Here is a 59982-nt window from a genome sequence, read left to right on the forward strand (position 1 = left end):
CAATCACACTTTTATCTATATGTGGAAGTCTCAGAATCATTGATACAAACACCAACATAATCATGACACAAAGCAGCAACCAAGTTCAATCATGCAGGAAAGCAGTAGTGAGACTAGTTCTTTTTAAAGACATCATGAAATCAAAATAGACTATTCTTATTGTTGTATGGAATATTGCGTTGCAATGTTTATTAGGCTATAAATGATTTATGATAAACCATCATAATCTTTAATCAAAATAATTTTCATTTCATGCCAACTTTAAAAAATGACTTTCCAGTTTTGCTTTAAGTGGGCTTAAACTACTGTCACCAATATGCACCATATAGCATACAACTGAAATTATTAGGTGAAGCACAATGTAACCACACTGTTCAAACAGGCAAAAAGAATTCTAAAAAAAATCTGGCTCAAATCAGTTTTATCATCTTAGTGCTGATGTATGCGCCTCATGAGGTTAGTAACACAACCTGATAACATGATGGACAAGGACAAAGGCAACATTTCTTCATGTTAACATCTCACTACTCTCAGCTGTGGAAGAAAACATCTTGTGCGCTACTAGAGCAAACATATAGCAGTGGCTCCCTTGAAAGGTTGCCGAGGTGCCTTAGTGGGCCCCGGACCCCTGGATGAGAACCACTGTGCTACATGGTTGCTCCAAGAAGTATTGCTTTTATTTAAAGAATTATTGTTATATTGAAATAATCAACTATATTACATAAATAACTATTACATATATTGAAGAGCACAGTACTTAAACCTTCTGGAATCACAAAATCAATCATGGTTAAAGTTGGCATGAAATTAAAATGCACCTAATTTCTTGCATTCATCTGCCACCAATTTTAAGTGCAACGGCCCATTTCAAAATCCAACCACCATCTGATGTATAGAACCAAATCCCCGCCCTACATTTGTTCTTTTTCAGTAATCCGTTACACTCAGATGTACGTCACAAGGAGGAAGAAAAGCTGTTGCTATTCTAATCACTGATATAGTGGATATTGACTACAATGACTGAACAAACAGACCAGATTTAATCTCTTGCAAAATAGAAATATGGACAGCAAATCAAAGATCAGATGTGAAATTTAAATCAGTTTTGTGTGCAGTGTGAACATAACCTTCTGGTGCAGTCACATTAGTGAAAATTCATGTGCAGAAAACATCCATTACCCATTATCAACAGCGTAGAAATGTATGGAGCACAGCTCGGACAGAAGTCGGCTTCAAACCACGCAGCTTTCTGTAGGTCAGCACGGTAAAGCTCGTACTAAATTTCATACAAGCACCAACATAATCATGACTCGTCAACTGTTTTTTCAATGTATGTGGGAGAAAACCCTTTATTAATCGTTTCTGACTACAAAGAATGGGAAGAAAATACAAGAGACATCATAGACGTTAAAAAGGGATCCAGATAAGCAAAAACAACATTTTGTGCAATTTAGTCTCTTTGCATAAATTAATATAGGAACAAGGGCCGTTGAGGAAAAGTGTGCGGACTTCTTCTTGTTCTTTAATTTGATTTTAAGCCTTTGGTCCAGCACTGGACATGTTTAGTAGTCAGGACGGTCCTTCTTCAGCTTGCTGTAGTCCATGTTCACTGCGTAGAACTTGAAATGGGAAAACAAAAAAGTGATGATACAAAATAAGCAGGTTAACATTATGCACTCAGCAAAATCCATTAACTCAGCTGCCTGTGTATGTATTGAACTTGAACTCTACTCCACATCAAATACACATTAAGACACAAGCTTGATTAGATTTGTACTAACTAACAGCACACATAAAATGAGCTTATGAAGCGCTTAATGAATTAAACTCATTAAGATCTTAGATTAGGTCCTGATACGGTCCTTCAGTCACATCTTTTAATAGGATCCCCATAGGCGCTCCAACAACAATGGCGCGTTTAAGTGTTTTACTAACACCACATATGCTGGTCAGTTAGATTTCAAACTCAAAATTACTGTCGCTTACTGGATGCTAAACATCTCAAAGTGCTTTATCATCACATTAAATAGAATGTTCTGAATCAAAACAATTTTATCAATTACCACAGATTACAACTGAGACTTGTCCCCTCAGCTCATTGAAACTAATCCAAAATCGTGTTCAAGGTAATGCGGTTACAATGCAAGTCTATTCCAGAAGCTCTAAATGTAGAAATGCACAGTTCAATGTGTTGTTTTAAGCAATTATAATAATTCTTCAGTACAAAAAAAAAATGTGCTGTTTGAGCTGTAAAGCTCCAAAACATATTTAGCAGGTTCACCCTTGTAAAAAGTTATCGTGACGCCAGTGTCATGTTAACATGGTTGAGTTTCTAACGTTTATCCTAATGTAATGCAGGGCTCTACAGTGCGACCAAATGACGGTGTACGACTGTGAAAACAATATTTAGATGCAACGATGTGACCAAATCGAAGCTCATGAATAGTTGTACACCGGTTCCAAAATTAATACTCTGTAAGAACCAAATCCAAGTAAAAAGAGAAAAGGCTGTAATTTGATGTAATGTACTATATAATGTATATTTAATTTTTATATTATTATAGCATAGTAATATCGAATGGATTTTCATAAAAACAACCGTCATGGCTCACACTATGTTACTGAATTGTCTTTATTGATAAGCTCAGTTTTCTCATGCCTACTTGTGAATGTTATATTGTGGCACATAAACATTACGGTCACTTTAAAAAAAATATATATAAGTTGAGCCCTGCAGTGGCTCATTTCATAGGCTTCCATTCAAAGTGCTTTACTGTGAATGCAACCGTTTCAAACTGAAGTACAAATCCAAATTATTTTCTGTGGTATTCAAGAGATATCCACACATGCTGTCGATAGAGCTTGGGCTGAACCCAGGACAATTGAGTTTAAATGATCAATGCGCATGTATCATACCTTGTACTGATCAGTGGGCGCCATTTTATTCCAGGGCTCTGGGTTGTTCTTTCTGTCCCAGCTGTGGATATGAAGCAAATGAGTGCACAAATAAACAAGGCACGCATGATAAAACCGAACAAAAGAGTTGACATGAACATCTGATCAGCACTGTTGTTCTCTCACAATTGATTATGTCAAGGTATGAAGAGTCACAAGTTTTTGTGGCATTGCGCAGCATCAGCTTAAGGCTGTCTACACTCGACAAAGCAACTGTTGCAAATCCATTTGTTCTTTGTGTCAGGAGTAGCGTGAGTGCTTGAAGTACGTCAGAAATAGATGGGGGCATCTGTTTATTGTCGAGAATCAGTCGTGACGCATCGAGTGTAGACAGAATCACTTATTATAATGGGTTCTATTTGCTTTTGTTGTGTTGCGCCACTCACGTCTGGTGTAGACACGGTGTTCGATCTTAACAGCAATAGGCTCTATGCACGATCGCTTCCGCGTTTTGTCTCAGCCCGCCCAGTTACATCCGGTGCTGCGTCAGAAGCAGTTTTTGCATTAGGTGGAGATAATGGCAAATTACACTCGCTGTTTACAAAAACTTCCAGCGGTTAACGTGAATGAAGTTAACAATATTGTAAGGCAGTTAAACTGTCACACATGAGTATAAAAGAGAAGTTCTTTAAATTATAAATTACGAGCTACATCAACAACTTTGAGGGTGAGTATTCTCTCATATCGCGCGAAATCCGACTAGCGAATCAGTTTCTAAAATCGTTGTCTCCGTTTCTGAGAAAATGAATTTTATTGAAGTGAATTGTCCTATAGAACGCGCTATGCGGAAGTAAAGACGCTGGCTGAGATCCTACCGGAAATACGTCAGCAGCGTTCGTGCATAGAGCCTATAGCTCTTCAATTAAAAAAAGGAATGAGGCCTTTCAGTTATGTTTTTGTATCCATTGTGAGAGACAGGTGATTAATGGACTTGTATCTTCTGTAGAACAGACGCTTACCAGACATCTGGGTTACGCAAGGCCAGGCGAGCCAGATATGTCAGAGACATGGTGCATCCACCGCCAATGAAAATGAAAAGTGGGATCAACTATGGTGAGAGATGAACAAAAAACAAAACAAAAGATATATAAAGCAACTGTGACTTGAAGGTGATGCATTAAACTTTGAAATTATGGCTGATGACCATCTAGTGTCTGGTGTCTCAACTGGGTTTGGCTTCAGGATGCCAATTTTACTTTGTATAACAGTTAACAACCCTATAATTCACTTATTGTACAAAAGTAAAATGTACAAAGCCATATTATAGACCTCCAGGTGAGAACCACAGATCTAGATAAGGCTATACAGTAATGACTGACATTACCGTTACATAAAATTGTTCACAAATGTTGCTTCATGGCCTTAAATGACACAAATAATACATTAGAGTTTCTCTGCTTCAAACCTTTACAAGCAAATGCCTTCTCAGTCTTCAGAAACTGTTAGTGGTTAGGAGATCATTCCCAGCCAAGATTTAAAAACATTAGTCATTAAATTATAATATAGGGTTGACTAACAAAAAAATAATAATACAAACAATACGAAGTAAATGGCTCTAATAGTTTAAAAGTGAGTGTTTTTAGGCCACACTTGTCAGCAGGGGCGCAGGAAGAGGTTTTAGGTTGGGGGTGCTGATTTTTTTTTTTTTTTGGGGGGGGGGGGGGGGGGGGGCGTCACCACTTTTGAATGAGAAACAATATCATGACTATAAAACTCGTCAAATCTCCGCGTATCACAACAAACGTATCAGTGAGAACACTTGTTCAAATAGCACACACTTAAACCTGACTGCACATCACATTTTTTACTTTATTGATTCTGCTTTTATTCGTAACGGAATGGACCGGTCAACGGGACATAAATTAATCCTTAAAGGATGGGACTTTATGGGACATTTGCACAAAAATAATAAATAACTTACCGTAGCCTATTTTATAATTCGCTCCAGAGTCGCATATCAGTCAAAAAATGCGTCACGAGGAAGAAAAAACATATAGGCCTATAGCTTAAGTCGCACTGGACTAAGTCGCATTTTTTTAGAAATTTATTTCACAAAAAAAAGAAAAAAACATGTTACAGACAGTTCTCAGCTACGGACGTGAGCGCTCTAAAGCGGCACTAAACGAATGTTTTAAAACTTTCACAGAGACCTCAAACTGAAAGCACAAAGCCTGTCTTTAAATTTAATTTCGTTTTGTATTAATTGTATCTTAATTTTAATCGATGTTTCATCAAAAAAATTGTCTGGTTTTAATAAATAAGAAGGCTATTAGAAAATAGATTATCAGGACACGGAGGCGCTGGCGAACCTGGAGCTCGTCTCATAATGAACCGAAACTCAGCGTATAGGCCTATAAGGTAGCCTCACATCGCATCACAGACCTGAGACATATAGATAGCTTGAAATGTCTACTTTTAAGCAGAACAATTCAAAACGAAAGAAAACAGACTGCGCTGCTTATGTAGGCCTAATTCGTATGAAATGTGCATTTCTCTCTGGCGCTGCGAAGATCGCGATTCGTCAACTTCGTGGCTATAGCCCACACTGACATAAAAAAAATAACAATTATTATTAGTAAACAATTAAAATGTCTCCTGCTATATTTTACATATTTGCCTGTTCCTTACAAAACACTAACAGTGGGGTTTTTGACTGTTTTTTTTTTTTTTTTTTTTTTTTTTTTTTTGCAGCTGCGGACAAATTCTTTCGACACACACACACCTACACTCTGCGCTTATGTTTTAAAAACATAATTTAACATATATAACAATTTTTAAATAGCCCACTTAAAGTGTTTATTACAAATAAATGACTAAATGCTAAAAATGAATACATTTTAATGAACTAACATATGCATTGCATTTACAATTCTGTGAAAACAGGGGGTGCTGCAGCACCCCCAGCACCCCCACTTCCCGCGTCCCTGCTTGTCAGTCTGTCCTCAGTTTAACACGCTCGTCCTTGAGCGGTCATGTGACACGCAGGCCTCCTGTGACACATAAAACTAAACTCGCTTCAATGGCATTTAATTTCAAGCTAATTTAAGGTTCATGTAATTACTCACATAAAGACTCGCAATAAACATGCGGCTAGTCCATTACAATAGGAAAGTGTGTTGTTTACTTGTGACGGTCGTGACTGTTTGACACGTTTGTGTAGTTGTTGCAACTCAACATGAACATTTTGTGAGCTTTACAATATATTTATTTTATGTATATTTTATACCCGATTGAAAACTTATTCTGAACCTAATGTTATTAATTGAAACATTTTCAATATCTGCAATTGTACGAAACTGCATGCGCAATATTAATTCAATTAAAAAAACAAGAACAAAAAAACAACTCATTGACCTTTTGGATTTCCATAAGTTAGTTGCTGACAGTCGTTTTTATTCATTAATCTTATTGAGATTGCACCAAAACACGAAACATTTATATCCGATCAAATATTTTAGAACTGACATTTCCATGAACTTTTATTGTTTTAATAATTTCCATTACTTTTCAAGACCTGGGAACCACACTTTTAAAATTCCTGATATTTCCAGGATTTGCCGTGTAATATAAAAACATATTTAAGGATTAATTTGTTTATTCAGCGGTGTAAATATCTAAACTGGTGGCACGTCTAGCTAACAGGCTAGCGACAACGTTTGCGCAACTCGCTCTTGCCATCGTCTATAACAGAATAACTCGTCCTGAAATCATAATTCACTTACGGCAGGGTGGCTTCTGAGTTGCCGGCTGACCGTGCTCAGCATTTTGATTGATGAGATGATTTAAGTTCTCCCAAAAATGTACGGAAATAAAGGAACTGAACGTGGCCCGTTCGAGAGCTCTATCAGGACAGCTTCAATACTGAGAGAATAGGACACGGTCCACGGGGGTCTTATTGAGTTTGCCTGATTTGTTATTTTATAGTTAGACAAACGTTGTCATCTCGTTTCAGTTAATAAATACGTATAACAGTGTAATAATTAAAATGTTAACCAAATACTGATAATAAAAGTGATAAATAAATTATAATATGATTATATGCGGAGGTATTTTGTAAAGGCGATGCTGTGGATACCCATTCGAAGGCGCGGTACTGGGTTCTTACTGGTCGCTGAATCGGATCTGATCTAGGGTCAGTTTGCGAGTTCGCACGAACACTGTTGATGTTAGATATCTGATCCCACATCAGAAAGAACATTTAAGGACTTTAGACTAGAAGGTCGTTCTAGGTCGTAATTGTGTTTTACATTGTTACTAATGAGAAATATAATTTTAAATGGGCAAATATGAATCACGCATACATTTTTTCTCTTTGTCAAACAATAGATAGGATATTATCTGTAGTTTATAGTTTTATTATCTCTAGTTTTTCACCTGGTTCTCTGAGCACTTTTAAATGATCTTTCACCCGAGTTGCTCTTTTAAGACAATAAATGAGTTGTGTTGTTGTGTCACATTTCACCTCAAAGATTAAAGATAATAATAATAAAAAATTAAGGTTATTGATTAAGGTTAAAGCTTAGCCTATTTTGCGTTGTGGCATTATTATTTTCATGACAATTAAGCACATTCGTCCCTATTTTGCCTATTAATACTACTATTTTGCCTGTAAATATAATACACAGACAACATACTCTACTGACTGCAAATTATAGGCACTTACTAAATTGATTTGAACAAATCTAGATTTGTAAACATAAATCCTCTATCAATATATAACAAGTTATGCTAATATGTTGAGTTTATTTTAATGTAAAGTTTATTTATTGCATAAACCGAAATAGGTTTGTGTATTGCATTAACACAATATAATTATCTTACATTGCACAAAGCTATTGTAATTGCAATTCTAAACAAGTCAACGATAGATGCTGCCCTTCCAAAATACTCTTGTTAGTTTACATGATGGATACGTTTATGATAGCACACATCCATGGACTGGTAATAGACACTTTTCCTGAAAAGCAGCACTGTCACAGATTTCTGAACCTTCCTCTGAACTAGCACAACTGTCAGAAGCATATCATCCTGTGCTTTCGCTTCTTTATATTCACGGCAAGCGTTAACAAAACCACCTTTAAAATTCCCATTTACATAGCCTAAAAGTGCTCATCTAAAAAACGAGCATGAGACAGTAAAATAACAGAGAGAAAGAGAAAAAGGAGAAAAGCTCTTCATCATCGTTTTAGCGAGGACAGCCTCAGGGCAGCTTGTTCAAACGGTGAGTGTGGAAATGTAGTTTTGCTGCGCTGCCAGTTCTCCTCTGCGGGCTCTTTTAATCAGATTGCCTTCTTGACATCCGGCCGTGTTTGTTTCCCTCCAATTTCATTTTCTGCTTTGAATTGCACATTAACCTTTCCTCAGAGTTCCTGCTAAGCAAACGGCGACTGTTCTCCATTGTGATCACGATTATGAGAGGTGGATGGCTGACTCTCGTCAGGTACATTTCATCCAGTTTAACTGCATCTTCAGCTCCAGTCCATTCAAGTCAATGCGTTCTCGACGCCACTGATGTGTTTTGTAGCAACCATCAACCGCAACAAGACGTGCACTTTAAAAGGTGCGATTGAAAACACAAACCCGTTCACGTCCAGGGTGTGTGTTTAATGTCATTTGGATGTTTTTCTCTCCCCAAACAGAGCGAGAACATGATGCTGGCAGACACGAGCAGCGTTTTTGGCAGACGTTCCCCTATGACAGCTGGTCAACAGCATCTTCTTTGCAACCTGATTGAGTTTCCCTTTTATTTCCAAACAGATCCCTTCGTACCAGAGATGCAGAGTAGAATGAATCTATAAAATTCCATTTTTATTCTGACACAAGGATGCATTATAATGCAGATGATTGTTTCGTAAAAAATGTCAACTTTCTAAACATTTGCTTTGCTGACTTCAAAACAAGACATGAGACACATGAATATAAATATGACATCTGGTATGAAAAAGCCATGTTTTGACAAATAATTCATCTTTACAGGTGTTTGTGCATTACATACACAAAGTAAACCACCACACACACACACACTTCCTGGGGAATGCAATGACCATCAGACTTCACCACCTAAATTAAGGCAGAACCCACCTGTCTGAATCCACATTTCTCAAATTACTTGGAGATGTATATATAAATACGAATCGGGGTAGCTAAAAAATTCTGTGGTTGCCCCGCTGGAGGAAGCCTTCCAGGAAGTACAATCAGCATGTGCATTTTTTTTAGACTACGGTTTTAAATACCTTTAACCTTTCTCTTTTTGATTTCGCCCTATGAGCATGACAGATTATGATTAGGCACAGACACATATTTGCACTGTACCTCTGTTACCATGGATTCCATTTTGAGAGATGATGGGTTAAATATATCCCATTATTAAATGTTCAGAACATCAACAATATTTTGAGTGCTAAAAACATCATCTCTGAAGTACACCAATCATGGAATTAGTGTTGTAAAGTGTAATAAATGTCTATGTCTCAAGGGTTCAGATGCAGGCATACATGTACGCATGTGCGCGCACACACTCACTCACACACACACACACGCACAGGGTTCCAGTCTTCAGTGTGTCGTCTTCTTAGGAGACTTTCCAAATTTGGCATCCAGTCCAAGGCCTGAAAGAGAGAGCAGAGTCATGGTTGAGCTTATTATATATCTGCTCATTATGGCCATCCAGCTCCGGACTGATTATTAGTACTGTTAAACACAGAACTCAACTTTAACAAGCTTAGATGTACCCGACCAGTCAAAAAGTCTAGGCAACTGTGTTTGATCAAAAACGTTATGCTTAAATTCTTCAAATTAATTTTGTAAACAAATCTAAAAATGTACCTATGTTTGAACTTAATTTTATTCATTTAGGCTACTTTTTTTTTTTTTTTTTTTAAATAAACTAAAATACATATTTTATACTTTTTAATTATATACACTAACGTTCAAAAGTTTGGGGTCAGTAAGATTAAAAATAAATGAATACTTTTATTCAGCAATGACGCATTAAACTGATCAAAAGTGACAGACTTTTGACCAAAGACTGTTACGTTGTTACAAAAGATTTCTATTTCAAACAAATGCTGTTCTTTTCAACTTTATATTCATCAAGAAATCCTGAAAAAATTGATCTGTTTCCACAAAAATTTTAAGCAGCCCAACTGTTTCCAACATTGATAATAAGAAATGTTTCTTGAGCATCAAATCATCATATTAGAATGATTTCTGAAGGATCATGTGACACTGAAGACTGGAGTAATGATGCGAATAAATAGCATTTTAAAATATAAAAATGTTCACAATATGACTGTTTTTACTTAATTTTTAATTAGTGCTGGGCAGCGATTAATCGCATCCAAGATAAAAGTTTGTGTTTACATAATATATGTGTGTGTACTGTGCATAATTATTTTGTATATATATATATATATATATATATATATATATATATATATATATATATATATATATATATATATATATATATATATATATATATATATACACACACACTATACATGCAAATATTTCTTAAATATATACATGCATGTGTGTGTATTTATATATACTAAATAATTATACACAGTACACGCACAAATATTATGTAAACACAAACTTTTATTTCGGATGCAGTTAATTGTTGCCCAGCTCTATTTTTAATCAAACAAATTCAGTTCGATCCGCACAATTCTGGATAAATTAAGAATCATCATTTTTTTGTTTTCAAATAGAGATTGTGATTCTGATAACAAAATAACATGTAGGATAATTTACTAGAGGTTGACAAAATGTTAATTGCTGCAGTCTATTTGAAAATGTTTAATTAATTTGAACTCTGAGTTTTTAAACTCTGTTTAAACGAATGATTCAATGACTCACTCAAATAATTCACTTGTTTGATTACTGGATGAATCAAGGCTTTTGAAAGAATCTTGAATGATTGATTCAATGACAAATAAATTTAACAGTCACTTGTCGCCACATGGTGGCGTAACGATGTAATCAATACAATCGTTATTTGACATGCCAAATTCCTTTAAAAAGGTGATTTACTCTTTTGATCACTACCATAGACATCAGTGTTTATATCCGAACTATAAACTCTTATCCCAGTACTTCTGTAATAATATGAGTATTTGTAACAGAAATAATGATACTGTGTGGATGAAAAGCGGTTTCATACCTATTCCTGACAACTGCTCTCTCTGTCATTAAGGAATAAGATCATGTGGGTGTTTGAATCGAGATCGTGATCTTTTAACAATTAATCGTGCAGATTTAAAATGCAGCCAGTGAGCATTAGAGACTTCTTTCAAAAACAAACTTTTAGACGGTACTTGATTATTAATCATTTAATATAGTTTTATGTAAATAATCAATATAAGACAAATAAGAGTTTCACTCACCAAGGAAGACAAGGATGGTGCCAAACCACTGCAGAGTGCTGATGACGTTCCCAAAGAGCAGCACTGATCCCAGGATGGTGAAGAACTTCCGTGTCGTAGTGATGATGGAACATGTGAGTGGTCCAAAATACACCACAGTCATGAAGATGAATGTCTAGATGAAGAAAGAGGAGGATAAATGTTTAAACCCTGGATTATCAACTATTATGTACTATTACTATTTTTGTGTGTGAATGAATGAATAAATGATGGTGCTGTTCTAATGTAAACCCACCTGTCCAAGAGCGCTAGTGATACCGAACAGGAGGATATTATAGATGATGGCAGGATGGCGGTCAGTAAATGTCAAAAACTCCCACACCTCCCCGCTCCACAGCACAGCTATGCAGAAAGAAAGAGTGAGCAAGAGATGTTGTTTATTTAGTAGATTTTATGTATGTATGAGTATATGTATATAATATAGCCATGAGGTTGGCAAATAACTTTACTCTCCAAAGCCCATTTTTACTTGCATTTGGGCTTGATGAGTGTTAATTCTGGACTCTGTATCATTTTGCATTTGCCTAGTTAAAAGAGAAACTTGACAATAACTTCAGAGAGCACCACAGGACAGCTCTGGATTCATAATGAGTGGTTTGGAAGGAAGGAAGTTTGCTGCATGTGTGATGAGATTAAAGATTAAAAGTGAGGAACAGATGCCTTTCAGAGCTGAGGCAGACCGACTGAACAGCTGCTGGAGATCAGCAGGGTTGCTTCTGTCAACCCTGAAATAATAACACCACCAAGACTAATAGAGCCAGAGCTCCCCCTGCTGGAGGAAGATGTACTGACAATGAGCTCTGGTCTGATGGAAATACTAGTATACGATTTATAAACCATGAAGTTAGTCAGTTAGTTTTTTAATCTCTTATGCTCACCAAAGCTGCATTTCTTTGATCAGAAATGCAAGAAAAGTTAGGGTAATATTGTTATTACAATTTAAAGTAAATATTTTCGATGAATATATAAATTATATATAAAATATAATTTATTCCTGTGATGTCAAATCATTACTCCAGTCTTCAGTGTCACATGATCCTCCAGAATCATTACCATGCTTAATATTTTTCCAAAGATTATTTCATAACAGTTCAAAAGAACATAATTTATTAGAAATCAAAATCTTTTGCAGAGCCGGACAGTAACGGAGTACATTTACTTGAGTACTGTACTTAAGTACAATTTTGAGGGATCTGTACTTTACTCGAGTATCATTATTGGGGAGTACTCATGACTTTACTCAAGTACATTTGAGAGGCAAATATTGTACTCTTTACTCCGCTATATTTGTATCCATAACCGTGAGTACCCGTTACTTCTTCAAAAAAGAAAAAAGGAAAAAAGAAAAATCTCGGAAACCCTCAATTTGTTGTTTCCCTCTCAAACGTGATTGGATTGTGCAGGCGCCACTGATTGGGACAGCCTATCAGCGATCACCTTCAGCTTTCCGCCAAAGTCAACTCCACGGTCAGATTTAGATAAGAGACGAAACCATGGACGAAACAATGGATGAAGACGCAGCAGGTCCATCCCGGGAATGTGCCAACCCGTGGCCCCACCTCGCCAGACTATTTCAATTTTCTGAACAAGTTAATGATAGTTTTCGCTTCAAGTGTTTGCTGTGTTTACCAATGTAAGCACTGTGGCAGTAGTAATGCAATATTTAGAAAATGTACTCTTGTACTCTTGATACTCAAGTACTTTTAAAAACAAGTACTTCAGTACTTTTACTTAAGTAGACATCTGACTGTAGTACTTTTACTTGTACTTGAGTAAAATGTAGCAAGGGGTATCTGTACTTTTACTCAAGTAATGAAGCTGTGTACTTTGTCCGCCTCTGATCTTTTGTAACATTACAAATGCCTTTACTGTCATTTTGATCAACTGAATGCAATTAATACAAATATTAGTTTCATAAGAAATTCTTACTGACCCCAAACTTCCATAAACAATTGAGTGATGACACAAATTAATAGATAAATCCATTTTTTTAATTGATTCACTGAATCATGAATCAAATTTAGATGTTTAAACCTCATTAGCAAAAATGGATTATGTCTTAATCTGATACAAACAAATTATGTGACAAGGATAAATTCACCTGACACAGTAAACCTAATGGCCAAAAATGACGAGCATTAAAATCAGCGTAATATTCGTATTTTATTGCCAGCAAAACAATCACAATATATTGTGAACATGCAAATATATACCCCAGACCGAGGGGTCAGTATTATTAACATGTTCCTATAAATCCAAGTGGCAAATATTTATTCTATTGTCTTTTATCTTTAATAAGTAGTACCTTCACTAACAAAGTACCGATGTTCCTATAATTTATCAGAACCCTCTTTTTAACAACTCACCTACTCCCAGGACCAGTGTGGACCACATGTTAACATTCAGCATCATGTGATTGGCTCCCGTCTGGAAGCGCGCCCTCATGTGGTCCTGAGATACACCTGTCAGCCCATCCAGAGTCAGAGAGAGCAGCTACGACCAAAGAAACACGCATCAGATCATCTTCACACAGAGCACTGGAAATGCTACACAGAACAGATTAAAACAGAGCCCAACCAGCAGCATCTCTCCAAAGCCAAATGTGTGATCATCTGATGCGCTGGAGCCTTTGTTGGGTTTGTAGAGGAAGAGGGCGACCCCGGCGACGATTAGAAACACACACAGATACTTCGCCATGGGATATTTCTTCCTCAGGATTGTGACACCCAGAATCATCACTGTGGAACCAGAGGGACACAAGCACAATGAGTAGACGTGACCAATGCCATCAATCTGCAGAGGTTTCTATTGTGTGGTTAAGAAAAATGTGCATGAAACAAAGAGAATGCCATTGCCATATGGCCAACAAACATAAGCCAAAAAAAATATGGCCATATGGGAATATACGCTTTCTTTGAACATGTGAGGCAAGCATAAATTGTGCACTCTTAAAGGGATAGTTCACTTTGAAAATAAATTTTGGTATGTTTTAGCTTACCTCAAGGGCATCCAAGATGTAGGTGTCTTTGTTTCCGCAGTAGTTTCAATTTTGATATTTTTAGGTCAAACCGTTCTTGTCTGTCAGTCATATAATGCAGGTCTACGGTCACTGTCTCAAAGAGCATGCACAAAGTCCAAATTAAAACAATTCCCCATCGTCCAAATTAAACAATTCCCCATCGTAAGTACACATTGATGGCCTAAGACACGAAACGAGCGGTTTGTGTGAGAAAACGAACAGTATTTATATCGTTTTTACCTCTTGAAAACAGCACACGTCCAAATGATCTGACGGCGCGGGCGGGTATAGATATATACATAGATGTCGCCTTGGCTACGGTTTCGTTACAATGAACTGCAGTAGCGAAGGTGACATCTAGTGTATACATCTATACCCGCCCGCTGGCGGGTATAGATATATACACTAGATGTCGCTTGGCTACGGTTTCGTTCCAATGAACTGCAGTAGCCAAGGCGACATCTATGTATATATCTATACCCGCTCGCGCCGTCAGATCATTTGGACGTGTGCTGTTTTCAAGAGATAACAACGATATAAATACTGTTCGTTTTCTCACACAAACCGCTCGTTTCGTGTCTTAGGCCATCAATGTGTACTTACGATGGGGAATTGTTTCATTTGGACGATGGGGAATTGTTTTAATTTGGACTCTGTGCTCGTGTTTTGAGACAGTGACCATCGACCTGCATTATATGACTGACAGACAAGAGCGGTTTGACCTAAAAATATCAAAATTGAAACTACTGCGGAAACAAAGACACCTACATCTTGGATGCCCTTGAGGTAAGCTAAAACATATCAAAAATTAATTTCAAAGTGAACTATCCCTTTAACAAAAATACATCCAGATGAGATGAAAAATGACAGCTACCTTAGCCCAAAAAGTATTTGGACACTGACCTGGAATTGGTTTACAGGATTTTCCCAACACCTAGAAGGAAGAAAGACTCATGAGCATGATGTTGTGAGGGAGAGAGAGAGCGATACGAGAGTAAAGAGCTGCTGACCTGTGTGGGGTAGTTGACATACTGCAGGGCAGAGTTACTGGACACCATAGCGCTCAGGTAAGACAGAGAACACACGCCATAGAGCCAGCTTCTCGTGTGGTCCTGCTTTGAGCTCTCAAAAACCTGAATTACTACAAACATAACATAAAGAGAATGCAGAATTACTTGCAAGTGGAATTCAAACACATGCAGCAACACATACAGGCAAACAAGTGGTGCCATAATGTGACACAACCTATTTATTCCGTATCACACGTGATCTCCAAAACACTCTATCAGAACATGCAAGGGTTTGACTCACAGAGTCTGGCGAAAGCAGCGTTGATGATGCACTGGATGAAGACTAGGGTGGTGGCGTAACGAAACTTCTCCTTCTTCCCCACGTGAGTGTAGTCCCCTCGCGTGCTGGACGAAAAAGAAGACAGAGGTATTGTGGGATTGAAGGGAACAGCTGTTTGGAACAAGGATACTTAATGATCACTGGCGGTATAAATAACCAGCAGTGGCTGGGGAAGAAACGGTTGTTTAACGCAGCAACTAATTTTAGCGCTTGATAATTCTTTTTTTTTTTAAAGTCTTCATGACATTGAGAGGTCAACTCATCTGAGAGGTTTTGAAATGTACTGTGTAGATATAAAATGGTTAAAAGCATAGCAAAATAATTGTAAAAGAATATCACCACTTATTTATATAATTATTTGTTTACATATTTTACATTATTGACAAACTAGATCACCCCAGGAATCAAAAGGAAAAGTTCTTACCCCCGGTTTCACAGACAAGGTTTAAGCCTAGTCCCAGACTAAAATGTACGTTTGAGCCGTTTTAACTGAAAGTAACTTGCACTGACAGATCTTAATATGTCAGTGTTGTGTCTCAAGATTCACACCAGTAATGTTTTTATTTCTAAGGCATGTTTATAAAAGCTACTTACCTCATCCTTCCCTAAAAAAAAAAGCATAATTTTAGGGCTTTGGGTCATTTTTATATGTGTTACATGTAAATATGTGTTACAAAGTGCAAGGGAAGGATGAAGGTTAAATGTCCTAAATGAACTAAGGCCTAATCCTGGCTTAATCTAAGTCATGTCTGTGAAACCGGGCCTTAGGGTTGGGTTGTGTTACTTAGAGACACACAGGGGAAAACCTTCTGACCTGAAACTATAAGGTAATGTAAGTGAATTTATTTATTTATTTATATATATATATATATATATATATATATATATATATAAATAAATGCACCGTTTAGCCAATCCGAAACCCTATCGATCTGTCAATCAATTTGTACATTTGAGTTTGCTGACATTGTTTTGGTTATCTGTGGTTCAAACTAGTATATATTACAATTGTCGCTGGTACGCATTTCAATTTTACTAACCATTATGTACTAGTACTTATCCTTAGTTACTTCTAACTTTTCAAATAGTTACGTAAAGCATCTAGTCTAGTTTTTCTACTACAAACTGAATAGACAACGGTAAAATACTACTTACACACTAGTCATTATAGATCTTTGTGGAAACAATTTTTAGCTCATCTTACCCATGGCGGTTACACTTTATTTTAAGGTATCAATGTTACAGTGTAATTATATATGTAAGTACTGAGTAATGACTATGTACTTCCTATAGGGTTAGGGTAGAATTAGAGTTTGGTTGAGGGTTAGTTGCATGTAATTATGCATAATTTACTGTTATTACTAAGGTAAGTAAGAACATGTAACATAATATGTAAATGTTACCGATTTGCCTAGTGAGTGTAACTATATTAGTACTTAAACTGGAATTAATTTGAGTATGAACTAGCAGCTAATGAATGATTACTAGCAACAACAGGAAAAACACACTAGTCAAAAGTTCCCGATAGAATTCAACCAGTGTCTTAGATTACATACTAGTAATTACATTAATTCTTTATTATATTATACTAATAGGCCTAGATACTAGTGAGTTTAAAGCAGTGGTTCTCAAGCGGAGACCAACTTTGGGGCCTCAGCAAACTCCCAGGTAGGACAAAATAAGGCCTGAAAGTAAATGAGTTACTTATAAATTAAAATGCTAAAAAGATGTAGGCTACAACATTAAACTGACATCATACTTTTGAGTTTATATGCTTTTATTCCAACAAATGCACATCAGCTTAGATTAGAAGAGCCTTCAAATATTGTCTTGGACAAAGGTGAGCCTTGGAGTCAAAAAGTTGAGAAAATCCATGTTAAAAGAGCTTGCCACATATAGAGAACAATAGAACAACTGTCTGCGATAAATCAGAGCTCCTTCTCTGAAAGAGGCTGACAAGAGAGCTGCCATCGGGCTTAACCATAGTATACTAATCTGTCATATACTGTAAGAATGCAGAGAGTTAAGTAACATATGTTACAAGCAAGGTGAAATTGCTAAAGGGTCATTTCCACTCTCTACTTGCTCTTGCAACCACATGGACAGAGACTACTTGCAGTGCAATAATAGCAACTGATAACTGAAACGGTGTTATATCCTATGTGATAGTAGGCTCTTCAAATGCAATGCTGTTTCATACTCACATTGTCTCCTGCAGTATTCCATAGTAAAAGTAGCACACGAAGACCCCGCAGAAGCAGACGATGAACCGGAGCCGTTCGTTCTGCCAGAGAGACGGTTTGCTTGACGCCTTCCCGGCGGCCATGCTATCGTCCAGCAGTCTCGGTATGGACACGGACACCGCTCCGCTCCCCGTACCCCGTGCTCCTGCGTCCCGATCCACTCTACCGGCGATCGGTAGCCCAACTCTAGATCACCCTCCTCTCTGTAACTTACTGATGATGAGGCTCTCCTTCCTCTAATATTACATCTAACGTTACAGTCTTAAAGCCTCTTACAATAACAACGATATTACACTACCAGTCGTGTTGCTTAGTTTATTTAGGTTTCAGTTTATTCACAGATCAGTAATGTAACTGTCGCGCGCTAGCTGTGTCCAAACAACCGCATCCTGAACATGACGAGTGAGTGAATGCGGTTAAAAATGCGGCTTTTGTTTTTAGATATTGCCCCAAAAGCTGAATTAATGTTGTACTCGAAGTGTTGAGTTAACAGTCTGTTTTTGACAAGAAGTGATAATTATTGCTGGGGCAGTCTCTAATAAATGTTTTCATTTGACGCGTCAAATGACTCTGCAGGAGAAGGACCCGAGGAAATTCGTGGAATCTGCTGATATGCCTGTAATTAGAAATAATTAAAACAGCGTTTTAAGTCAAGTGCATGTCGTTATTTGCTCAACCGCGGTGACATCCCTCCCATCATGGGGCTTTCCGCTCAATCTCTGTTTTTGTTCATGATTGTACAAAAAATTGCCTGCTACTTTAATTTAGGCATTGCAGACAACTCCCTATAAAAAAATCTGTGGGGCCTTTCTTGAAAATAAGCAGTTAGGATTTTACGTAGTGGGATGTGTATTACTTCAATTGGTCCAAATAAGCAAAAGCTGATGACATGCAGCGAATCACAGTGCTGGAATCTTTAAGAGGGCGGGGCATAGAGATCGTCTACAAGCATTTCGTGTACGTCTCATTCATGCAAATGTTATATTATAAACTACAATTTTTATTCTAGGTTCAACTGGTATTACATTTTAATGCAAACATATAAATGTATATTAAAATGTAATAGTAGTAAACAATTATGCTCAAGAATGCATAAAGTTTTTATACAAAACAGTAACCACACTTATTTCTTTAAGTTTGTTTTTCATTTATGGCAGCCAAAACTGAGTAACATAAAAGTACAATATATGCAACAAAAAGATTTGTTGTACTGTACTCAACAAAATAACAGTAACAATCTGAGAACAATATTATTAAAACAGCACCCTTAAAGAACAAGGTAATGAGCGAGAACTTAAAAAAACTGAATGGATGATGCCAAGACTGAGACACAATCCATGTAAAAAAAAAATGATGGGATAATAACAGTGCAGTGTCAGCAAACAATAATTTGCTGGAAGTTTCGTTCCTTATGATGCGCACAATCACATATTGAACCTGAATGCAGCAAATTTGCTTGTGTCCTGTGTAAAGTGTTTGTATAACCAGTTTGGTGCTCAACGAACTGAACAATGTGACCACTGTGGTAAGAATAGTAGTCAAGTCTGAAGTGAAATTCAGTAAAACATACAAAATAAACCCTTAATTGGGTCCTGTCGGTATTCTTGTCTGAATTTAAGTGTGAACGGCCCACTATTCATGAAGACCTCTGAATAAACAACAGAATAATGGCCTCTGCCTTCTTTCCCTTATTAAATTACAACTGTAAACACAGTTACACAGGTTCTGTGAATCTCAAAGAATCCATACAGAGAATATCCCCATCATATTTCAATCCAAACAAAATAGAAAAATAATTAAGTATATATTTTAGGACCTATTTTATATGTATATATATGTTTTTTTTATTTAATTTTTTACTTTAATACAGTAACAACAATTTAATTTTCCTTAAAAAATATGACACAATGCAACAACAAAAAAAATGAATACAAATAATTTCTTTTGATTGGAGGTAGTAACACATGACTGGGACATTTTCTTGAGAAGCTTTGTAAGATTCACCCTTTTACTCTCTCTGAACATTTGTTGACATTCATTGAACGCCTACAGTTCAGAGCTCATCTTAATGATGTCTAAATGCATACATTCTTAACTACTAAATAGACATGCTAAAGCATATTTAAAACAAACCCAGCCTTCAAAAACACCTGAAACATCAGTTGTCAAGATAAAATGCCACTGCAATGAACAGCTGATGAGAGACTCTCTTAGTGTCTCTTTGTAAAATCATCATGGAGTGGGTCAGGCTTGAAACACATATGTTTGATAGTCTGTCCGATAGACAAAATATTATAATGAATGTTCAAAATGACCATTTTTTGTTCTGACAGAACTGAAAATATATTCTTATACATATGATGAATAGTCATCAATATAGTTTTATAGAAATTAGAGGAAACATACCAATAGGTAATTGCTATAACGTGAAACAAAATGATCACAAGTGCCAAGTGGAGTGTCCTCAGGTCAAAAGGTCGCCGGCAAATCACATTGGAGAGAGTCCACTATAGTGGACAAAAAGTTGTCCATTTCATTCTTCCATCATGATTTTTTTTAATCTCTGTGCAGATCAAAACAAATCATTTACCGGGTGGATGGCATGAGCTGTTTCTAGAAAAGCTACTTCTCTCTGAGACGCTTTAATGTCCAAGTCTCTGATGATAGGAACAAAGGCACAGCATTCTTTTGTTTTTCTTTCTTTTTGCCACGTATGTCCCCCATTCACAGAGAGGTGGCGGTAGGGTCTGGGAGGGCGCCGCTCAAATAACCACCCACACCATGTCCTGGTGTCTGGCAGGGGGCAGCACTTTGAGCCGAACAGCCAGTGACGGGTGAAACAGACAGGCCACGGAATAACAGGTCCATTGAAGGGAGGAGGGGCTTGAGGAGACTGACAGGGCAGAAGGCGGAGCCACCGTGAGGCGTGAAATTCACCTTGTTGGGGTCAGGGCAGGAAGGCTGAAGAGGGGCATTTCCATGACAGGCAAGGCTGAAAAGAATTGACGTTTTGAAAATGGTTAATATTAGGATCAACTGATCAAATGATTGGTTTAATGAAATTAACTGCATGATATGCAGATTGATTAACAGTGTATCTTCATGGTTTTTAAAATCCAATTTAAGGCTTTTTAAGACCTTTTTTTTAAACTATGCACAAATAAACTTAATACCGTATGAACTGAGTAGAGCTAGATCTATAGTAACAACATGATTTAAACCGGCCATTCCCAAACTGTGGTCCGCGGACCACTAGTGGTCCGTGAGGGTACTGCAGGTGGTCCGTGGAAAGGCAAAATAAAATATAAAATAATATTTTTTTACCTTCATTTTACCAGGAAATTCCCATTAAAAAAGTAAAAAGAATATGTAGGCCTATATTGATATACAATTTAAATTAACTTGTCAAGTTATTGTGTGATTACTAAAATAGGCTAGTGGCGCTCGGCCTTGACGTTCAAGTTCAGTGCCGTTAGAACCACAACATGGATCGGTGAGTAGCAAGAAGAGAAAAGTGGCAGAGGCAGATATGTTCTCATTATCACATCACACGCATAGCCTTTAGTTTATAGGCAGTTTATGAAACGTAATGTTTATAAATGGAATGAATAAGGCCTGTTATTATTTTAATTTCCAGTTAGTTTCTTGACCTCGCGTTTCTGAAATGTTTTGCGGATGTGCTTGTTAAGTGAACAAACTCAAGCCTAACGTTACTTTTTGAGGACTTGTAAAACCCTAAAATCGCCAAAGGTTTTGAAATGTTGATTATATCCAAGTGTTCTTATTACTACTGTATAGATTTCATACTCCATTGCTATGGAAATAAGCCTGTTCATTAATGAACCTGATTATGCCCTCGGGCGCTTGAGTAAATAAATAAATAAATTATGTGGCAACTGTTGTGAGCAGTAAACTTTCTTTTAACAAGCCGTATATACTGATGTGATGACCAGATATAGTTTTAGTGCCAGTAAGCCTATTTAGAGGTGCGGATTAATTCAGGTGTGTGTAGACATATTTTATTATGTGTATTATGAGGTGGTCCGTGAAAATTCTTGATTACAAATAGTGGTCCACACACACAAAAAGTTTGAAAACCCCTGATTTAAACAACTACAGTTACAGGTATTGATGAAAACAAAAAAGTTGTATAAAATGATATACCTCACATTTCAGCCTTTAAACTATATTTTTTTTAATTATAAGTAAAATTATAAATCATTATATTTTAAATTATTAAAATATAACTCTTATCGTAATTGTTTTGAGTTTTGGAATCAGCACATTAGCTTCTTTTCAATCCACAGACTGAATGACATTGCAATTTCACTCTCTGACAGTAGGTGGAGCAGCAGAAATATAGCGGTAACCCCTGTATATGCAGCTGCTTCATAAATGTGACGAATTTGCATGTATGATATAAAACCAGAAGGTAAACAATGTTAATTCATCAACAGTAGATCAATAAGCAATCGCTTGTCATAAATGCGCGATATTCACTGATTGTGAATTGCTCTGAAAGCACAAGCCAGTAGAACGCGCGACAGTGCCGCATTTTAAAAGATTAACACATTAAGCCATATTGCGATTCGTGTTCTCTTTCATCATCTCGTTTCGAGATCCACCTATGGGAAGGGCATCCGGTACCTGACCTCTGTAGAAGCATCCAATTGCACCAAGTCTGGTTAACAGACAGAAGCGCGCAGCCAATGCCCGGTAAGGCCACACCCCCTTACCTAAGGCATATATACCCCAATGCGCGCTCATGTACCTCAGTTGTCATTCGCTTCTCGCGATCTCTGTATTCCCAGCTCAGTGAAAATTTACACACTGCTCACCGCGTGTCTGCAGGAGGACATATCGACTCGATCAGCCTCCGCCGGACGTGACAGTCGTGTTTTCAACTGTTGCTGCGTTGCATTCGGAGCCGCCCACGCTCTCCATCTCCGTTTTCCTCCTATAACGGCTGCCCGCCACGGATTTCTCCAGCTTTTTTGCGGATATGTCGCTGTCCAAGCCTGCCGCCTCGTCGGGGGACTCCCTATCACGGGCCTGCCCGGCCGCGTGTGGAGCCCTCATTGCCGCGAAGGACCTTCACCAGCTGTGCGTGGTTTGCTTGGGTCCGAAGCATGCTCGCGAAGCCTTGGAGTATCCTGAGAATTGCAGCCTTTGTCTAAGGCTGCCGAGGAAGCTGCTGAAGCGCCGTTTTAAGGTAGCTGTGACACAGTGCGCCGAGCTCTCCCTAAATTCGGACTCGGACGGAGGACACGGTGATGACGCGCTACCGGGGGCCTCCCGGGGCGCGACTCAGTTCGTTTGGGCTGACCAGCCCAATCCCGCCTTCCCCGAAGAGGACATCTTCGAGGAGGGCGGCCTCGCTCTCGTCCACGAACCGGCCGGTTCTGGCGAGGAGGATGATGCGGCTATCCTTGGGGTCTCCGAGGACGAGGAGGCCATCCCGCCCTCCGGTGTTCCCCAGGCTAGCACGGCCCACACGGCTTTACCACAAGCCGTTCTCCTGGAAGTGTGTGAGCGAGCGGCCGCTCGTCTCAACGTTGAGTGGCCAACTCCCCAGAACGTCACCGACCAGGAGAGGGACATTTATGATGGGAAAGTGCTGGGACCCCCTCCCGGCCCGAGGAAACAACTCTTCCCCATTCTCCCGGCGTGCGCTAAGCACATGAGAACGTACTGGAGCGACCCGCTCGACTTCAGACACGGTCTCTCGGGACTCGAGGCTAAGGATATGGCGGCTCACGGTATGGGCGACCCCCCCGCTGTCGAGCCGTCCATCGCCAGACACCTTAACCCCGCTCAGGGTGGGCTACTCGCCCCGCCTAAGCCGGTCCTGCCTAACAAGATGGACCGTTTTGCTGCTTCCATTCACCAAGCCACGTATAAATCGTCGGCCGTGGCTGTCAGGGCGCTGAACGTTTCTTCCCTCCTCTCCGCCTACCAGGCGGAGATTCTCGAGGAACTAGGACAGCAGCTGGCGAAAGGAAATCCTTCGGATACCCTCTGGAAGGAAATCCTCACGGTGAACGACCTCGTTCTCCGTAACGCCCGGCAGGCCGTCCAAGCTTGCGGGCGCTCCATGGCGCTTTCCGTAGTGGGAGAGCGCGCGCTGTGGCTCAATCTGTCAGGACTGCCAGACAGCGAGAAGCGGCGCATCGCAGGCGCGCCGGTGGAGCCCGGCCGGGCTCTATTCGGTCCCGCCGTCGCACTGATGCAACAACGGTGCGATGATAAGAAGAAGGAAGATGAGGCGTTTAAGCTGTGCCTTCCCAGGAAGGCTGCCCCACGCCAGGTGCCCCCTGCGCGTGGGCCTAACCCACCTGCCATAGGTCGACAGTTTGCTCAGGGAAAGGAAAAACCCCGCAGCATCCCTCCACCACGGCAGCAAGCCCCAGCGCCAGCCAAGCGCTGGGGAAAGTCTAATCCCCCCGCGGCCGCGGCCGGGAGACAGGCTAACCCCACTTCTACCGACTCGAAACGTAAGCGGCCTGCCTGACGTTCTTCCGATGGGGGCTTCGAGTCTGCAGTCGCGGGTCACAAACCCGTCGGACTCCCCTCTTTGTTCAGGACCCCCGTCGAAAAGACCCAGGGGTGCCCTCGGCTCACCGCGCCGCGAGACTGCCCAGTTCGCGGGTGCAAGTGTGTGTTTTCCCCCCACGTTCAGGGGGCACTCTGTGAGGTTACGTTCATGTGTAGTGGCACCAAAGCACCACTCGCCCTCTGTTCCCCTCACGTTTTCAATAAAGGCTTCGGCCCAAGTGCATGTCCAGCACAAAACACACACAATTCAAAAAAACACGAATCACATAAATTCGTTTCGGAGGGAAATCCCCTCTCTGCAGAGAGATCCCATCTCATTGCAGATAGAGGAAATTCCTCCGAATCCATGCATGCCGCCCCCAGTGTGCCCACTGGATGGCGGCATTGCATCATTGACAAACCAGCTGGACACTCACAGCTCCGCTCCAGCCCGAGCGGGGGCGCTCGCGAGCCACGAAGCGGCTTGGCAGGCCATTTCAGCTCCCGAGTGGGTGTTGCGTACCGTAACCAAGGGTTACAGGCTGCAGTTTGCAATGAGACCTCCACATTTCAACGGTGTTCTCTCTTCTCACACAGAGGAAAACGCCGCGCACATTCTGAAAGAGGAAATCTCCTCTCTCCTAAGCAAGGGAGCGATTCAGAGGGTACCACCCAATCTGGTAAACCAGGGTTTTTATTCCCGGTATTTCCTTGTTCCAAAGAAATGCGGCCCACCCCGCCCCATATTGGATCTTCGAGTGTTGAACAAGCACTTGAGGAAATACAAGTTCAGAATGTTGACACAAGGCTCTCTCGCCCGCGCCATAAAACAGAACGACTGGTTCACATCAGTCGATCTGAGAGACGCTTTCTTTCACGTAAGCATTTACCCCCCACACAGGAAGTATCTTCGTTTCGCCTACCAAGGCACATGTTACGAATTTACAGTTCTGCCGTTCGGGCTCAGTTTGAGTCCCCGAACGTTCTGTTTATGTGCGGAAGCGGGTTTGACGCCCCTGAGACTATCAGGGCTGAGAATTCTGACGTACATAGACGATTGGCTCATCATAGCCGAATCGAAGGAGAGTGTGTCGCGGGACACCACCCGGGTACTCGCGCACATCACATCCCTCGGTTTCAATGTGAATATGAGGAAGAGCAATCTGACTCCCAGTCAGAATGTCATTTTCCTGGGCTTGGAATTGAGCTCAGTCTCCATGCGAGCGCGTCTCTCTCAAGAGCGCGTTCGCTCTCTGATGGACTGTCTGTCTCGTTTCAGAGAAGGGGCGAGAGTACAATACCGTACATGCCTCAGGCTGCAGGGTCTCATGGCTTCATCTATCCAGGTGGTGCCATTGGGTCTACTGAGAATGAGAGCGTTCACGAAATGGGTTTTGTCACTACATTTCAGCCCGATTCACGATCTCTGCCGCTCAGTTACGGTGACGCGCGCCTGCTCGGCGGCCCTGCGTCATTGGGAGAGCGAGGACTTTTACGCACGGGGAACCCCCCTCGGGACGGTTACGATGCGGAAAGTTATGACGACAGATGCGTCCTTAACAGGCTGGGGAGCCACCCAGGAAGGCAGAACGGTGAACGGTCTGTGGCCGAGCAGACTACGTTCAGCGCACATAAATTATTTAGAGCTCCTGACCATCTGGAAAGCTCTAAATCATTTTCTGCCTCGCCTGCAGGGACATCACGTTCTAGTACGGTGCGACAATACCACGGCAGTGGCTTATATCAACCGTCAGGGCGGCATGCGCTCGTCGAAACTCCACGCTCTAGCGTTCAAGCTTTTGGTGTGGAGCAGACGGGTGTTTCTGTCATTACGCGCGACTCATGTTCCGGGCATTCTGAACAGAGGCGCGGATCTGCTATCGAGGGGAAACCCAATCTACGGGGATTGGCGTCTTCACCCGCAGATAGTGGAGATTTTATGGGCGAGATTCGGACAGGCAGCCGTAGATCTATTCGCCTCGCGCGAAAACCACCATTGTCCTATGTTCTTCTCGCTAAAGGACGTGGACGCGCCCCTCGGGGCGGACGCACTGGCCCACCCATGGCCCAAAGTGCTGCTGTATGCTTTTCCTCCCCTGTGCCTTATAATTCCTACACTGGCCAGGGTGAGGGAGCATGGCCTGTCTCTTATTCTGATAGCACCCAGGTGGCCCAAAGCCCCGTGGCTGGCAGAGATAATCCCTCTGTTATACGCCGAGCCATGGCGCCTCCCCCCTCGCACGGACCTGTTGTCCCAAGCCAACGGGGAGATTTACCACCCCCACCCGGACAGGGTGGCTCTCTGGGCCTGGCCCGTGAGAGGACGAACCTAAATGCACTGGGGCTCCCGCCGCGTGTAATTGCCACGATCCAGAATGCCAGGGCCGCGTCCACGCGATCCCTGTATGGTGGTAAGTGGCAAGTGTTCGAGGGGTGGTGTGATGGGCGTGGTCTCACATCTTATCAGTGCTCGGTGCCCGATATTTTGTGTTTCCTGCAGGACCTCATGGAGAAGGGCAGGTCCTTTTCCACTATTAAGGTCTATCTGGCTGCGATTTCAGCCTGCCATGTGGGTTTTGAGGGCTCGTCGGTTGGGCAGCACCCTCTAATCCGCAGGTTTATGAAGGGTGCACGCCGCTCTTTACCGGTCACAAGGAGATTTGTTCCGGAGTGGGACCTCTCCATGGTGCTGGAAGCGCTGTCTCTACATCCCTTTGAGCCGCTGGGGAGTATCTCCCTTAAGCTGCTGTCCCTCAAGACAGCTTTGCTCTTGGCCTTGGCATCTGCTAAACGGGTCAGTGAGCTACACGCACTCTCGGTTCATTCCTCGTGCGCTAAATTCTCCCTAAGTGGAGATAAGGTTTCTCTTAAGCCTAACCCGGCCTTCATGCCGAAGTGCTTCCCTGCGTTCACGTCGGAGGTTTTGGAGCTGTCCGCTTTTCACCCTCCACCCTTCGCTTCCCCGGAGGATCAGAGGCTGAATGCTCTGTGTCCCGTCCGTGCTCTGCGAGCATATATGACCAGGACCAGTGCTTTCCGTCAGAGCGACCAGCTCTTTGTTTCATGGGCTCCTCCGCACAGGGGGAGTCCCATTTCGAAGCAACGCCTCTCACATTGGCTTGTGGATGCGATAACTATGGCGTATGAAGCGAAGGGAGTACAGCCCCCAGAGGGCATCAGAGCTCATTCCACAAGAGGCTTAGCCACCTCTTGGGCTTTGTTCAGGGGAGTGTCACTGCAGGACGTCTGCTCCGCTGCCAGCTGGGCCTCTCCTCATACCTTCTTGCGTTACTACCAGTTAGATGTCACTAGAACCTCGGTGGCACACTCGGTCCTAGGGGTAGGGTCCTCTTAACCCTTTCCCTCAAGCTCCGTTGGATATCCAACAAGGAGTGAACGGGCGGGCCAGTCATGTCCATTCCAGTCACCAAACACTTGCATTCCTTCTTGGGTTTAGCTATGTGCATTGGTAATGGGGGGCTAATTTCATGTATGTGTCTCATGCATGGTGCATGCTCTGCTTGTCCACTGCAGTCAGCGTGGCGTTAGGCTGGCAGGGTCATGTTTTTCTTTTAGGACGTGTCAGGCACCACCTCTCGGAGGTGACCGTCCTTCTCTGGTTGCAGAATTTCACTGTAGGTGTATTGGGCAATCGGGGAGCTGTCCAGGTCTCCCATAGGTGGATCTCGAAACGAGATGATGAAAGAGAACAATAGGTTACTGTCGTAACCCCGGTTCTCTGAAACATCGAGTGGAGAGATCCACCAGCTTTGCCCCGCTTGCTGCACGAGAAGCGAATATACTTACTGAGGTACATGAGCGCGCATTGGGGTATATATGCCTTAGGTAAGGGGGTGTGGCCTTACCGGGCATTGGCTGCGCGCTTCTGTCTGTTAACCAGACTTGGTGCAATTGGATGCTTCTACAGAGGTCAGGTACCGGATGCCCTTCCCATAGGTGGATCTCTCCACTCGATGTTTCAGAGAACCGGGGTTACGACAGTAACCTATTGTTTTCTGTCACCAAATTTAAGACCTTAAAAGTAAATGATTACTTTTCTTTTACAGTTTAAGGTATTTATGACTTCTTATGGCATTAAATTTGATACAACTGAATTTAAGACCCTGATTAAAGGTGCATTGCGCAACTTTTCATGTTAAAAATACCCGTTTTCTAACCCATACATGCTTAAACAATTGCCTGATGGGCTGACTGAGCCCTTCTCTGATCACTGCGATTGCCTCTATAATCCTGTACGGTAAAATAAATAAGAGGGATTCGGGTCGGAATCTGAGACTGGGCGTGACGTCATGCGCGTTCACGGCACGCTCATATGTCTGGCAGGTTTGTGTATGCGCCGACGCCGCCATTCTCCGTAGAAAATGGATTCTAAAAGAGACCGGCTTGTAGTTCATTTCAAACACCAACGCAAACTCCACGTCAGATAAAAAAAAAAGAGAACTTTTGTCTAGTGCAACCAAAAGGTCCAAATTGGAGTCAGACAGGCGTCGGGGTAAGACGAGAGTAAACATAGGGAAGGCTTTCAACAAATGGAGAGATCTCCGGTCTGCTCTAGGGCTCAAACGGGATCCTCAGTTGGCTTTTTTCTTGATAAAAAGGTAAGATATATCCCATTCTCTAATGTCTGATACGGCCAATAATGACAATAAATGACGATCCATAAAATGTGTAATGCTTTAGCGTAAGCTAGATAAATGTACAATCGGAATAGGTTTTACTAACTTACCATTGTCAGTGATCAGGTTCAGAATGATTGTGATATAAAATGCTGATATATAAGTTAGATACTTAGACACAAATTTTGAGCAAATTACTGCTTAATTACGATGTATTGCTATTGGAATATGCTACTTAGCTGATCAATAAAACAGGCTAAACCCCCGCAAATCTTCGGCGGATTAGCCTGTTTGGCTTTTATGGTAACGTCATAGTGCCACTTGATTGTTTATTACCTTGAGACATTTGGGTGTACTTTGTTGACCGACTGTGTATGGTATGGTATCATGATTACAATTTTGAGCTTTTACAAAGTTATAACTTATATTGTTCATGAACGTGTTTCCATAATAATAGTCATAAGTGGATACAGTAAACACATAACACAGTTCAACATGGAGATAGATGGGAATAAAAAACGAAGTTTTCTACTACCCCCATTTTTTCCCTCACACATAAGTGTGTTATTTACTCAATTGCCTTTCCTTTCACATATTTTAAATTACTTGCAGATTTAAAACTTTATTACCTCTGAAGACATTATGATTGTAAACAAAAGATTTGTGCGGCTGATGCTCCTTGGGTTATGACCAGCTCGAGCTCGTGCAAGCGTGCGTGTGCGTGTGGTCCGTGAGCGTGCACACCTCTGGTTGCAGTTTCGCTTGCCGCCAGAGGGGGCGTAGTTCTGCGAAAACTCAGACTCTCGCGCAATGCACCTTTAAATAAATGTTAATTTAATATTCTACCCAGATTAGGGGTTGAACAGACCAGTCGAGTAGTCGCTGATCATTCATGGCCTATAGAGGGCGCAACAGGATAAGAAATCTTTAAAGTCAACTTTTACGCTCCGTTTCAGTTAAAATGACAAATAAATGCATACTTAGAGAGCCCTCCACAAGATATGTTTGATTATACCATCTGGATGCTCAAAATTGATCACGTGAATGCACGTTTTACACAGCTTATTGTATATTATTAAACGATTATTATTAATGGCTGTTCTAAACTGCTCTATTATGCACACACACAGTCAGTAGCGCGCATATTATGTGAAGATCGCACACACACAGAATTTTACAGTGTATTGTAAACTCTGTTCTGTGATTTATCAATAAAATAGCTTAGAAACTGAAAAGTTCTAGCATATATTTCTTAGTAACTAAAACCCACAGCTTCACTATTAGTAGAGAGATGCTGCCAGGTGCAATTCACACGCAGTCGCTCCCGCTCACACTAATGCTTTTAAATAAATGTAATGTTACTGTGTTACTTTATCTATACCTGATTTAGAATGAGCAGAAACAGTGTGAGAAATATAATGACCCAAAGACAAAAGAACTGACAAAAATAAGCTGTTATGTAGGAGCGCTGTGTCATATGCCATAGCTGTGCACAAGGCAACCCGCGTTCGAGTCTCAGCTCGTGGTTTAGGTTTATTCGGTCATCAATGACGTCATCACCAACTATTCGACGTCGACTCAACTTTCATCACATAAATGTTGACTTTAAAAAAATCTGACGTTGAAGTCGAGCCCCTAAATCAAGATAATGTCATTTAAATTATTGTGGCAGACAGGAATATTGATTATCACAATCGACATGCCTAGTTCATGTTTTTGAACACATACAGTAGTTTGTGTTTGCGCTGAACTTACATGGCCTCTTCAGACACACGTACTCTCTCGCAGCCCTCTGGAGGTTCTCTCTGGAACACGTACGTCTTGTTGGGACGAGGAGATGAGGATGGCGGCTCAGACATGCATGGAGGAGAGGAAGGCGGACAGAGCGGCCCACACACAACCATATCTAAATACAACACACACACAGACAGAGAAACAAAATCATCAGCCAAACACATACTACACAATTAACAATTTTACACAGACTTACTGTCATGTGTTGATAAAATATGAATGGCATCACTAAGAGCAAGTTTAGTTTGTGCCTTTTTTTTATTGTTAGTCTATGAACGCATACATCCTTGCCGTCTTTTCAATTTCAAATGGAACATTAAAATGGCAAAAATAGACCTATTTATATTGGATAAAACATGTACTATATTACTACTGGACACGTCACTTGTTGAATCAGCCATTAAGAGTGACTGACCGGCATCTGTGATGGTGCAGGGAGAGTGTGATGGGGACAGCTGGGCAGGAGAAGGGTCACTCTGTGAAGCGCTGCTGTACCTCTGAGCTGGGACGGGGGCTCTGTGACCATCTGGTACGTCGAGGATCTAAAAACACAGTGGTTACAGATGATTTTGAGATAAAATTGTAGGTCAGAAATACAAGTACATACAAACACACACTGACTTTGTGCTGTTCCTTTGCTGTTTCAGACACAAAGACTCCCTCCAGCTCCAGGTTCAGTCCTTCCACACTGCGTCTCAGTCTGGGGGCCAATCGGCTCAGTGGAATGAGAGGCATCGTCTGTACACACACACACACACACATGACAATCAGAGAGACCTATAAACCAAAATGTCTACAAGTGACAAAGTTTACAGAAACTCTACAAATTTTAATATGTGTTGGGGTTCTGATGTGAAAGAAAAATGTCTGGTGCGATTCATTTGTTCATTTTTTTTTATCTCTTTTGGTTTTGTGGTTAAGTGTAACCTGAACACATGAGATTAACCTGCATGTACGTGTAATGCAAACAGATTCGTGCAAATTCTCACCTCTATTTAAATATTCTACTGTACAAAGAGAGCCACTGCTACATAACATAACCAGCTGTGTGTGTGTGTGTGTGTGTGTGTGTGTGTGTGTGTGTGTGTGTGTGTGTGTGTGTGTGTGTGTGTTTTCGCCATATCAATGGCTGTAGCTCACTGACACCATCTAAGTAAAGCTGCTCTGTTTTTAAATCTCTGTTGCTAGTGAGATGTGGGCCCATTTGAGAGGCTTAGCTCATAATCACAGCTCATAAACAAGCACAACCTTTATAAATGCCCTTAACTCTTCCATTGATGTCACTACTGTGAACGAGCTGTACTAGATACATTCTGAAATTGTTCAGGTTTGTGTGTACATTCATGTTTACCTGTGTACTTCCAGGTGTGTGTGTTTGGCTGTTGTGTATGTGTTGGTGAGTGTGGTCACAGTCCATGGCAGGAGGTGCGTGTCTGGAGCGTTTTTGTAAGGACTGTCGAAGTTTAGCAACCTGAGAGGAGAGAAACATGATGTATCAGATGTAAACGTATAACGTGCAGAAGAGAGGTGAAAGCTAACTGCTATGACTACTGCTAAAAATAAATAAATGCAGCCTTGGTGAGCATAAGACTTCTTTCAAAAACATATTACAAAAATCTTACTTACCAAGTGTCTATTTCACTTTTTCACTAGTTCATTTTAAACTTTGTATATTATTTAATCATGTCATAATGACAATATTTGGATAAATGATACTTCATCTCTTTTAATTATTTTCCTTTTATTTAATTTTTTTTTTACTGTATAAGGATTTATTCAAATAATTTTATAGAGACTGGAAGGGCAAATTTAACAGTATATCCCAGCTACCAATCCTTGGAATTAATGGATTTCAACAATTATACTGGCTCCAATAAGAAAAAATAAAACAATGAAATTTGAATGCAGGCCAATGGACAGATCTTCTTTCTTTTTGTCTCAAATACCAAGTAACATTTTCCACCCATCATCAAGTACTTACCTCTCGAAGGTGTTCAGCGCTACCCCATGATGCCGAGCGCTTGTGACCACCGCCCCCTCTCCGCCCCCGTGTCTCCTCTATCCAGGAACTGGGGGTCTAAGAAAAGAGAGAAAGCAAGCGCTCATTTGACTTTCAAAGTGTTTTAATTTTAAAGTTACTGATTTTCAAATAATCCCGCCCACAAAGGTTTCTCAGCGAGACATCAAAAAAGCTTCAGCTCATTCAGGATAATCAAAACTGAACCTCCCTTCACTGAATACCCACTATCCTAAACACCCTGAGACTTTGCATAAAGTATTCCAGACCTTTCCACTGAACACAAGACAGCTTATAACACATCCTCTTTTAACAGAGACAAACACAATGCAAAACGATTCTGTTCTTTCATGCACCAGTTCGAGCGAAAGCATCTGCTCCTGAGAGTGGTGCGCACCATTCGCCAAGTGTTGACATGTTTTTCTGTTTTTCACAAATGGAACTGAAAGCTGCTTCCGCGCCTCACTAAGTGTATTTGAATACGGGACAGAATGTGTGACACACCTGGAACACACACATACGCCCAACACACAGCTGTGCGGAGACGTGCATGATAGAAACCACTGACTCTGCTGCACCACATTTCATAGATGTGGAAGAAAAAAAACAAACGTGTTTGTACTCAAGTGCACTCATACAGACAGACACGTGCATACCGTCATGATATCCCGCTGAAGTAAGAGCCCACCTAGTGCACACTAGCACACTATATCGCCGAACACTGAACGATTTTTCTCCAAGTGACCCAATCACTTAGCTCCATCTCAGAGCCTAACGTAACCCAAAAAAGTGTCCTCCTCCTATGTCAGGTCCCTCTCTTCCTGTGTCTGTTAGAGGTCACGGATATATTGTGCGGTTGGGATGCGAATGTAACAACACGCAGTTGGAGTAACCCATACATATTAAAACATGTCATCACCTCCAGCCCCCAGGGTCCGAGATCAGAACTAAGCACGTCCGCTCAGTGGCTGGAGGTTTCACATGGCTGAGCGGGGGCAGGGATACGAGTCGATTTAAATTTAAATTCAGCCCTGATTCCTTTCTGCCTGGACACCCGCTTGTCTGCCCGCCCACACCAAGCTGCCGCGGGATTACGCCTATAAACGGACATTAAGTTCAAGGGTCTGTATGCACAGCACGCTAGATGCTGGCTAAAGTTTCAGAAGTCCCCGTCTGCACTCAAGTGGGCGTTCGGATCGGGGGTTGGGCAGAGTTGAGTGTCTTAAGACTGTACAATTGTTAACTGTTGCAAGTCCACTAAAAAGTGAGCTGCATTTGTTCGTCAATGACACATAAAGTGAATATATAAAAGTAGGGTGTGCATGGGGTGTGCATCTGCTTTATGCATTGTGTGTGTGTGTGTGTGTGTGTGGCAGGGGTTGAGGGGGACGGTCACTATGAAGGTCATGTTAAACAAAACCTTTTTTTGGGTGACCGGTTATCAGTGCAAGCATAGCAGATCACCTGCTGAGAGACACAGCCAGACTGGATGCAGCATCTATGAAGGAAGCGACGACCATCCAAACAGACACTGTTCTCAGAAATCAGCAAAGCAATGAGGTGGTCTGATGCAGTGTTAGAAATATCTCTAGTCTTAGAAAAACAAGTACATTTCTAAATCTTTGTAGGATGGTTGCCAGGGTGTTGCTATGCAGTTTCAAAAACAAATGACTCCTATGAGACAGTTTTTTATTTTAAATAGTCCAAAGAAATGAGTTTTAATGAGTCTTCACTGTAGGGCTTTTAATCGTGATCGCGATTAATGCTTCTCACGATCAATTAATCATAATCGTCAAGATATTTGCACACTGGTTGTTCATCCTGAAAGTGTTTTTATCTTGCATTGGTAACAAGCTTTCATGCTTGGGGTTGCCAGGTGTCAAGAGTTTAAATAACCCAATCTGAGCTTTTCTCTTAAATAGATTAATTTTCTGCCTAGTGTTTTACTTAATCGTCCCAAACTGGCAACCATGTGTACGTGCTCTCTCTCCATTAAGAAAACACGCTGATGATCTGAAAACACCACCAGACATAATACTGTATGTTGGTGTTTGATCTCTGTTGCAATATTCTGCTCAAACGAAAGTGTCAAACAGCCAGTTTGTGTTTGTTGTGCTGTTTGCTGCGACTAAATCTGCGATCAAACATTCTCAGTGAGGAACTGTATTGGAAGTAATATAATTTTTTTTAGAAGCTTTTATAATGTAAATTTTACATTAATTTTATAATGTAAAATTTTGGATGTAAAATTCACAAATTTTATAGTGTGAATTTATATGATTTATATATTTTGACTAAATATAATAAATTAGAAGAGGTAAAAATAAACCATGCATATGAATCTCTTGATTTGTGCTTACATGAAAGAGCAATAATTTTGATGAAATGTAAAAACAAATAACAATCATGCATATAAACTGAGAAAAATAATCCGTATGATCAGTTTAACCATTATCATGCAGCCCTATTTCACTGTATAATTTGCAGAATTTACAAATATATCATTTCTTTCATATGTAAGCAAAATGTAGCCTGGCTCCGCCCTCCTGCGTACTTCCGCTCAATTTTATTTCCCTTCAGTACCAAAGGTTAGCGATTGGTTATGGCAGATCCAGAGTGACTCTGGGCAGATCCAATAGTTTTAAACTTCAACAGAATACCCGCCTACAAGGAAGTTAACGCTTGTCAATGGAGAGAGGCCAGACTCTCTGTACAAATGAAATGTACGAGAGTCTGGTAGAACCAGGCTAAGCAAAATGGATATTATAACTAAAATACACTAACATTAAAAGAGGTCTCATATGCTCACCAAGGCTGCATTTATTTGAACAAAAACAGTAACCTGTAAAAACAGTAATATATTGTGAAATATTATTTCAATTTAAAATAACTGTTTTCTATACGAATATATTTTACAATGTAATCTATTCCTGTGATGGAATTTCAGAAATCATTCTAATATCCTGATTTGATGCTCAAGAAACATTTATTTAGTTGTGCTGCTTTTTAAGATTCAATGATGAATAGGAAGTTAAAATAAACAGCTCTTAAAGTAACATAATAAAAGTTGTTACTGTCACTTTTGATGTCAGTGCTGAATAAAGGTATTCATTTCTTTTTAAAAGTGTTACTGACCCCAAACTTTTGATCATTAGAGTATGTCCATATGAATCAAACCATAACCAAATAAAATCAAAATGAACAGCCCCAGCAGAGAGACTTTCAGCTTTTGTGTCTGACTAGAATATGGCCGACCCCAGCAGGCATGTTGGAGCAGTGCTCCAGGAACCCATATGGAAACCATTTGGAAAAAAACAATATGGCTGCCGTTCCCAGTTGGGTTTTCCTAAACTCCTTCCATTACCAGCCAAACTCTTTCTCCCCAAAGCCAAGATCTTTCACTAGCAACCACGTGACTTCAACTTTCTTATACAAACACGCCATGCCACGGCCATTTAAGAAATATAATTTGCAAACAACAAAAGTGTTACACATACAGAATTATGTAGTTGTTTTATCACATAGCGCAGATCTAACCAACGGTTTGTTTTACTCCCCACTGAGTAGTAAAGACTTCACTGGACATGGTCAGACAGGACCTCCTTTGTTTGCTATTAATATCACTGACTGGGTTAAAGGTATAGTCCTCCCAAACCAGAGGTTCTCACCTGTGTGGCCTTGTCATTGACACAGGTAACGGGCAGACACTCTGGTTCCCTAGGCCAACTGCCCTGCAGGTACGGTCCCACCAAAGTGTCCAGAGACAATGTGCGTCGCAAGGTTGGCTTCGGCGGGCGTCCCTTCGTCTTGCACTCGGCTACACAGACAGGACAGGGGACACAGAATGAGAGAATGAAAACAGTGAGATGCGTTTCTTTTTTTAAATAAATAGAATTCAACAACAATAAAAAAAAATAAAAAAAAACACATTGCATGGAATATTGTCTCCCACAATGCAGCTAGCTGAGACTGACCCTCCATTTGTAGAGTGAACAATAAGCTAGAAGTAAACTCCTTTTTGATTAATTCAATTGCACTGGCAAAAGGTAAAGCATTTCAACAAAACAGAATAAATGTATAAAAACTCCAAATATCTTATTTGCATTTCAGAACTATTTTTGCAATAAGGTAATGAAAATCAGGTCAGAAATGCGCTTAATTTGCATGAAAGCAAAAAGTCTGAAAATGTCACAAAAACAGTATGAATGAGATGGTCTACTCATTTTAAAATCAGTTGATTGGACTGACAAAAGGTACAACATTTTAATGGAAAAACTGAATCACTAAAGCCTGAATTTCCATAGATAGCCAGAAAGGAGGAGAATGAGATCAGCTAGCAGCTGTGCCACAGCTCTGACATTAAAAGTGTTACTGATGATGTTTGTTTGCGTTTAATAATAATCCTTTCACATTTTTCCCATGAGTTGGCATTTCAGCCACTTGTAAATCACACTGAGACACATTCCCAGCATGAAAGACTCATTATAAATAGACGCTGTTGTCGTAACGGATGCTGAACATCCTGGTGCTTGCTTCATCAACACACTGTAGACAAGGTTGTTATTAGGCTCCTGCCCAAAATACTCCAGAGGATCATTTTCACATGTACACGGGATCGTTTTCTTCTGTGCATTGATCATGTCATAGAAACTAATAATGGTACACCTGATCTCCGACCTTGTCAGGTCCTTCCTTAATCCATTCACCTCTCCCAGCCCCTGGGGTCTTTGCAGTGGCTTCGGGAGACTTTTGATGGTGGAAGTTTACTCATGGGTGTTAAACAAGGCATACTTGTCTTCTTGTATTGAGTGTATTTTGTCAGTTTGAGGGTGTGGAATAAAGCTGGTTGGGTGACTATGTGCAGATGATTGTGACATTGTAAGGTTTGAGGTAAATGTATTGTTTGTCTGATATTGTGCATGGATATATGTATAAGTGAATATCACGAGAATATACATTTGCATAAATAAAGCGAAACCTCTTTTTTGGCAAATTAAGACTTTTTGCATATTAAGCACATTTCCACTTGATTCTCATTACCGTAATGCAATAAATAGTAATGTGATGCCTATATATACATGTTTGATACATATACACACATGTGTGTGTGTGTGCGTGTATGTATGTATAGGTAACACTTGACAATAAGGTCTCATTTATGAACATTAGTTAATATATTAACTAACATGAACTAACAATGAGCAATACATCTGTTACAGAACTTTTTAATCTTTGTTAATGTTAGTTAATAAAAATCCAGCTGTTCATTGTTTGTTCATGTAAGTTCACAGTGCATTTGATTTGAATGTTTTAATAAATGTTGAAATTAACATTAATTAACAATACCTAAGATTAATAAATGTTGTAAAGTATTGTTCATTCTTAGTTCCCTAATGTTAAGTCATGAAACCTTATTGTAAAGTGTCTCTCACACACACACACACACACACACACACACATACATACATACATACATACATACATATATATATATTTTTTTTTTTGTGACTTGTTTTCATTACAAACAATAATTCTAATTACCATAATCCACCTGGATGTATTGCATACAATTTTAAATCAACAAATTAAAGGTAGTCCAGAAAAATTATACCGTAATGTATAAATATTTGGGGGGGATTTGGGTTTAAACATGACTTGGACATGTTCTTGTCTTGTTTCTTGCGTTTGTGGCTTCTCAATGAGGCTGCACATGGATGAACACGGCCAGTGAGCAGCATAGTTTAAAATCATACCCTTCAAGCACAGTGGGCAGGATACAAAAATACACATACTGGCATATGGACTAAATTTACGACGAACATCCTAACACTATGAACACAACCTCTGGCATGCCATGATATTGTGCTAAATTCAGTGATGGTTAAAGAAGCTTAAGAACATATTTATTTTAATAAACAGATTACACATGAACAGACCAAGAAGAAAACAATCTGACTTTATTCCCCCCGCATATTCAGCACTGATTTTTTGGGAAAAACACCTGAATTTTGCGGAAAGGAACTCAAGCTGAGAAAATTATACTCATATCGGTAGCTAAAAAAAAAAAAAAGCTAAACATTAAATGAACACGCAAGCTATGAGGAGGGAGTGTGAACTTCTTGAATGACTGGTGTTCCAGTTCTGTGGAAATCAGTGGAGCTTTTTACCTCGTACTGTGTGGGCTAGCGCACATGACTCAATAAACAAGAGCACAAATGCTAAGGGACCAGGGGGATTTGCTGTTTACCGCCTTGGTAACAATAAAACAAAAGTTATTTTGGTCATTCTATCTCTGTCTGTAGATTGTTTTGTGGAAGACCTACTGCTCTCCACAAGGCTTGTGCATTGTGAAGATCTGGTTGCACTCAGAATCAAAGACCCTTTGTGATTCACACATTGTACTAAAACTAAAGACAAGACTTTCAAAGTATTCTCACCTAGTTGATGAAATGTTGATGTAAAATACCTGAGACAGCCTGACACCTACGGAAAATGTCGCACTAAGACCAAAGTTTACTAAAAACATAGACCTTTTGTTCAATATAGCAGTTATGTCAATCATATAAGACCCAGATCTTCAACACTGGTCTAACAATTGTTGCTAAACTACTTAACTAAAACTAATTTTGGTGAGAAAAAAAAAACAAGTTAACTTCAACCAATCCTAAGGTTAAATGGCTATTTATCACATCTAAAATCCACATTAAAACTCTATTTAAAACAAAAACAAAAACAATGTACAAGTATACACCTCTGTAAATTAAAGGATTTTTAAAGTAACCATCATAAACAATGCAAATGCATTAATACTGTAAAGCACGCATGTTATTATAGGCCAGGTTTAACATGCAACACTCAGTTTTACACAAAATGTAACTGGGAGTCGTTGCTCTGTCTCTCTATCCACCAAGAGGGCCTGGAAAAGTTTGAAGACACTGATATATGATACTAGAGCTACAGTTAAACTGCATTTAGTCAAATGCTTGAGCAGCACAAAACAATGCAAGAATCGTTTCCAAATTTGACATCCAGGTGTGTAACAGCAGATCACAGGAATGTGACAGTTGTAATTTGTTTTTCCTGATGCTGACTGCAGATATTTAAGGTGAAGAAAAACAGACCTCCTGAGAACTGGTCTGGACACACACTGTTTATGCGCTGAACATGCCCTAAAACAGTGACCAGCGTTTATAAAATATTGCAGGCAAACAATAACATCCAAGACAAGACCTGCTTTGTTTATTCAAGCCCATGCCATGCTTAGTGACCATCTTGGCCACAAAACATGTAGGGAATAAGGTGGGGGGTCGTTCAGTGCACTGAGAAACTTCTTGAACACTGTTGCACTGAAGCCAAGAAAGAGCAACTAAACCACAAGACCTCTGCAGATGATCCATTCACATTATTATTGTTATCGTTATTTTTATTATTATAGGCTAAGTTACCTATCAAAGGAGCAGAGTTAGAGTGGATAGGACACTTGGGAGTATTACTAAATACTCAGGGTAGATTTATAAAGCGCCTTTGAGTGTGTTTTTTTTTTTTTACCTGTTTTGGTGTCTTTGCAGCAGCGGTTCGGTGCTGTCCGGTTCTGCAGCTGAAACGGGACCGTGGCTCGGAGGGGCTGCAGTCCTTGATTACCCACCCGGGCCACTCCACTCCGACACGACATTCCCACAGGCGCTTTAGTGCTTTCAAAAGTCTTTCAAAAGTTCACGAATCTCGCAAACCCCAGCGTTTACCTAAAGCTGATACCCCAGCAAAGGTTTTCGTCCAACTTAGCCGTCAAAATTTTTAGTTTTTATGGAAATATTTTAATTTAGCACACTCGCTAGCTAGTCAGCTAACGTTACTTTCTTTTGTGATGATAGTGAAGTTTTTCTAAACTAAGTTAATTACTTCAACAAAAGCCGTTATTTTTCTGTGTGAAAAAACACATCAACTTTTATGCACCGTCCTAAACGGTTTATTCCACTTGGCCTAGTAAACTTATAGTTAAGGAGCAGAACTACATTGTATGGGCTGCTGCCAATTCTTCTTCAGTGCAAAATCTGACAACAGCCAACCTACACGCTCGTGTCGGGTTCAGAGCACTGCACAGCGTCTAAACACATGTTTCCACTCTGATTGGCTGCTGAAAAATACTACTCACACCTTATTGGTCGTTGGTAGCATCGATCTATTAGGGGTGGGTCTCAAAGTCGATTCTCCCCGCCCACTTCATTAAGATTCATATTTTTCAGAGTTCTACCTCCAGCAGTGAGAGGAGAGGCTGCTCACTGCAGAGCCAATGGGGTGGAGCTTGACGTCAAGTTCCCCTCGCTGGGCGTAGTGGGTGGAGCTAGACGGTTAAACTACACCCCAATCCTACCATAATCCTATCGCTAAACATAACTCCACCCATTAGGTCCACGGAGGTGGAGATGGGCTAGGTCTAGCTCCACCCTTTACGTCCAGAGAGGGGGATCTGGATGTAATTTGGGCTCTGCACAATGAGTGGCAATTCAGAAATTCAATGTGTAAATAAATTACTAATATTGTTGGTAAAATAAATAAACAAACAAAAACAACAACGTGTAGGTTAATACATCTCCTTGCTAACTGAAAGAAAATGGGTTTATTGAAGCAAAAAGGATTTTTGATGAGACATAAGCCCCCGATTTCACAGACGAGTCTAGTCTAAAAGTCTAGTCCCAGACTAAAATGCATGTTTGGCAACTTGAACTGACAGATCTTAAAATATGTCAGTGCCATTGTTTTGTCTCAAGATGCACACCAGTAATTTTTTTATTTCTAAGGCATGTTAGAAAAGCTACTTAAATGTCCTAAATGAACTAAAGACTAATCCAGGCTTAATCTAAGCCCTGTCTGTGAAACCAGCTGGGGTCCGTTGCATAAACTGCTTAGACTAGTCTTAAAGGTTAGGCACAAATTTTCTTTAAGACTGTTCATAACTGTTTTTAGTCAATTACATAACAACGAAGACTGGTGTAATTTGATACTAAAAAGTAAGACTACCCCTGGCCTTGACTAGCTGCTAGTTTGCCATACTGGTAAGACACAGTCTTAACATAATGGCTATGTTTATATGCAACTGGCCCCTGGCCTTAGGGTGTCGAAGTGTTGTTAATGGGAATGCAAATATAGTATAAGAGTGGTCGACCAATATAGTTTTTTTAAATGCTAGATAGTTTATAGATGCTTCTGACTGATTTACAATTAAAAGCTGCCCATAACTGCTGGTCTAGGATAATTTATTTCCATAATAATATCATCTGGCTTTTTACAACTTGTTTAGCAGCGTTGAGCAATGTAGCCAGTCACAAACATAGCTGTTGATTTCTTGAACGCAATGGCCAACCAGAGGTCTTCAAGTTAGCACTGGACAATAGTGGATCGATAAACTAAGATGAGCGACAACTTTTTAGCAATTATGAAGGGAGTGCTCTTTGCATGCTTTCTGCCATGCCAAATGTGTAGGTTGTGCGGTGACACGTAACCTGAAATCGATTTAAATGTTTTTTAATGGGAAAATGCATCTACTTACTGAGTAGATGTACCATGTGTTTGTCTCCTGCTTTGCAAAGCCATTACAAGCAATACCCACTAAATGTCGAGTTCTCCCGGGAAGTGCTGGTATTGTTGTGCTATTTGCCCTGAAGCATTCTGGGATAAGAATTTGAGATTGATGTGCTTTTTGCAATATTCAGAGAAACAAGTCTGAGTTAAGATAACATAAGAATCATTTATTACAATTCAAAACTGCAGAGCACTGCCACCACCACATAACAAAATAGGCAATTATATATACAGAAACTGAAAAAAAAAAAAACACCAATAAGATAAATATGACAAAATATTTGAATTTAGCTGACAACACTTGAAATGCTTGCTGTCACATTGTATAACTGTCAAAGGCACAAATACAATGAGTAAGCCAAGGCATTTACAGCCTCAATAAAGCGCATTTCACATGCAGATGCAGGAAGCAGATTCTGCCTTCTCCCTCTCTTGGTCTCTCTCTTTTATTTCCTCTTATCTTTTGTTTTTAGTTGATAAGCATAGGAAGGAGGTAATATGTCTAAATAAGAGATTGACTGTGGTTAACATATGACCAGATGTGTTCATGTTAATTTTAAATGCATTTATGTATAATGAATAAGTCTTTAGTTTTGTGTATCACTTTGATTTGTTCATGCCTTTGGTGCTGGGACGCTGCTGTGCCCTTGGGCTCCTAATATCTGGCTCAGGGAATGTTACAGACATTCAAACATTCTGATGAAGACTTTACTGAAGGGTGGAAGATAAGAGTGAATAATAAATTGGAAAGTAAAGGTAGGAAAATAAGAGGGTGCAGGAGGGTTCGTCATTCATGGATTTTTAAGATTGGATCTTACACTTCACAAATACCAAATTCAGATTAAACACCTTCTTCACCCATAAAACAATCAATTCACTCTGTTTTGTTTCAGATCCTTGGGAACGTTGGAGGATGTTGGTTGCACAATTGTGATGTCTCTTAGGGAAAGTAAATTGAGACAGAGAGTGTCTTGTTGGTTGGACTTTGGCGCCCCCTAGCTGGGAGACAGGGCAGGACTTGGCTCTCTGCTGATGTTGACCAAATACTCACTGGATTTGAGACTTGCCAGAGACTTGCAGCTGGGTAGAGAAGCCAAAGAACCACAAAGACCAAGCATAGAGGGAGTGTTGTCTTTAGCTGAAGAGAAGAGAAGAGAAGAGAAGAGAAGAGAAGAGAAGAGAAGAGAAGAGAAGAGAAGAGAAGAGAAGAGAAGAGAAGAGAAGAGAAGAGAAGAGAAGAGAAGAGAGAGAAGAGAAGAGAAGCAAGATTAATTATTAATCAGTACTCAGACAGGCTTGTAATATATGTTAATCTGTGTGGTTTTTACCTGCTGACCAGGCGTTGTCTCCATTCTGATTGCCGTCTTCCTTCTGAGAGTCAGAGTTCAAACTCACATCAGCTGAGAGGTCCAAACTGTGAAAACTTCTCCTAAACCCAAACACATGAATGCATGACTAGATTGACTAGACTGAGTGGTGCTCTCCTGTACAAAACTTGATGCTACAGGTGACTTCCAGGATATTGCTATGCAGTTGCTGAGGTGTTCTGAGTGGTGATGGTCTTGAAATTTTAACTCAGTGCTTACCGACGGAACAGCTTTACGTTTCCTTGGTTGTTTGCGGCTTGTGCAGTTGTCCATTGGTTAATGAGTGGTATAGATAAGCCTTTTACTAAATGAGAGGACTCACAAGGAATGATGCCAGTGCTGCAAAACATACCAGAATAAAGCTAAAAAGACTTCTTGTTGGCACAAATGCAGAATGTGTAATTGTGTGTGTGTGTGTGTGTGTGTGTGTGTGTGTGTGTGTGTGTGTGTGTGTGTGTGTGTGTGTGTGTGTGTGTGTGTGTGTGTGTATGTGTGTGTGTGTGTGTATGTGTGTGTGTGTGTGTGTGTGTGTGTGTGCGTGTGTGTGTGTGTGTGTGTGTGTGTGTGTGTGTGTGCATACAGTTGTGCTTGTAGCTCCAGGATAATGGCCTCCAGTTCTTTCTTCTCTTGTTGACTCTGGACCTGTAGATCCTCTAATTTAGCATCTAGCCTCTTGTTCTCCGTTTCAAAATTTTTCAGCTGGGACTCCCTCAAGCGCACCAATTCCTCTAAATATCCCTAAAATTACACATATTCATGGATTAGGATATGAATGCACTATTTCTATTTGAATGCACTATTTCTGTTAACACAAATGAAACCTTATTGTAAAGAGTTAGCATTTTATTTTAATCCACTGCTGACAGCTGAAATTAATTTCTACAGCTAAAAACTTTTTAAGGTCAACCAAATCACCCAGTGGCTGGAACTAAAACAAATCCAGTACCTTTTGGGCATAGACAATCTTGAATCTTTGCTCCATCTTTCTGCACTTGTTGCTCCAGGTCTCTTCGTCCGTGACCAGAGGAATGTAAGGATGCTCAGCTACACTCTCATCGCTGGCACTGCTGTCCACACTGCGGCGGTCTTCTTCATCACTCAAATAGTCGTAGCTGCAGGGCCACAACAATAGCAGTAATGACGTATTAAGGGGTACTAGGTTTAGGCTTTGTGTTTGGTCACCAAATAAAATGTATTAAAACCTCCTACCTCTGGGTGAACTTAAGGTAAGGTGTGTAGTCAATCACTGCAGGTGTCTTTCCATCCAAAACCTCTCCTTTCAGGCAGAAACTAATGGTAGCAAAAAAAGAAAGACAGTATTTATCATATCACTCGTTGGTGCTGCTGGAGGCAAAGAAATTTCACATTTAAGTAAATGTCATTTATGCAAGTTGTTTTTACCTAAAGTCAATGGCACTGAGTCCAATTAGCATACCCGTCAGAACAGTAGCCTCTTCCCTTAGCATAATGGCGCCATCATCATAAAATCTCCTGCAGTGCAAATATACATTTACAAATGCTTTAAATTACTTCGAAATGATGAAGACAGCTGTAAAACACATTGTATAGACAAGTGCAGAGTTGTGACCTGGTAGTCCGAGTGTCTCTTAATGCAGTGGCTACATATTCAGACAAACGCTTCTCCATCAAAGCTACACGTATCCAAGCTCGCCCCTGTATGACAACAAGAAAATTAACAGTTAATGAAAAAGCTTTGCAACCTAGCTAACCTATGTTCACACTGTCAGTTTTGGGGATTGACAATTGCATTTACTTATAGGTGTGAGTCTCGAAATGTCCCGTTCAAACAGCAACTTACAGTAGCATCTATTGAGCGTGCAATGGGAGTCAAGCCCATGGGGGTCTGCTTCACACACACATTTGATTTGGCACAGGTTTTACGCCGGATGCCCTTCCTGACACAACTGAGAGTGCTGGGACACATTCACACTCACAATTTGGAATGTCCAATCCACTATCCACTGAGCCACCGTGCCACCCTGCCACCCTAACCACTGCGACAGTAATATCATAGAAATATCATAGATGGCAAAGTCCAATCGAGCCACGAAAGAATGCATCAAACCTTCATTAACCGACAGCAGCTTTTATATCTGGGTGGAGAGAGTCACGTGTTGAACACAAAACTGTCTCCAGTGGAGAACAGTGACTGGATCTAAAACCTTCAGATGACACGCTGCACCTTTCTACGTCACTGTAAGTTACCGAAAGCAAAACAACATAGGAAAACCCGCAACACACGGTAGATATGCATTTATGCTACGCTGCTCTCTCGCACTGTATGATGTGACAGTTAGATTAGTTGTCCAGTCCGATTCCGTTCACACAGTGTGGTATTCCGAGAATGCGGTTGTGAGTCCTGAAAATTGACAGGTTGTGTACCCAGGACTCACAGGGTAATGATAGAGTGCTTGAAGCTGAAAGGTTGAAAGTGTCTTGCCTTTGCCCGTGACGTGCTAATGTTCTCAATGCTCTCTATGCTACTGATGCAGTTGTTGTGGACTTTACTGCAGGCCAGACGGATATAGTCCCAAAAACTCCTCTGGCCATCTGAACTGAACCAACCACCTGGACCTGATAAAAATAACAAAATAAAAAAAATATTCATGAGTACACATTGACTCACTGGACACATTAGAAAAAGACACATTGGGCATTGACAGAAAAAGTTGTGTAAATGTATACCTTTGAAACGGTGACTGAGGATGTGCTCCAAAATTGCTGCAAAGTTGATGAACTCCTCCGATGAGTCATCAATAGGCTCAGCAGTGTACTTTTCCAACAACGTCTTCACAGAAAACCTGAGAGAGAGAAAGAGTAACAGAGAGAAATGCAGTAAAATTGAGTTGCGCTAGATATGCTACGTAACAGATCCGATTTGGAAACTCCAAATTCATCAAAAACACAGAGCCACACAGTGATGAAACACCACGCTTCGCTAACAGTATGATCAGCATCTCACAGATACAAAAACTAGCATTGGTGCAGGCCCTACTCAATGCAGCCATTCTGACTGATGTAAAGACGGGCGGTTTCGGGAGCGGTGCCATAGCGGACAGCTGAGGTCAATCCCAATTGTCCTGTGTGCTAGACAATGCCCTTTTGATGCCATGTTCACGTTATCACTCCTGCCATCACAATTGGAGTCCTTGTGCCCTGGCCAACAGTGTTATGCTACTTGTCGGCGTGGCGACTTTTGTCCTTTCGCCTGGGTTCCATGCAAACCTCTGCGGCTTTTGTTTTTTTTAAAAGAACACTATAGTGAGCGAATCTCCCTCGTATACTAACACACTTATTTTCTCCACCCACCCACTTGCTGAAATGGTGGTGTGATCTATTTAGGGCTGTCCCGATACTGTGTACAGTTTTCTTCTAGCACAGTCAAACCTGCAAGGCGCTGGTATGCTAAGACTCTAGCCCACTCAAAGGGAAGAGGAAACAGAGAGAGAACTGAGAGTTCGAAGACCTGATGACCTACATGCCTTCATGGGGAACACCAGTATTACAGAAGGGAAGACTGCCCTGTCTGTAGGCGGCTCTTCAATAGCCCGGGGCAAGACTTCCATCACCATGGGCAAGTCCAACATCACCCGTGGGGTCACCACTACCTCTATGGGAGACTCTACCATAACCAGAGGCAAGACCACCATATCCCTGGGCACAGCCAGCTTCAGCCGAGGAAAAACTACAACCTCCTTCCGCAAGGCCCTCATGCCCAAGCGCCGGACCAAGTAGATGGAAAGGAGATCCGCAAACGCTGAAACAAAGACCAAGACTTCAACAGCAAGAAAGAGCACTGAGAAGGACAAGACAACAGATATACAGGAAGAGGACGACTCAAAAGCCTCAAAAGGAAAGGCTTTTCTTTTATTGAGAAAGACCTGCTTTACAAAAGGGAAAATCAAACTGATGAAAAGCAAGAAGGCCATGTCATGGGGGAAGACAGTTCTTTCGAGGAGCAAGACCAAACTGAGGAAGGGAGAGACTGCGTTTGTGGTGGGTACAACTACAATCACTCATGGAGAGACTACTAGTTCTTTGAGCAAGGCCACTTTAAGTCAAGGGGAGAAGTCTGTCACTGTAGTTAAGACTTCCCTCAAAAGAGGCAAGGAAACGCAATGGAATCTCTACTGGGATTTTCATCTGTGACATAAAGACACAAATATAACTGCAAACAGATTATGTACAGTATATGTGTATGTTACCATAAAGACTGACTTTGAAGTAGAGCGTTCAAGCAGGTTGGATGTCTTGTGAGATGCAAGTGTTTGCCAGCTTGCTCTAGAATTGCACACATGCATTCTAGAGGCAAAATGAAGTGCAAGTGTACCTTAAATTAGATTGGAACTGAGCATGACGTCTTTGTCCCTGAAAGAGAATAGAGATGATTTTAAGATAAAGATTTGTTTGAGAGAACATGTTCAGAGATCAGGCGCAAATCTGGTTTCCATGAAGAGAACATGCATGCATGCATGTGTGAGGGTGTGCACTTCCACAACTGGAATGGCTTTTATTGTTGTTCACATGCAGAAGGGTCTAAGTTGGATAATGATCAGGAATCCAGATCTGATATTGTTTTGCAAGTGGAATTGTATCAATTAATTAATACTAACCAAGTCATAGTAAAAAGTTTTAACTTCAATCATAGCCTTACAAATAAAATGTGCATTGTTAGTTCTTCGACTTCTTAATCTTACATTAATGTAGCATAAATCAACATTATTATAATGGATTAAATCAGAATTGTCAATAAATAGACCTTTAAAATGGTTAAAACATTGTTTTAATGTGTCTGTCTTTAAAATTTTTCAGAGGGTTTATTTTAATTTACCTTAAGTTAGGCACACACTGTTGCTTGTCAGACTATACAATGTGATCACAATCATATCTTAGGTAAAATCTACCTTTCTTTTGTCAGACTGTACAGTTGTATTCAAGACTTTTGTCCCACTCGTCCCATTGACAGCTAGTAGTAAATGTTTTACAGTGCCATAACTTTGTTAGTGGCTTAGATTTATTTTAAAAAAGAGGCCAAAAATACAATGTGAACCTGGCTTTACCTTTTAGCAAGCATCTCAAAAACTGTATATATATGAAAATATGCTTCGTTAATTACTCATTTGAATGCACATTTAGGGGTCTGATATAACAAAATCATTAAAGTAGACCACACCGTTAAGTCTCAAAGTCTTGGGCTCAGTCAACACGACACCTTTTTCAGAAATTATGTACAGTATATGTCAAGACATTTCTAGCAGTTCTAGGGAGGCACAATGCCACGGAACTGAGTGATGTCACCCCCGATTGTGTCGCCCAACAATGTGTTCTTCAGTGCCTCGCTTTAGCGACGATACAATGTGGTCTACTGTCCGCTCTGCCCCCATATAGAACTAAGGCCTCCTACGGCAGCCTCTGTCCATTCACGGCACACAGGGGAGGTATGTGGCCTTGCGAAGCCCACGTTATGCTGCTCAACAAGTGCTTTATGCTGTTGCATGGGGGTTGCTCTCACCACGCTTAGCATTCTTGTCCCATCCCGACACTAGCTGTTTGGACTGTCACACCCAGCCAGGCACTGTCTGTGTGCGTTGGGATGCGTTGCTGCCAGGACACGCGATGAGCCATCGTAACCTCATCCTGTAGAACCAGGAGAGCACAAGATTCCCAAGGGAAAGTAGAGAAAATTTAACCGTGAACGTGCTCCAGGTAAGATCGTCTAGGCTGGCTGCTGGAGGAGACTTCCTGGAGCTTCTCCACCACCACCTTTGGTTCCACCATGGGTAATACCAGTATCACAGAGGGCAAGACGGCCCTCAACCTGGGGAGCACATCAATCAAGAGAGACAAGACCAAGATCTTGATGGGAAACTCTTCTATCTCCCGCGGGAAGAGCACAACATCCCTGGGCTCCTCCACCATCACCAGTGGCAAGACAAAGATCTCCATGGGTGGCGCCTCTTTCAGCAGAGGCACCAAGTCTACGTCCTTCCGAAAAGCTTTAATGCCCAAGAGGAAAACTCTTTAATGGCGAGTAAGTCAAAATCTATGGGGAGGGTGCAGGGTGCTGTTAGTGGTATGGGGGGACAGTTTCACCAAGCTGGAAACAAAGAAAACATAAGCAAATATCACCAACAGCTGAGGAAACATCATCATCACAGCGTACCTTCTGTGGAGATAATTTATTGCATCTTGCAAAAAAAAATTGCCATTCAAAAAAAAAAATCCCGTTTGGACCAAGTCTCTTTTTTGTTTTCATTTCTCTGGAATACATCCCAGATACAGGTTAGTAACTAATGATCCAGCTCCAAAGGATGATGGTTATGCCATGGACTATTATTTGCAGGAATAATAGATTTACTTATTCAACACAGTAATTTCTTAAATTATGATAATTAATACGTCACATTATGTAATATTGATATTTCAAGGTTCTACAAAGATCACTGATCTTGCCAGCATGGATTTCAGTTTAGTCACCTGTAGTTGTTTGATCGTCGCTGTTTCATTGCTTAATTATTTGACCTGAGCAAAATTTGTCCCTCTGTAATGACAGCTCAGTTATATTTGAATGCCCTAAACATCATAAACATTCTTGAGTCTAGATTTTCTCCTTGGCTCTATGGCTCACCCAAGAGGTGTTCCACAGAGGTGGTCCACAAGGGCAGGTAAATCCCACACTCCGAGAACAATGCTAATCATTGCAGTAGGACAACTCCCAACACCAGCCAACCACATAATTGGACTGCACACTATGCCTGGTCACATAGGAAGATGTGCAGGTCTCTGAAGGTTCTCAGGGTGAGGGCTGAAGGGTGAGGGATGAAATGCTTATAGATAAATGTGGCAGCAAGACTGTCTTGGTACGATTTGACACTGAAAAACAAACGTGCAGCCACTTAACAAATGGCTTTTGTGTTCTTGGTCTCACCCACTTTGGTAACAGGCCAAAAACCAGACCCTTCTAAGAAATATTACTTCATAGCACTCGCTCTTAAGATTGTTGTTAGTTTTTTCAAGGTACATTTGACTACATGCGGAATTACCTCTGAATTACCTCTAATTCTCTCAGGGTTCTGGATTGTTCTCAGTTTTTAAAGCTTACAGGCCACTGATTATGAGTCTAGATTTTCTTTGTACCTCCTACTTTCTTGTTATGCTTTGGTCCCTCTTTCCCATTCCCTTTCTATCAATCATCCCTATTTCCATGTTCTGGCCCTCCTCTCCCAAGCTTGACCAGTCATTCTTTTGCTACGTCTCCCTCCCACTCTCAGTTTTTTACTTTTTAATATACTTCTTCACCCCCCTTCCCTCACCCTTATTGTAGGCAGTACCAGCACTGTCTGCTAATTCTCGATATGCAACCCCGTTCCTCGACAAAAATACAAACTTGATGCTTGAGAATACAAACTTTCATCAAATTCAAACGAAATTTAAATGTGGCACATCTTACAGATAACAAAAAAATTGCTTCTTAGAACTGGAGGATAGGATAGTTAAATGGTTTAGGTATGTGTAGACTGAGAAGCTAGGTAAGTGAAACCGATTAATTGTGTAATTGTGCATTCAGCCTGATTGCTGATTGCTATAGTTAGAAGTTTAAGTTTATCGTGAAAGAACCAGTCAGAGGTCGCTGAGCTGGTGCCAAGACATGTTTGGTAACAAATGTGATTTTGACATGTTGCTAAGAAATCAGATGGTCAGGGAACTGCATTTCAAGGATGAAGATGGAACTGAAAATATGCCAATTGATACCCAATTCCCTCCCTTTTAAAAACATATCTGCATAATATTGATCTCCAAAACCTTTAAGGGAAATTTAAAAAAAACCATTTAAGTAGAAAATTAACACCATCAACAACATCCAAAACATTATCAAGAGAACTATGTTCCATACGATATCATAAGTCCCATAAGACATCATCCAGTGACTTCTTGTATATCATTCAGATGACAAGTCACACACAAAACTAAAGCTGTTGATTGTACTGATACAAAGACTGACACTGAATTCAAATGCTCATCCTTGCAGAGTTCTTGAATCATCGGAGTCCACAGCTTTACATTACTAGCTTCAACTGTCTGGAAAACTTTTTCAAGGAGAAAACCAAAACGGGCCATTCCCTTTTATTGGAAAGTCAAGACATGGGGACATCAACAAGAGCCATTCTTTGACCGCTGGAACTCTTACCTTTCGACTTTGACCTGGGAGGCAGTCATCATGCCTTATTTTACACTTCATAAACTTCATAAAATCCTCACAATGGTGATGTTACTGTCATACACTGTTACAAATCTTATGGTCTGAAGTACTGAGCAATTGCCATGTATATGACAACAATGTTTGGAAGGAACTTTTATCCAAAACAACTTACAGTGCATTCAATGTATTTCATTAGTAAAAACCAACCAACAAACATGTAAACGTATCATGAGTGCCCTTATAATGAAACCTTTATTTAGCCCCTCTGAAACTGACATTTGTTTAGTGTGAGTGTAAAAACTGAAAAAGTAGAAAACTGAAACTGTGTTACTGTCTATAGTTATGTCAGTGATCCAGACTGTATATGTGTAACCATTGTAAAATAGGCAGCAAAAATGCAACATCACTAATGCTTTTGATCTTAGCACAGAAGGAGCTCAGCTTTGAGATAAGTGGGTGGGTTATGGGGAGTGAAACTAATCATGTGTCTGTTGGTCAAAACTCTTCTCCACAATGTCAACAGCTCTCAGTTTCAGCAAATATGCTTCAGATTAATATATTGGTTTGATTTGCCCCTGATTTCCAGCTTAGATCATTTACCATGAAGACTTGTGATTTAGGGGTTAAAAGCAAACATTTCCCTGACCGTTGAGAATTTTAACCTGGTATAAAGTTAGCTAAAGACTAAGCAACAAATTTCATAAATGGGCATTGCACTGTTGGACTGAGAGACACGACACTGGGGGTAAGGGTTTGATGATTGAGAGTGAAGGAAATGAAATGTCTCCTGATCTCAATGTACCAGAGAAATACAACACTCATGATAGAGACACGGTAGGTTTTAGCTACTCTGAGCTACGTGTCTCTAAGAGCATCAAGTAATCTGAGCTAATCACGATTCAATTGAATTAAGCACTGTTTGAGATTTTTTTGCTAGCAGCCATTAATTAAGATTCAAAAATCTTTTTTTTTTCTTGTCAAGTTCTTCGTCCTGTGTGTCTTGTTGTTCAATGTTACAAACAACTCTGGAGTGGCCATACGAGGGATGTGGGTAGCAGAGAAAGGCCTCTGCCCTTTTCAACAAAAGCGTCTTTGTGTTTATAATAATCTGTGAGGTCTGAAGTCCATTTTTGTAATTCTTTCTTGTTCGTTTTTTCACCATGCATTAGCATAGCATGTGTTTCATGTGTTTAACAGTTCCTACATTATGCCATCCAGATGGTAGAACCTTGGGAAGTTTGGTTCTAACCACAGTGCTGTATGCTTAATAAATATGAGCTGACATTAATGAAGATTGTTTTTCTTGTAGATCTATTTTAGGTTTAGGACTAGAACCTATATTCCTATTTCCTGCAGCCAAACAGATGGGGATGATGATGTCACAACAGCTTACCACATCACAATCATCTCTTTGACTGCATTTACATTATGACAACACAATGGTGCTGCTGTCCCAACAGGAGTGACAGTGTTCTGTGTCTATTCAGCAACTGTACATGGCCTATGCCTGGGGCGCCCCCAAACATGAATTATTCAACATCCACTTAATGTGCTGTACCAAGCAACCGGCGAAGTGCAGCTCTGGTGCAGTCCCACACAGCCCTGCAGAACAAAATGCAGTGGTGGAATTGTATGTGCCTCATAAGCTTCGGTCATGACTCACCAATGCATGTTGCACAGTGTGCTGGGACAAAATGTGCACATACAGGGCTGAGACTCTCCAATCTATGGATGCAATGACTTATGTGCCATTAAGTCAAGACCTTTATGATGTTAATCTCCCGATCTCCCGGTTAAAACAGAATAACTTTTAATACCTGATTTGATAAAACATCTGTAAATGACTACTAATAACTATGGTTCAAACAGCAATATTAATTTAGTAAACTGACTTATTCACTGGCATGATGAAGGAATTATGCAATCAAAACAAAGTTGACATTGCATTAATTCTAGTGAGATTTGGTGATCAATCAGATAATAGAGAATAATTTATGTATATACTATTTGAAAAGTGTAACTCAATGTGAGATGCATTTGACATATTCATAAACAGTAAATGTAAGGGGATCAATTTAATATCTATTTGGCTAACAGTAACACCATCATGGCCTAAGTTACATCAGCAGAAAAGTGTTTCAGATAAAGAGATAAAGTTATTCGATTTTGATTATAGACTATGAATAACATTCTATGCACCAATTGTGCGTGATCATAGGTAACTAAACCTATGCGTGTGAACTCGACAATCGACTACTTTGGACTTCAACCGAAAACAGGATGTAAATACAGGTATTTGCGCTGGCTTAAATAACATCATTTTTATCCATTTCTTTCACATCTACTGCAGTCAGCTTCACTCGTGTTCACTCCGAAGGAATCACTCACATGACCTGTGCACTTGTAATGACACATCAAGGATGCTAAGAGGCTAAAAGCAGGTTTAAACATTGCCCCATTGAAGTCAACAGGGTGCAAATTTTAAAAAGAGGATAACACGGTGTAGGCAACACCGATTTTTGTCGTTGTTCTCTGTATTGACAGCATTCCAAATTGACAAAAAAATGGAGTTCTCCTTTAAGAAATTAAATGAGATCAATTTTGATTTCATGTTGACTCTGATAGAAATAGAAATAGTATAATTTACTGCTAATTTTAATTTATGATTTAATTTATTTTTGTAGCCCTTATTTAAGAAACCCTTTATCAACAATATAACCAAATTCATCTCTTTTACCAAACTCATTCTTGAAAAAATATCACAGAATCATGTGAAACATCCTTGTGAAAGGCTCTGTGAGGGTGAATGTCATAGTGTGGTTTAAGCATGTCGCGTCCACGGCATGAAAATCGTCGGATGGATGTAATGACGTCATGGATGCTGGAATGAAATAAGGGACCACGTCCTTAAGGGCCTCATCTTCAATATCAAGCGTTTACGCAAGAATGTAAATCAGAAAATCTGCAATGTCATATGCCGTATGTCCTAGTTAATAAAATATATTATAATAATAAAGGCTACAAGGGAACGAGATATTATCTAAATGAAAACACGATTGGTGTCGTGAAGAGCAGTTCGATGTGTCATGAAATAAACTCGCTACCTGCAGACGGTGATGAGATTCTTGCGGTCCACGCCGACGTTTCTAGAAGACGATTTTTTCGACGTTAGACCCATAGCCATTGCGGTCTGGAGACAGCCTGACTTCATGAATCGGCGGAGGCTGCATAGCGCGGCTCAAACCCCTCCCTTCTTCCGCCGAGCTGCTGCTGGATGGAGGTATACCAACTCCAGCGCTGGGGGACGGCTACAAAAATACATCTTGCACTTTTAAACTTTCATTTTTTTCTAAAAATGAAGGAAACAGATTAGAAATATTGAAAATATATAAATGTTAACTAATAGAGATTGTGTAAATATTTATAAGATATGAAGCGCTGTGATTCATTTGTGCCTGGCTCACATCATGAATGAAAAGAGAATATCTGAACGTATTATATAATTTTCAATGACTGATAATGTGCAAAAAAACCAAAACAAAACAAAAAAAACTTAGGTCCCCAACAGTCATGAATGTGGAGAGCAAAAGACATCAGACAACTTCCTACAACAGAATGTTGTGCAACTGTTCAAATTAATCACATAAACAAACCATACCTATTAATACAAAGTATTAATACATAAATACATAATATATAAATACATACTAATAATAGAAAGTATACAACCTCATTTCCAGAAAATTTGGGACATTTTGTAAAATGCTATAAAATCAAGAATTTCTGTTTAACCTTTATTTAACTGACAAAAGTAGGCCTACAAAGAAAAGATTTTCAGTGGTTGTACTGACCAAATTAGGCTAATTGTATTTTAATTGTTAATATAGGGGGAGAGCAGGGGCGAAAGTACCATTTTTCAGAAAAACATAATTTGAAAAGATGATGTTTTAGACAAAGATATATTTTTGCTGATGTGGTCAGTCACTCAAGTGTGGTCTATCAAGGTAGTATTTTGTAAAAATGTAGAAGGACTTTAGTATAATTTCACTTTGAACTTAAGACTGCTCATGTTACTTTCGACTTTCGTCGGTCAAAAGTAACAAAACAATATACAAGCTAGATTTTTTTGTGTTACTCTTGTTTTTTTTATTAGCCTAAATATACCTGAGTATGACCTTGTTAACATATTTTGGCCTTTATATTTGCAAAAAATTGTTAATTTACATTTTCATTTTAAATTTCAGTTAAATTTCAAAAATAACCCAACAGTACAAACTGTTTAGAATATTTTTTTATTGGCAATGTCACTCTCAGAAAAAAAGGTACAAAAGCTGTCACTGTGGCAGTACCTTTTCAAAAGGTACACTTTTGTACCTAAAGAGTGCATATTAGTCCCTCAAAGGTACATATTGGTACACATTTAGGTTTTAGCCATACCTTATAGCTTTTCCACCTCCACCTATAAATTTGCAGGGTTTCCTGATGTTTTTATGCAGATTTTAAATTTATGCATAAAAACAGCTTGATGGAAACATGACTATTGTTACATTATGTTCAGAATTTATATTATGGTAATTTAATAAAATTTTCATATTGTTCATGTTGAAAACACATTTTATAATATACACTCTCAGAAAAAAAGGTACAAAAGCTGTCACTGGGACAGTACCCTTCAAAGGGTTACTAATATATACCATTTAGGTACTAATACACTTTTGGTGCCAATATCGAGTGTGTCTGTGGCAGTATCATCCTAAACCAGCAACCCTTCGCTCAACAGCACCATCTATAGGCCGATGAGTGTACAGTCACTAAATGTGCACATAAATGAATTAATTTTATACCCCCCCATGGATGAAATTCTACGAAACTTAGCAGACCCCCAGAGGATGTCAAGTTAATCATACACATGAAATATGGTGCAGTTCTGAACATCTCCACTGAAGATAGGGGCGATTAAAGCAGAATAATATTGCATTTTCATTTTTTATGGGAGGGGCGCAAATCACAAATGAGTGATTATGGGCTAGGTTGATGTGGGCCCTTAAGACCAACATACCATAAAATTTTCTTCAACCTCGGTTCCACGGTTCAAGTAGTTATTTAGGAAAAACTGCATTTTTTGGGTCTGGGGGGGCCCAGCGCGGGGAGGGGGGGGGGTTGAGTGGCCCCCGGGGACCAAACGAAATTTTTCCGTAAAAGTCTAGTGGGGCTACATGCTCACCAAATTTCATGTTCCCCGGTGTTTCGGTGTCCCTGGTATCGTTGACGGAAAATGTAGTAGATTGACGGGAAAAAAAAACTAAAAAACTTTGACAATCGATTATGGGCTAGGTTGATGTGGGCCCTTAAGACCAACATACTTTGCAAATTTCTTCATCCTCGGTGCCACGGTTCAGGTAGTTATTTAGGGAAAACTGCATTTTTTGGGTTTCGGGGGGCTCAGCGCGGGGGGGGGGGGGGGGGGGGGGGGGGGGGGGAATGGCCCCCGGGGACCAAACTAAATTTTTCCGTAAAAGTCTAGTGGGGCTACATGCTCACCAAATTTCATGTTCCCCGGTGTTCCGGTGTCCCTGGTATCGTTGACGGAAAATTCAGTAGATTGACAGAAAAAAAAAAAGAAAAAAAAACTTTGACAATCCCTATATGACCGCTTTCGCTAGCTACGCTAGCGCCGGTCATAATTATGGCACATTACCATAGTATGGATGTTTGTTTCGTGATAGGCTTGGTGAGTAAAATTTTATTTGTATTATATAGAAATGCTGGGTTGTTTTAACCCAATTTTGGGTCAGATATGTACTAACCCAACGTTGGGTTAAAATGCAATTTAAAAATGGACAAACCCAGCCGTTGGGTTACATTTTTAAATTGCATTTTTAACCCAACGTTTGGGTTAGTCCATATTTGACTCAAAATTGGGTTAAAACAACCCAGCATTTTTTAGAGTGTAGTAGCCTCTATAATTTTCTTTAAATTTTCTGTCTAAAAGTGACCAGAAAGCCATTAACTCCAGCTCACCATCAGTGTCGCCAAACTGCTCCATCACAAAAATGTTCGCACGCATGGGTCAGAGTTTGCGTTCGGGTGCGCAAATTTTCCCATCAAGTTTGTTTTTATAAATCACAACTTAAGCGTACGCCTCTTTCAGGGCCTGTTTTGTGCATGCGTAACGGTTAGACCCCTGGGGCCTCATTTATAAAACTGTAGGATCCTTACTAAAAGTGTTCGTGCGCCCATAAGGCAAAAATGGCGTAGGCCTACGCAAAAAAAATACTCAGACTTATAAAACCGTTCGTACGCCAGAACCTGTGCAAAATTCCCTTCCCAGTCAGCGGAAGATTGTGCGCACATGCGTCTCCTCCCTGAAATATAGTTTATAGTTTTATATAGTTCATATAGTTTTACTATGTAGCCATATCCTCATCTGCATATCATTTGCATAGACGTATATTCATCCACGTGATACCATATTGAACGTACAAGTCAAGACATTAGGAAAATCATTTAGCCTATCCTTGCCTTGTTTTTGAATAAATAAATCAAATAGTATAAATACATTTCAGAAAAAGTTTTTCTCAATCTTTTCCACTGGCCAAATAGTATTTTTAATTGATTTATATTTTTAATGGAAACAGATAGGCCTTATCGTGCATTATTTGCACAAAAATATTTTCTCAGACAATCTTCAAAGGGTCATTTTTCAAAAATTAAAATTCTATCATTAATTGGTCACCCCCTCATGTCGTTCCAAACACGTAAGATCTTCGTTCATCATCTGAACACAAATGAAGATATTTTTGATGAAATCTGAGAGCTTTCTTTAATTGACATCAACGTCATTGCAACTTTCAAATTCATATAGGCCATATAGACATAGGCCTTTCACAGAACCAGTTAGATGAGGGAAATTTCACTATTCTGTACTGTATTGGTGGGCCGTCAGGGCCTTCTCTGCTGGCCTAAACACTATCAGAATCACTGACTTGCACTTTTATATATATAGGCCTATATACTGTATATTTATTTTTTCCATGAATAAGTATTAAATTATTCCTTAATTCCATAGCTTTTCTCCTGGTTGGGCTGCTTCCAGTAGTGTATACAAGCAATAGCTGTCATTTCACCGTCTCGGTTAAATATAGACCCGATCAGTCCGGCTATGTGCAGCCCACTTTTAGCCAAAATAACATTGAATCTGGTTACATGTCATTTTTTGCAAAATAACTTGCGAGATGTATGATATTCCATCATTTAGGCACAGTCAACTGTGATTACAGGTGTTTGGTTTCATTTATTTGATAGGTTCTATGGCTGTGCTGCAGCCACGATTTAGCTCGTAGTCAGACCGGCTATTTGTAGCCCACTTATAGTCAAAACTGATTAATTGTAGTTTTTTTTTTTTTGGCCAGGCAGCGCAGGAGATGGTTGATATCCCATTATGTTCGCATTGGTAATAATATTTACAAGGTGCAAGTGTCATTTCATGACATTATAGCCCACCAGGCAAAATCGAGGCAATCAGTGGTCAACGTTTAACGGCTTGGCAATAATAACCCTGATTTAGACCAGCGATTAGTATAGCCAAAATTGTTTTAAAATTGTTTACATGTTTTTCGCCCACTCAGCTTCATGTTTGCTGTCACACATAACATTCATACACAATCTACGATATTATTTGAATGTCTTTCATTTTAAATTAAATAAAAATGCAATTACATTTCTCAACCGCTAGATATGCAATGAGCTGCGAGGTCAGTGGTTCAGGAAGCCTAATTTTGCCATCACTACAGTACAAGAAAAAAGTAGGAATGTATTTTATCTGTTCTCTTCGACC

General features: G+C 40.2%; 4 protein-coding genes across 4 annotated transcripts; all 4 read right to left on the reverse strand.

Annotated features, from left to right (window-relative positions):
* Window positions 1-1318: 1318 nt before the first annotated feature.
* ndufa4a (NDUFA4 mitochondrial complex associated a) lies at window positions 1319-7028 on the reverse strand. The gene is made up of 4 exons (XM_084420387.1): window positions 6678-7028; window positions 3915-4003; window positions 2917-2977; window positions 1319-1619 (listed from the first exon to the last, which is right to left on the reverse strand). The coding sequence occupies exons 1-4, from the start codon at window positions 6717-6719 to the stop codon at window positions 1563-1565; spliced, it is 249 nt and encodes an 82-aa protein (XP_084276513.1). The 5' UTR covers window positions 6720-7028; the 3' UTR covers window positions 1319-1562.
* A 1714-nt stretch (window positions 7029-8742) lies between these two features.
* slc35b1 (solute carrier family 35 member B1) lies at window positions 8743-18785 on the reverse strand. The gene is made up of 9 exons (XM_084420358.1): window positions 17958-18785; window positions 15715-15818; window positions 15414-15544; window positions 15307-15337; window positions 13962-14122; window positions 13751-13877; window positions 11620-11726; window positions 11346-11499; window positions 8743-9563 (listed from the first exon to the last, which is right to left on the reverse strand). The coding sequence occupies exons 1-9, from the start codon at window positions 18077-18079 to the stop codon at window positions 9511-9513; spliced, it is 990 nt and encodes a 329-aa protein (XP_084276484.1). The 5' UTR covers window positions 18080-18785; the 3' UTR covers window positions 8743-9510.
* A 1069-nt stretch (window positions 18786-19854) lies between these two features.
* fam117aa (family with sequence similarity 117 member Aa) lies at window positions 19855-41065 on the reverse strand. Its single transcript, XM_084420342.1, has 8 exons — window positions 40527-41065; window positions 36647-36795; window positions 32943-33038; window positions 32313-32432; window positions 31583-31699; window positions 31377-31503; window positions 30923-31073; window positions 19855-20988 (listed from the first exon to the last, which is right to left on the reverse strand). The coding sequence occupies exons 1-8, from the start codon at window positions 40648-40650 to the stop codon at window positions 20721-20723; spliced, it is 1152 nt and encodes a 383-aa protein (XP_084276468.1). The 5' UTR covers window positions 40651-41065; the 3' UTR covers window positions 19855-20720.
* A 1641-nt stretch (window positions 41066-42706) lies between these two features.
* On the reverse strand, window positions 42707-55403 carry rundc3aa (RUN domain containing 3Aa). The gene is made up of 11 exons (XM_084393210.1): window positions 55250-55403; window positions 46631-46746; window positions 46386-46519; window positions 45513-45598; window positions 45326-45415; window positions 45134-45214; window positions 44871-45036; window positions 44505-44662; window positions 44144-44263; window positions 43886-43986; window positions 42707-43695 (listed from the first exon to the last, which is right to left on the reverse strand). The coding sequence occupies exons 1-11, from the start codon at window positions 55354-55356 to the stop codon at window positions 43553-43555; spliced, it is 1302 nt and encodes a 433-aa protein (XP_084249336.1). The 5' UTR covers window positions 55357-55403; the 3' UTR covers window positions 42707-43552.
* Between the last annotated feature and the right edge of the window lie 4579 nt (window positions 55404-59982).

The sequence above is a fragment of the Rutilus rutilus genome (assembly GCF_951802725.1).
Source record: "Rutilus rutilus genome assembly, chromosome: 1".
Lineage (NCBI taxonomy): Eukaryota > Metazoa > Chordata > Actinopteri > Cypriniformes > Leuciscidae > Rutilus > Rutilus rutilus.

What these genes read in the sequence shown, in the direction of transcription:
- ndufa4a (XM_084420387.1), bottom strand. Translation starts at nt 6,719, where the DNA reads ATGCTGAGCACGGTCAGCCGGCAACTCAGAAGCCACCCTGCC. An exon ending in AACTCAGAAGCCACCCTGCC is followed by an intron (nt 4,004 to 6,677) that starts GTAAGTGAATTA and finishes CTCTCACCATAG; the next exon opens with TTGATCCCACTTTTCATTTT. An exon ending in CGCCCACTGATCAGTACAAG is followed by an intron (nt 1,620 to 2,916) that starts GTATGATACATG and finishes TCCCATTTCAAG; the next exon opens with TTCTACGCAGTGAACATGGA.
- slc35b1 (XM_084420358.1), bottom strand. Translation starts at nt 18,079, where the DNA reads ATGGCCGCCGGGAAGGCGTCAAGCAAACCGTCTCTCTGGCAGAACGAA. An exon ending in GGAATACTGCAGGAGACAAT is followed by an intron (nt 15,819 to 17,957) that starts GTGAGTATGAAA and finishes TTTTTCGTCCAG; the next exon opens with CACGCGAGGGGACTACACTC. An exon ending in GCTTTGGAGAGATGCTGCTG is followed by an intron (nt 13,878 to 13,961) that starts GTTGGGCTCTGT and finishes CTTTGGTCGTAG; the next exon opens with CTGCTCTCTCTGACTCTGGA.
- fam117aa (XM_084420342.1), bottom strand. Translation starts at nt 40,650, where the DNA reads ATGTCGTGTCGGAGTGGAGTGGCCCGGGTGGGTAATCAAGGACTGCAG. An exon ending in TCAATGACAAGGCCACACAG is followed by an intron (nt 33,039 to 36,646) that starts GTGAGAACCTCT and finishes CTCTTTTCTTAG; the next exon opens with ACCCCCAGTTCCTGGATAGA. An exon ending in ACACACCTGGAAGTACACAG is followed by an intron (nt 31,700 to 32,312) that starts GTAAACATGAAT and finishes GTGTGTGTACAG; the next exon opens with ACGATGCCTCTCATTCCACT.
- rundc3aa (XM_084393210.1), bottom strand. Translation starts at nt 55,356, where the DNA reads ATGAAGTCAGGCTGTCTCCAGACCGCAATGGCTATGGGTCTAACGTCG. An exon ending in AATCTCATCACCGTCTGCAG is followed by an intron (nt 46,747 to 55,249) that starts GTAGCGAGTTTA and finishes TCTCTCTCTCAG; the next exon opens with GTTTTCTGTGAAGACGTTGT. An exon ending in TTAGCACGTCACGGGCAAAG is followed by an intron (nt 45,599 to 46,385) that starts GCAAGACACTTT and finishes GTTGTCATACAG; the next exon opens with GGGCGAGCTTGGATACGTGT.